We start from the raw sequence: 72,089 nt of genomic DNA, 5'->3' as shown, positions 1-72,089 counted from the left end.
AAATAGGATAAGTGAACAGGAGGTTGGGACATCTGAAATCTGACAAGCAAAAGAAAATAGAGAGAAAAGAATGGGAAACTATGAGCAGGGACTCAGGGAATTGAATGACAACATGAAGCATATAAATATATACTTGTTGTGTGTGTCCCAGAAGGAGAAGAGAAGGGAAATGGAGGAGAAAAACTCATGGAGGAAATTATCACTGAAAATTTCCCAACACTTATGAAAGACTTGAAATTACAGATCCAAGAAGTGCAGTATACCCCAAATAGAATAAATCCACATAGACATACTCCAAGACATGTACTAATCAGAATGTCAGATGTCAAAGAGAAAGAGAGAATGTTGAAAGCAGCAAGAGAAAAACAATCCATCACATACAAGGGAAGCCCAATAAGACTGTGCATAGATTTCTCAGCAGAAGTCATGGAGGTGAGAAAACATGGTATGATATACTTAAGATACTAAAAGAGAAAAACTGCTGGCCAAGAATTCTATATCCAGCAAAATTGTCCTTCAAAAATGAAGGGGAAGTTAAAACATTTTCAGACAAAAAAAGCACCGAGAGAATTTGTAACCAAAGACCAGCTCTACAAGAAATACTAAAGGAAGCACTAGAGACAGATAGGAAAAGACAGGAGAGAGAGGTGTGGAGAAAGGATAGAAATAAAGACTATTAGTAAAGGTAAAAAGAAGAAAAATTAGATATGACATGTAAAATCCAAAAGACAAAATGTTAGAAGAAAGTACTGTTCTTACAGTAATAACACTACATGTTAATGGATTAAACTCCCCAATCAAAAGACATAGAATGGCAGAATGGATTAAAAAACTAGACCCATCTATATGCTGTCTACAGGAGACGCATTTTAAACCCAAGTAAAGACATAGGTAAAGTGAAAGGTTGGGAAAAGATATTTCATGCAAACAAAAATCAGAAAAGAGCAGGAGTAGCTATACTAATATCCAACAAATTAGACTTCAAATGTAAAACAATTAAAAGAGACAAAGAAGAACACTATGCATTATAAAAGGAGGAATTCAACAAAAAGACATAACAATCATAAATATTTATGCATCAAGCCAGAGTGCTCCAAAATACATGAGGCAATCACTGGAAGGAAAAATAGACGCATCTACCGTAATAGTTAGAGACTTCAATTCCCCACTGTCATCAATGGACAGAACATCTAGACAAGGGATAAATAAAGAAATAGAGAATTTGAATAATACAATAAACAAACTAGACTTAACAGACATTTATAGAACATTACACCCCACAAGAGCAGGATACACCTTTTTCTCAAGTGCTCATGGATCATTCTCAAGGATAGACCATATGCTGGGTCACAAAATATGTCTCAACAAATTTTAAAAGATTGAAATCATACAAAACACTTTCTTGGATCATAAAGGAATGAAGTTGGAAATCAATAATAAGCAGAGGGCCAGAAAATTCACAAATATATGGAGGCTCAAAGTACACTCTTAAACAATGAATGGGTCAAGGAAGAAATTACAAGAGATATCAGTAAGTATCTTGAGGCAAATGAAAATGAAAACACAACACATCAAAATGTATGGGATGCAGCAATGGCAGTGCTAAGAGGGAAATTTATTGCCCTAAATTCCTATATCAAAAAAGAAAAAAGAGCAAAAATTGAAGAATTAGCTGTTCACTTGGAAGAACTAGAGAAAGAACAACAAATTAACCCCAAAGCAAGCAAAAGGAAAGAAATAACCAAGATCAGAGCAGAAATAAATGAAATTGAGAACATGAAAACAATTGAGAAAATTAACAAAACCAGAAGTTGGTTCTATGAGAAAATCAATAAGATTGATGGACCCTTAGTAAGGTTGACAAAAAGAAAAAGAGAGCGGATGCAAATAAATAAAATCAGAAATGGAAGAGGAGACATAACCACTGACCCCACAGGAATAAAGGAAGTAATGACAGGATACTATAAACAACTTTATGCTAATAAACTCGACAATGTAAAATGGACAATTTCCTAGAAAGACATGAACAATGAACATTGACTTGAGAAGAAATAGATGATCTCAAGAAACCAATCGCAAGTAAAGAAATTGAATTAGCCATTAAGAAGCTTCCCAAAAGAAAAGCTCAGGACCAGATGGCTTCACATGTGAATTCCAAACATTCAAGAAAGAATTAGTACCAATCCTGTTCAAACTCTTCAAAAAAATTGAAGAGGAGGGAAGGCTACCTAACTCATTCTATAAGGCCAACATCACCCTCATACCAAAGCCAGACAAAGATATTACAAGAAAAGAAAATTACAGACCAATCTCTCTAACGAATATAGATGCAAAAGTCCTCAACAAAATTCTAGCAAATCGAATCCAGCAGCACATTAAAAAAAATTTATACACCATGACCAAGTAGGAGTCATCCCAAGTATGCAAGGATGGTTCAACATAAGAAAATCAATTAATGTAATACACCATATCAACAAATCAAAGCAAAAAAACAATGATCATCTTGATTGATGCAGAAAAGGCATTTGACAAAATTCAACATCCTTTCTTGTTGAAAACACTTCAAAGGATAGGAGTAGAAGGGAACTTCCTCAATATGATAAAGGGAATATATGAAAAACCTACAGCTAGCATCCTCAATGGGAAAAAACTGAAAACTTTCACACTAAGATCAGGAACATGACAGGGATTCACTATTATCTTTGTTATTCAACATTGTGTTAGAAGTTCCAGCCAGAGCAATTAAACAAGAAAAAGAAATACAAGGCATCAAAATTGGAAAGGAAGAAGTAAAACTCTCACTGTTTGCAGATGACATGAGACTATATGTCAAAAAACCCTAAAAATCCACAGCAAAACTACTAGAGCTAATAAATGAGTACAGCAAACAGGCAGGTTACAAGATCAGCATGCAAAAATCTGTAGTGTTTCTATACACTTGTAATGAACAATCTGAGGGGGAAATCAAGAAATTCCATTTACAGTTGCAACCAAAGGAATAAAATATTTAGGAATAAATTTAACTAAAGATACAAAAGAAAATTATAAGAAATTGCTAAAAGAAATCACAGAAGACCTAAATAAATGGAAGGGTATACTGTGTTCATGGCTTGGAAGACTAAATATAGTTAAGATGTCAATTTTACCTAAATTGATTTATAAATTCAATGAAATACCAATTGAAATCCCAAAAGCTTACTTTTAATAAATAGAAAAACCAATAAACAAATTTATCTGGAAGGGAAGGATGCCCCAAATAGCTAAAAAATATCCTGAGGGGAAAAAAATGAAGTTGGAGGTCTCACACTACCTGACTTTAAGGTGTATTATGAAGCTACAGTGGTCAAAACAGCATAGTACTGGCAAAAAGATAGATACACTGGCCAATGGAATAGAATAGAGTGTTCAGATATAGCCCTTCTCATCTATGGGCAACTGATCTTTCATAAGGCTGTCAAGCCAACTCACCTGTACAGAACAATCTCTTCAACAAATGGTGCCTGGAGAACTGGATATCCATATGCAAAAGAATGAAAGAGGATCCATATCTCACACCCTGTTATGGTCAGGTTCATGTGTCAACTTGGCCTAGTGGTGGTACCTGTTTGTCTGGTTGGGCAAGTGCTGGCCTGTCTGTTGCGATGAGGATATTTCATAGAATTAAATCATGATCATGTCAGCTGCATCCACATCTGATTCCATTTGTAATCAGATGAAGGGGAGTGTCTTCTGCAATGAGTAATGCTTAATCTGATCATGAGAAGCCTTTTAAGGAGGATTCAGAAGAGACAGGTTCTTCCTGCTTTGGCTGGTGAGCCTCTCCTGTGGAGTTCACCCAGACCCTCCTTTGGAATCGTCGGCTTCACAGCCTGCCCTGCAGATTTTGGACTCTGTTCCCATGGTCACGTGACACACTTTTATAAATTTTATATTTGCGAGTGTTCCTGTTGATTCTGTTTCTCTAGAGAACCCTAACTAATACATTTTGGTACCAGGAGTAGTTCTTAAGAAACCACTTAAAAATGGGTTTTTATGAATGGTTTTCTACTCTGGATGGACTCAAAGGCACTAAGGACTCTGATTTCTGTAATCAGAATAACATTCCCAATCCATGGAGTGAGTTGGCAAAAGAGAGAGTCAAAATATCACCATTCAATTCTCCTAATGCTTCACTTGTATGAGAGTTTTGTAGAAATAAGAGGTATAGACATGTTGACTGGTTGTTATTAGATACACTGGCTACATTAAGGAGTGAAAAAGATGGGCTTAAGGCTTCAAACAAGAACCTTAAGCACAGTCTGACCGATGTAGACGTTTCTATGAGTGTCCTGGAGGAAAATCTTATTTCCTGTAGCTGTAGACTTGAGATCTCTGAAAATCAGACTCAGAATCTTGTTAGAGTAGCAACTTTAGAGCATAAACTGAAATCTCAATGTTGCATGGTGTCTGCCATTAAAGTGAGGGTATTGATTGGAAAGGAATGGGACCCTGAAAATAGGATGGTGACATATGGATTGATAATGATGTCAGGAGTGAGGTTGAAACCCTAGGTCATGCTGAGTCTTCTCTAAATAACCCTGTAATAGTTTTCCCTGAGGACATAATTGCCCCATCTCCAGCCTGCCTTGAGGAGTTGGCCACCCAATCTCCTCCTGAAGGGATTAGCCCTAGAGTGATTAATCCTGTTTCACCAGATGAAACTGCAAATGAAGGTCCTGAAGCAAATGGCTTGGAAGATATTTCTAATTCTTTTCATGACCCATCCCCACCACCCCTCATTTCTTCCAGACATATAACTAGACTAAGGTCCCAACAGACCCCAAAAGGTGAGGTACAGAGTATCACACATGAGGAGGTACATTATACTCCAAAAGAACTGTGTGAGTTTTCCAATTTATATAGACAGAAATCAGGGGAATATGTGTGGCAATGGATTTTAAGGGTGTGGGATAATTGTGGTAGGAACATAAGGCTGGATCAGGCTAAATTTATTGATATGGGCCCACTAAGCAGAGATTATGCATTTAATATTATAGCTTGGGTGGTTAGAAAAGGTATTAACAGTTTGTTTGGATGGTTTGTTGAAACATGGATCAAAAGATGGCCAACATTACCTGAGGTTGAAATGCCAGAACTGCCCTGTTATAATGTAGATAAGGGGATCCAGAGGCTTAGAGAAATTGGAATGTTAGAGTGGATTGATCATGTGAAGCCTGCTCTTACACCCCAGGAATGTCCAGAGGATACATCTTTTACCAGAACAGTGAGAAATAAATTTGTGAGACTAGCACCATCATCCCTGAAGAGCTCTGTGGTTGCACTTCTCTGTAGGTCAGTTATTACGTAGGAACTGCTGTCACTGAGCTGGAATCCTTAAACACAATGGGGATGATGGGATCCTGAGTTGGCAGAAGCCACATGGCAGCACTTAATCACCAAAGACAGGGTGGACGTGGCTATTATAATAGACAGCAAACTCAAAGCAAGCATCAAAGTGACATGACTCGCAGAGATTTGTGGCATTGGATAGTAAATCATGGGGTACCTAGAAATACAATAGAAGGGCAGTCTACTAAATTCTTGTTCAAGCTGTATAAACAGAAGAGTTCTAGGTCAAGTGAACAGAAGTCTAACCTGAATTACAAAAACACAGAGTCACAGCCCCTTAATCGATTTCCAGACTTGAAACAGTTTATAGACCCAGAGCCCCTTGAATGAAGGGGAGGCCAGGTCCCTTTGGGGGAGAACCCTGTTACACCGCCACAAATTCATACTGTTAATCTTCCTCCAAGCCTTCCCCAAGGACGCCGACAGCCTTTTACCAGGGTAACTGTCCATTGGGGGAAAGAAAATGATCAGATATTTGGGGGATTATTAGATACTGGTTCAGAAGTGACAATAATTCCAGGGGACCCAAAACATCACTCTGGTCCACCAGAGTGGGGGCTTGTGGAGGCCAGGTGATCAATGGAGTTTTAGCTCAGGTCCATCTCAGTGGGTCCAGTGTGCCCCTGGACTCATTCTGTAGTTATTTCCCCAGTTCCAGAATGTATAATTGGTATAGACATACTGAGCAATTGGCAGAATCTCCACATTGGTTCTCTAACTCATGCAGTCAGGGCTATTTTGGTGGGAAAGGCCAAGTGGAAGCCACTGTAACTGCCCCTACTGAGCAAAATAGTAAATCAGAAGCAATACTGGATTCCTGGAGAGATTGCAGAGATTACTGCCACTCATAAGGACTTGAAGGATACAGGGGTGGTGATTCCCACCACATCCCCATTCAACTCTCCTATTTGGGCTGTGCAGAAAACAGATGGGTCTTGGAGGATGACAATGGATTATTATAGGCTCAACCAGGTGGTAACACCAATTGCAGCTGCTGTTCTAGATGTGGTATCATTGCTTGAGCAAATCAATACATCCCCTGGTACCTGGTATGCAGCTATTGATCTGGAAAATGCTTTTTCTCAATAGCTATTAGTAAGGACCAACAGAAACAGTTTGCTTTCAGCTGGCAAGGTCAGCAATATACTTTCACTGTCCAACCTCAGGGTATATCAACTCTCCAGCCCTATGTCATAATCTTGTCTGCAGGGACCTTGATCGTTTTGCCCTCCCACAAGACATCACACTGGTCCATTATATTGACGATATCATGTTGGTTGGACCTAGTGAGAAAGAAGTAGCAACTACTCTAGACTTACTAGTAAGGCATTTGCGTCTCAGAGGATAGGAGATAGATCCAACAAAAATACAGGGGCCTTCCACCTCAGTGAAATTTCTAGGTGCCCAGTGGTGTGGGGCATGCCAAGATATCTCTTCTAAGGTGAAGGAGAAGTTGCTGCATCTGGCCCCTTCTACAAGCAAACAAGAGGCACAATGCCTAGTTGGTCTCTTTGGATTTTGGTGACAACATACTCCTTATTTGGGTGAAATGCACTCTATACTCAATGTGGCCAGGGCTCATGCTAACCTGCTGCATATAATCAACCACACCATGCCAGTAGGGGCTGAGGCAGTACCAGATCAAGAGCCAGGGTGGGACTATCAGATTAACACTCCAGCAGGAAAAAAACAGATGGACTAAGCTAGACAAAATGCTTACATGCCAAAAAGCTGGCATGCAGAAAGCGTCCCATAAAGTCATAAACTTTAATAAACTAAGGGAAATTACCCAAGGTCCTGAAGAAAATCCTGCCACTTTTCTAAACCGGCTCACAGAAGCACTCTCCCAATATACCCACCTAGACCCTGATTCGGAGTCTGGTAAAACTGTCTTAGCCACACATTTTATATCCCAGTCAACTTCAGATCTAAGGTGCAAGCTTAGAAAAATCGAGGATGGTCCTCAGACCCCTATTCGTGACCTGGTAAACACGGCCTTTAAAATTTTTAATACTTGTGATGAGTTGGAGAAGGCAGAAAAGAAGGCCTGGGACTGCCGAAGGGTGGACCTACAAACCCAATCCCTGATTGCAGCCCTGCAGCCCAACTGACAAGAAGCTGGCTACAACTAATCTGCCGCCAGGAAAATGCTTTAAGTGTGGCCTAGACGGACACTTGTTCCACCAGTACCCCAATCCTCGATCACCTAAGGGACCATGCCTTCTCAGTGGGAAAAAGGGACATTGGAAAAGTGACTGCCCCTCGACACCTAGCTGTGGAGGGGCCATCCTTCCAACCCCTGACCCACTGCTGGCAGTCCTGGGCCTGGCCACTGATGACTGATGATGCCCGGCCTCAGCAACCCCGATCACCCTCGTCGAGTCCAGGGTAACAATCAAGGTAGCGGGTAAGTCCACATCCTTTTTAGTGGACATGGGGGCTACCTTCTCCATCCTCCCCTCTTACTCAGGTTAACTTCTCCCTTCCCAGGTCACAGTTATGAGCATAGATGGTCATCCTTCATGCCCCTTAACTACCAGACCACTTACATGTTTAATAGAAGGCTACCCCATTACACACTCTTTCTTAGTAATGCCTTCCTGCCCCAGCCCACTAATAGGGCGGGATCTTCTCACCAAGTTAGGAGCCTCACTTTACTGGATACAAAAACCTCAAACAAATTTACTATTACCCCCCTTATGTGTGACCTCCACCTCCAGCCAGAGTTCCACCATTCCCTCACCTCCTCTACTGCCTCACTTAGTGAACCCAGAGGTATGGGATACCTCAACACCCCTAATAGCTTCCCATCATAAACCGGTTCTAATCCAGCTAAAGGACCCCTCCTCATTCCCATCTCAGCCACAATTTCCCATCTCCATAACCCAACAGAAAGGACTACAACCCATCATTAACTGGCTCAAGGGAAAGGGACTCCTCATACCCACTAATTCACCATATAAGACCCTTATTTTGCCTGTTAAAAAAATATGACGGTTCTTATCTATTCCAAGACCTCCAACTAATTAATGAAGCTGTCATTCCCATCCACCCAGTAGTTCCCAACCCATATACTCTTCTCTCACACATCCCCCCTCACACCACTCATTATTCTGTCCTAGACCTCAAAGATACCTTCTTTACAATCCCTCTAGACCCTGCCTGTTACGATTTATTTGCCTTTACCTGGGAAGACCCAGACTCTTTGGCTGCCCAACAACATGGACCATGTTACCTCAGGGGTTTCATGACAGCCCCCATATCTTTGGCCAAGCCCTAGCCAGGGACCTAAAAGGGTGCAATCTAGCTCCCACTATCATTCTCCAATACATAGATGACCTTTTAATTTGCAGCCCTTCTGAGGAAACTTCCACAAAGGCTATAGCCACCCTATTAAATTTTTTGGCTAACAAAGGATATGGAGTCTACCCTGCCAAAGCTTAACTCTCTTCCTCCACCATCACCTACCTGGGGCTCTGCCTCACTCCCACATCCTGACATCTAACAGTAGACAGATAGCAAGCCCTCTGAGAACTCCAACCTCCAGAAAACGCTGAACAGGTTTTATCTTTCTTAGGTTTTGTGGGGTTCTTTCGACACTGGGTCCCCGGCTTTTCCCTCCTAGCAAAGCCTCTTTACGAAGCAGCCCATGGGACCCCTAAATGACCCCTCTACTATAGCCAAAGCTTTCTCGGTTCTCCGTAATGCCTTACTTCGGTCTCCCCCGCTTGCTCTTCCGAATACTGACAAGCCCTTCTTCCTTTTCAGTGACAAAAAACAAGGAATAGCGGTGGGAGTCCTAACCCAACCTCTGGGACCAACTTATACTCCAGTGGCCTACCTCTCTAAGCAAATGGACCACACTGCCCATGGGTGGCCTCCCTGTCTCCGAGCGCTGGCTGCGGCTGCCACCCTAACTCATAAAGCTCTTAAACTTAATCTGGGTAGTCCTCTCCAAGTACTGTCATCCCACTGTTTACAAGACCACTTATCCCCTAAATCTCTCTCTCTGCTCTCTCCTTCCTGTCTCCAGGAATTTCACTTACTCTTCCTAGAAAACTTGAATATCACACTCTCTGTCTTGCCTGGCCTCAACCCTTCTACTCTTCTCCCTCACAGCCCCCTATCAAACCCCTCTTCACAGCCCACTCACCTTTGCACTGAAATCATGGAAGAGCTCACCTCCCCACGCCAGGGCCTCTCAGACACACCACTGTCACAGGCAGACCTCACCCTCTTTATTGATGGCAGCTCAATAATAGACCAACAGCGAAAGTACAGGGCTTCATGTGCTATAGTTTCTTCCACCAAAATACTTGAAGCATTATGGCTCCCGGAGGGAACCACATCCCAAAAGACTGAACTAATTGCTCTCACCAGAGCCTTACACCTAGCCAAAAATAAATCCGCCAATATCTATGCAGATTCCAAATATGCTTTTCTGATGGCACACTGCCACTTAGCCATCTGGAAGGAGCGAGGATTCCTTACCACCAAAGGCTCACCTGTGATTAACGCTAAGCTTACCCAACACCTGCTTCAAGCACTTCAGTTACCATCACAGGCGGCCATCATGCATTGCAAAGGACACCAGACAGATAAATCCGAAATCACCCGCGGAAATAACTGGGCCGATGCTGTTGCACAGGAACTGACCAAAGAATCCTCACCTTTAAACCCTCCAGCACCAATTCTTTTCTTTACTCTCCCCTCCCTCCTACCCACCTATTCTTCCAGGGAACGTGAAAACCTCCTTGCACAGGGAGGCTCTACAACACCGGAGGGCTGGATCTTCCTCGATAACAAGGTGGCTCTCCCAACCAAACAGGCCCCCAATATTCTTTCTCAGGTACATTCATCACTTCATATTGGACCCAGGGCCCTCACATGGGTCCTCCAGCCCTTATTCCATCACCCATCCCTAACTCACCTCATAACGTCAGTCTGCTCCTCCTGCCCCACTTGCCAAATAACAAACCCTCAAGGAGGGCTGCACCCCACTTTCCCAACCCATAAACTAAGGAGCCACCCTTCTGGGGCAGGACTGGCAAATTGATTTCACACACATGCCCACTCACAAAAAATTCCGATACCTACTTACTATAATTGACACCTTAACAGGCTGGATAGAGGCTTTTCCTACTACACGGGAAACTGCTGGCATGGTGGTTGACATCCTCCTAAAACAAATCATTCCCTGCTTCAGACTACCTACCTCCATCCAATCTGATGATGGCCCAGTTTTTATTTCTCAGGTGGTCCAGCAGGCCTCGTCTGCCTTGGGAATAGACTGGAAACTACATATCCCATACAGACCCTAGTCCTCGGGTAAGGTGGAATGAGCTAACGGTCTTATCAAGATGCAATTAACCAACTAGCCATTGAATTACGACAGTCCTGGGTCGACCTCCTTCTGCTGGCCCTTGCTCGACTACATGCCACTCCACGAGCACCTACTTTCTCAAGCCCTTTTGAGCTCATGTACAGCCACCCATTCCTACTCAATCACCATCTGCCGGTGCAGCCTCCTCCTCTGGGATCTTACTTACCATACCTCTCCTTAATCAGGCATTTGCTACGGGAACACACTGATCAATTCCTGCCACAACCCGGGGAAACTGATCCCGCCGATCCTCCCCATGGTCTCCGGCCAGGAGACAAAATACTCCTTAAACAGCTCCAGCCTGGACCACTCCAACCGCGGTGGACTGGCCCACACACAGTGATTCTTACCACTCCTACGGCGGTAGAACTTCTGGGCGACCCCTCTTGGCACCACCTGTCATGGGTCAAGCTATACAAACAGAATGAGCACCCATACCCCTGTCACCCTCTGGGGCCCACTCACATCCACCTCACTTGCACTATTCACTCTCCTAACCCCCACTGAGGGCACTTCATATATATGGAAACTCAAAATCTGCAAAACTTTTAACCAAAACAGCAAGTCAACCAGCCATATAATTGGTGCAGGAGACGGCCCTCCCACAGGCTGTAGCCAGTCTTTGACCATCCCCATAACTCCTAAATCGGTTGTAGTGACCAGGGTACATATGGCTGTTTTCCATATGATCAAACTGAAACTTACTGCAACCAGGACAATTATAAGGACATATATGGGGGATGCCCCTATTGGTCAGGCAGAATACATGATGCTGACAATGGGATGGGACTCTTCTACATCAGTTCCAAATGATTTTACATGAATATTACAGATCCCTGGGAAACTAGATGGGTGACAGGGGTTCAAGGCAAACTATACTACAGTGGCTGGTCCCAGCACCCCGTAAGCACCATTGAAATACATCACGAATATATTGTCGTTAATAATGCTCATACCCAGCTGTCCATCAACATTTTATAAGCAGAGAAGAACCTCTCCAACCACCTGGCCAAACTCTCTGCCTCAACAGCCCCTCAAACATGGCTCCAAATCCTCCAACACACCTTACAATTCCTCAACCAAACACAAATACTTCCCAACGTAATCCACTGTTTCCTTGTGCTTCATTGGGAAGGCCCCTATTAACAGCTGTCCCTATAAATCTTACCCAAGTACACAATCATAACCCTGATTCCTGCCATACCACCCTACAAAACATCCCCCTATGGGAACCAGAGCCCAATAACCTTCCCTACCCCCTTAGACTCTGCTACCTCACCCACACAACCATGAGCCAAGCAGAGCTCCATAGAAAATGCCAAACTAACTTCACCATCCACAACTCCACCCACACCCCTAAAGGACAATATTTCTGGTGTTATGGGACTCTTACCAAGTGCCTCAACCCCACTACCCCAGAACCATGCTTCCTGGTAACCATAATTCCTCAATTAACCCTCTATGATGAATCCAAGCTAACTTAGCTACTGCCCCACCTTCGCTCCAAAAGGGCTGCCTTCCTTCCTATTCTGGTAAGCGTCAGCCTGGCTGCCTCAGTCGCAGCCTCAGCAACAGCGGGAGGAACACTAGGACATGGTATTTTAATCTCTCAAAACTTCAAGACTCGACTATAGGTGGCCCTGGAATCAACAACAGAATCTCTATCTTCTCTACAACATCAACTTACCTCACTGGCCCAGGTAACTCTTCAAAATAGACAGGCCTTAGACCTGCTAACAGCCAAAACAGGAGGGACATGCATATTCCTCCTAGAAGAATGCTGCTGTTATGTCAACAAGTCGGGTCTGGTAGAACAAAATGTTCAAACCCTAAATAAACTAAAAGAAGATCTCTACCATAGAAAACAGGGAACCGCTCTGCCCTAACCTGGTTCTCTTTGCCCCTGGCGACATGGTGCCTCCCACTACTAGGACCAATTATTCTAATCTATCTTTTCTTTCTCCTAGCTCCCTGTCTCCTCAATTTCCTTCAAGGATGCATAAAAGAACTGTCATAGTTGGGAATCAACCAAAAGCTCCTACATCATTATCACCGCCTGCCTTCCTCACCAGATTCCTATAGCCAACCTCCCCACTCTTCTGACTATGATGGTTCCAGCCTATAACCCCACACCGCCCCAATTCAGCAGGAAGTAGTCAGAAAGATCTCAGCACCCTATTATCACAAAAAGGCTGGAAAGTTAGGTCGGGGGAACAGGGAAGGTCACTATGACTCAAGATGTGTAAAATGTGCCATCCCTTCTAGACGTCACCTAACCCCCTTACTTAAAAATCACCCGCACCAGGACCCAGTGGTGAACTCACAACTCCCTACCTTGAGTTCTGTGAGCTCTGCCCGGGAGCGCAGGAATAAACTCGCTTACTCTAAGGTTTCTTGGTCTGCCTCTTCTCTCTTTCACCTCCAAAACCTTTCAGTCACAGCCACTGCTGAGTGCCCAATCTGCCAGCAGTAGAGACCCACACTCAGCCCCCAATATGGCACCATTCTCCAAGGTGACCAGCCAGCTACATGATGGCAGGTTGATTACATTGGACCACTCCCTTCATGGAAGGGGTAGCAATTTGTTCTAACTGGAATAGACACATACTCTGGATATGGGTTTGCTTTCCCTGCACACAATGTTTCTGCCAAAACTACCATCCATGGGCTTACAGAATGCCTTATCCATCGTCATGGTATTCCACATAGCATTGCTTTTGATCAAGGAACACACTTCACAGCAAATGCAGTGTGGGAATGGGCACATGCTCATGGAATTCTCTGGTCTTACCATGTTCCCCATCATCCAGAAGCAGCTGGATTGATGGAACGGTGGAATGGCCTTTTGAAAACTCAATTACAGTGCCAACTAGGTGGCAAAAACTTGAAAGGCTGGGGTAATGTTCTCCAGGAAGCTGTGTATGCTCTGAATCAGCGACCGCTGTATGGTGCTGTTTCTCCCATAGCCAGGATCCATGGGTCCAGGAATCAAGGGGTAGAAATGGGTGTGGTACCACTCACCATTACCCCTAGTGATCCACTAGGAAAATGTTTGCTTCCTGTCCCTGTAACCCTGAGCTCTGCTGGCCTACAGGTTTTAGTTCCAAAAACGGGGAGTGCTTCCACCAGGACAAACAACAATGATTCCACTGAACTGGAATCTAAGACTGCCACCTGGTCACTTTCGGCTACTTATGCCAGTGGATCAACAAGCCAAGAAGGGGATTACTTATTGTCTGGGGTGATTGACCATGACTATCAGGGGGAAGTAGGACTGCAACTACATAATGGAGGTAAAGAAGAGTTTTCTTGGAATATAGGAGATCCCCTAGGGCGTCTTTTAGTACTACCATGCCCTGTGATTAAAATCAATGGAAAACTGCAACAACCCAATCCAGGCAGGACTACTAATGGCTCTGAAACTTCAGGAATGAAGGTTTGGGTCACCCCACCAGGCAAAGAACCACGGCCAGCTGAAGTACTTGCTGAAGGTAAAGGGAACATGGAATGGGTAGTGGAAGAAGGTAGTGATAAATATGAATTTCAACCATGTGATCAGTTACAGAAACGAGGACTGTAATGCTGTTTTGTTCATGTTATACTATTTAAGTTGTAAGATATTAAGTTTAAGAATGAATACTACCCAAGGATTTGCACCCTATTCTGGAGAGATTTAATGTGTTTCCAGTTACATACAGGATAGTTGAGTATTGTTAGGTGAAAGAAAAAATGCGTGTTTTATTCTTTTTTATTCAGAAATTAGGTATAATTTAAGGTGATGTGTATAGCTGCCAAGTTGACAAGTGGTGGACTGTCATGATTAGGTTCGTGTGTCAACTTGACCTAGTGGTAGTACCTGTTGGTCTGGTTGGGCAAGTGCTGTCCTGTCTGTTGTGATGAGGACATTTCATAGAATTAAATCATGATCATGTCAGCTGCACCCACAGCTGATTCCATTTGTAATCAGCCAAAGGGGAGTGTCTTCTGCAATGAGCAATGCTTAATCTGATCACTGGAAGCCTTTTAAGGAGGATTCAGAAGAGACAGGCTCTTCCTGCTTTGGCTGGCGAGCCTCTCCTGTGGAGTTCATCCAGACCCTCCATTGGAATTGTCGGCTTCACAGCCTGCCCTGCAGATTTTGGACTCTGCATTCCCACGGTCACGTGAGACACTTTTATAAAAATTTTATATTTGCAAGTGTTCCCTGTTGATTCTGTTTCTCTAGAGAAACCTAACTAATTCACACCTTATATGAAAGTTAACTCAAAATGGATCAAAGACCTAAACATTAGATCTAAGACCATGAACCTTTTAGAAGAAAATGTAGGGGAATATCTTATAAATCTTATAATAGGAGGCAGTTTCCTAGATCTTATGCCCAAAGCATGAGCATTGAAGAAAGAAATAGATAAATGGGAACTCCTCCAAATTAAACTTTTGTGCATCATATTTTTGTCAAGAAAGTAAAAAGACAGCCTACACAATGGGAGATGATATTGGAAAGGATATATCAGATGAGGGTCTTGTATCCAGAATATATAAAAAGAGATTGTTCAACTCAACAACAAAAAGACAGACAACCCAATTACAAAATGGGCAAAAGACATGAACAGACACTTCTTAGAAGAGGAAATACAAATGGCTAAAAGGCACTTGAAAAGATGCTCAACTTTCCTGGCTATTAGGGAAATGCAAATCAAAACCAGAATGAGATGTCATCTCATACCCACCAGGATGGCCATTATCAGTAAAACAGAAAACAACAAGTGGCTGGAAAGGATGTGGAGAAAGAAGCACACTTATCTACTGTTGATGGGAATGTCAAATAGTACAGCACTGTGAAAGGCAGTTTGGCGGTTCCTCAGGAACCTAAGTATAGAATTGCCATATGATCCAGCAGTACCATTGCTAGGTATCTACTCAGAGGACATGAGGGCAAGGACACAAACAGACATTTGCACACCAGTATTTATAGCAGCATTATTTACAATTGCCAAGAGATGGAATCAGCCCAAATGCCCACCAACAGATGAGTGGCTAAACAAGCTGTGGTATATACATATGATGGAATATTACGCAGCTGTAAGACAGAATAAAGGAAATAATAACAGCAGAAATCTATGAAATAGAAAAAGAATAATGGAAAAAATCAACAAAGCCAAGAGTGGATTCTCCCAAAAGATAAACAAAATTTATAAATCCTTAATAAAACTGACCAAGAAAAAGAGAGATGCACAGAGTCATCAGGGAAATGAAAATTAAAATCACAAGGAAATACCACTGCACACCTCTAGAATGGCTAAAATTAAGGAGATTGACAAATATCTAGAGTCACTGAAGATGTAGGTCAAATGGAAAGCTCATATATCGTTGGCAAACTGTTTGGTGGTTCCTAATAAATACTCTATGATCCAACAATTCCTCTTCTAGGCATCCCCCCAAATTAATGCATATATCCACAAAAAATTAAAACTTGTACAAAGATATTTACAGCAGCTTTATTTATAATGTCCAAAACCTGAAAACCACCCAAGTAACAATCAATAACAAAATAAACAATTCGTGGTATATTCACACAATAGACTAATGATCAGCAATAAAAGAGACCTCACTAGCACTGCATGCAACAACATGGTGAATCTTCATAGACATAAATGCTCCTGCGAGAAACAAGCCAGGCACAAAAAGGTACTGCCAACCTATGATTCTATTTATATGAAGCCCAAGGACAAGCAGAACTAATCTATGGCGACAGAAATCAGGAGAGTGTTTACCTTTGGATGGGTTGTCCACTGAAAAGTGGCATAAAATAACTTTTTGGGGTGACGGAAATACTCTATATCTTCATCTGGGTCGTGGCCACATGAAAAAAATCATACATATGAAAAAAATCATCTATACTGTACACTTAAAATAGGCTCATTTTTGGTTTGCAAACTTTTCCTCAATAAAATACTGTTAAAAACAAAACAGGTGGTTAAATGTTGGTTTGCAACAAGAGAGGCATGGGGTAAGTGAGTGACGCTATAGCAAACTCCTCACCTGGCCCAGGTGGCTTTACCACAACCTTTTCTCTCACCACACAGCCAACTGGTGGGCTACCCAAATAAAGCTGATTATCCTACTAAGTGAGATTGGCTGTGTTTCAAAGGATAACCCTAAAATGTATATTGAAACCATCAGACAGCAGGGGTCATTGTTCCTTCTAACACCTTCTTTTTGTCATAGAATTAACTCAAGCCACTATTAGAGCTAACCACTGTTTTCAGAGCATAGTAACCAAGCCAGAGACTCTCAACCCTGGCCACACATTAAATCTACCCAGGATGCTTTAACAAAAAATACCAGTGCTCAAGCCCTGTCCCAGAACCCATGGGGCAGGCCCAGGCATGGGGTCATTTTTTAAAGCTCCTCGGATCAGTCTCATTAACAGCTAGGGTTGAGATTTGCTGCAGTAAGAAAATGAGCATAACGTGATACCTAAGTTGTCTCTGGATAGATTCAGATCTGATTGCAAACAGAACCGAAGAGAGCAACTCCATGTGGGGTTCAAACAATGGAAGAAAAGTCTTATTCCCAGTCAGGGGTTGGGAAGAAATTTTCCTGTGTTAAATGTCAATGATGATGAAAGAGCATGTCAAGCTGCTTAGGATTTCTGGACAGCTCCATCTCCAGAGTGAAGCGTTTAATTGACTCCCTCCACAGAGCCCATCAAGAGCACTGGGGAAGGGTACATGGGTGGCTCAGCAGTAGAATGCCCACCTGCCATGTAGGAGACCCGGGTCTGATTCCCGGTCCATGCACCCACACAACTGCCCCCACCCTCCCCAGAGGTGGGGCGAGGAAAGAGAGAGAGAGCTGGGGAAAGGAAAACACAATGGAGACTTTCTATTGGAGCCAATCTCCAGGCAGAATTCAATCCAAGAATTGTTCCCACAAGCTTTATAAGAGTTATGTCTCTTCAGTCTTCTGCAGCTCTAAAATACCCTGGGAATGCACCTGCACCCAGAACTCTGGACGCTCTTTTAAAGTCTGACTCAGAAAGAGTTGGCTACGTTGTAGGATACGTCTTCAGTTCAGGCAGATCCTTGTTTATGTGTGCATATATTCCCAGGACATGAATGCTATAAAATCCAAATGCCTGCCAAAGTTGGTGACAGCCCCGGCTTTTCCCCAACCCTCCTGTTGGAGGTTAGCTGCAGGTTTAGTGTCTCTGTCCTGGACCTGGAATTGAGTGTACCCAGGGTGAGCCCTGAGTTCCTGCATTCACAGGCCTCTGCAGCCTTCCTTTGCTAGCTCCCGGCCTCCACGCTGTCCCTCACTCAAGTCCACATCCCAATTCACTAGCTGAGAATTTGCTGTAAATGGATGTCAAAATGGGCCCTTGCCCTCTTGAATGTCTGCTGTCTCTTGCTTATGTGTCCACCTTCTTGCCTCAAATTGGACTCTGAATTTCAACACCTGATGAAACAAGTTCAAACGTTCCACAGCCATTTCAACACGGGATGTTGGATCTTTCAGCTACCCTTTTTTAATATATTCACAGCAGCTGTATCAGTGTACTCAGTCTCTACTCATTCTTGACTTCCTCCACTTTCCCAGTATCCAAATTTCTGAGGTTCCACTATATCCCCTGGAGAATCATTGGAATTCTGACTCTTGAAAATCCAGAGTTCTTCAGATAGAAGGAAACAAGTATTATTCTATTACTTCGTCTATTTAAAAAAACACACACATCCTATAATCATATGACAATAGGATTTTAGACAGGAACAAACTGGTTTGCCTTGGGGTGGCAAGTAGTTTTTATCACTAGTAAATCGAATCAATTAGCTGTAGCTGCCTAGAGCGCTATCTTGAGAAGAATATTGAGGCTGTCCCTGGACTTGGCTAGAAATCTTATCTTGATCTATTAGCAATGTCTTTCATGGACAAGGAAAGGGAGTGGCAGGATGTATGTCAAGTATCTACAGACATTTATTCTATTCCCAATTAGCAGCAAAGTCAGCACTAAAACCCAGTTGTCCCTCATCTTTAAAAAAAAAAAAAAAAACACCGGGAAATTCATCTGAGCTTATCAAATAGAATGTATGATCTGTTGCATTGCAGAGCTTTTCTTTGCCTTGAAACATTTTTTACAAGGAAAATATTAAGTCTTTAGTAACTTAAAGGCCTGGTTTGTTGATCACTACTCGACAGTAAAACCTGGGAGCAGATCACTAAGAGCTCTCACTAAATGACCGTCAGAGAGAAATTAAGCCAAAATTTAAGCTCAGATGATCATGTACACTAGCGATGAAATAAGACATTGTTTATAAAAATTCCATGTACTCTAAGCTTTACAGGACCATGGTTCCCTGGGAAAAGAAATATACACTCAAAGTAAAGGAAAAAAGAGGCATACTGTCATTTTTAGATGTCCTTATAAAAGCAATTCCCTTTGGTATACATGACAAAATAAACCTTCTTTTAAAAGAAGAAGAGCTTTAAAACTCCTTGAGCCAGCAATTTTGTTTGAGTTGATGGATTAGCCAGAAGTCACATGAAGAGATGGAATACCCATCTCTTGAGTGGCTCTTCTGATCCTTAGATATAATGAGACATGATGAATAAATCACAAATTGAGGGAGGATATCCAGAGACTGATGGGCATGAGCTTCTCAGGGAGAAGTAAGAGGAAGGAGACAAGGAGGAAAATCTCACCCAGAGCACTTTTAAAATCCTACTCCACCCTGGTCACCCAGCTCTGCCAGGTTAGCACTGGCTATGAACCAGCTAGTTGATGAGGAAAGGGCTCTCAAGTGGGAAGAGGTGAAAACAGCTCTTCCTCCACTGACAAGGAAAGAGGGCCAGCCGCCTAAGGACTCTGGTTAACTGTCTTTCTGGTTGATGAGAGGGCATGTTAGTGATCTGGGACCTGTCACAGGGCACAATTTGCCTTGAACTTATAGGTTACAAGGTCCCCACCCTTCACCAAGGTATTGCCCTAGTAAGGACTCAGCACCCTCCTCCCACCCTTGGTCAAGTCTATATCCTGCTCTCACCCTTTGAATCTATAATATGATCTATAGAGGGAGCATCCCGGAAAAAAGGATCCATAGCAAAGGGCTTGCTTCTTGACAAATTGACATTTATTTTAAGACCCAAAATAGAACCTATAAATGCAGAATGGAAGCTGTATTGGGATTTCTAAGCACACAGACCAAGAAGCACACAGATTCCTTTTTAATCTACTTAAAAATAAATAAATAAAAGAAAGCAAAACAAAATTATATCAATAATTCTAATAGACTGCAACTATATATCTATGTCATAGAACTGCCTTGGGCAATTTTTTCATTTTTTCTACCCACATAATTACAAACCTGCAAAAATCATGGTGTTTAATGAAGTCACTGGTGTAACCTTAACAGGCTCCATGCTAATAGGTGTCTCTCATTTTGCAAATTATAACCCACAAAATGATGACATGCTTGGAAAGCAGCAATGGGGACTCGTGAAGCTCAGCACCAAGAGTTAGAAAAATGCCCATGAGAAGCCATCGCAGGCAGGTTTATTATGACATGAGACAATACTCGTATGGCATTAATTATACCCACCGTGTTTTGCTAGACTGCAGCCTCAGACAGCGTGTCAGGCAGTAACACCCCATCCACAGTGTTTCTCAGCCACTTACCAGTGACATCTTTGTCACAAGCAACCTGCTGCATTAGAGACCCACAGGCCCAGGCCCAGAGAACGAAGACTCTAAGAGATCCTTCCTGCTTCTCAGTCTGGAAGTCATCCAGGTAAAGATAAGCCAATAAGCAGAAAGTGGGACATCACCCCCCCAAAAGACATCCAAGATTGAAGGAGAAGATGAGAGAATGACTCAAAGCCTAGAAACTGAACTAGACAAGAAGGGAGAAAAGAGTTGGGATTGGGGAGAGGATGTTAATGCCTATCCTTATATCTTTGATTGATTGCTCCTCATGACTAGAAGGGTTCTATAAATTTCCACCAAAAAAGTGGATGCTTGAACCATACTAACAGTCCACCAACAGTATCTATATGCCCTTGAGCAATCACAGCCACAAGAACTTACAAATTGGCAGCCCAATTTGTCTTTGGTCAATTTTGATGATTAGCAAGTTCATCTTTCTGGTGACCCAGAATTTCCCTATAATTGAGAGATGCTGTGGGAAACACAGAGTGACTCTGCCTCTCTTTTGAGCAACAGCCCTCCAAGTTTGGATGAAAGCTGTTGTGTACCCCCAGACCACCCTTCCTTAATATGGCATTGATCTGTCTGTCTCTGACCCATTGGGTTATTATCATCAAAAGCAAAAAGAGAGAAATTTAAAATAAAGCAGTGCATAAACTAAACACATAGAAGAACTCATTTATAGTAAGGAACTTTTAAAGGATAATTTTCCCAAAAAAAGATTAAATCATGACTCATATAATGCAAACTGAACATGCATAAAGATTTCATTTAACTCTATATTAAATGAGGGAATTGGTAAGATGTTACAACCAGTTCAAAGGACGAACCAAGGAAAAGACACATATGTAGATGAAGAGTATTCAGATAGCAGCAAAACTGGCTTCTTTCACACTGGAGGAAGGAAGCCAATTGAATCTTTATGGGAACAGGATTTAATTGACATGTCTATAGACAAGAACTTTTTTGTATTGCTATTAGCTATCTACAATACACAAAGTTTAAAATAGCTCAAAGGCAATTAAAGGTGCAGAGCCCCCATAGAATTAAGAGTTAAGTAATCTGAAACGGTGCATTTGGGGGGTGAGGGGATGCATGGTCCAGAAATCGAACCCAGGTCTCCTGCATTGAATACGAGCATTCTACCACTGAACCACCCATGCACCCTGAAAGAGTGCATTTTAAACCAATGCAAAGTTTTCCATTGAAGCACAGAGTTCTTCCATACAAAGCTTCGTAGGTATCTTCCATAAAACAATTCCAGGAAATATTGGAAGAGTAATACTGAGAGGGCCACTAGGTTTTTTTGCATAATTTGTCAAAACAATATAAATTCTGTTCTGCTTATCATTCTCTAATAACCTCATGGAAAGAAACATTCACAACTCAAAAAAGGCTGAAGAAGTTGCCCACTATTGCAAACTTAGCCACTTGCAGAAAAAAACTTGTCTATTTCACTCATTTTTAACTCTGTTTAACTCATTCTTGGAACTAATTGGACTGGGTTGAAGAAAAAAAAATCTGTTACAAAAATAATAATTTGTTTGTTGTGTTAGTTTGAAAGCTGCCAGAATGCAGTATGCCAGAAATAGAATGTCTATTATAAAGGGAATTTAATAAGTTACAAGTTAACAGTTCTAAGGAAGTGAAAGTATCCAAATTAAGGCATCAATAAGAGGTTACCTTCACTCAAGAAAGGCCAATGGGTCTAGAACGCCTCTGTCAGCTGGGGAGTCACGTGACTGGCATCTGCTGGTGCCTTGCTCCTGGGCTTCATTGGTTTCAGGGCTGGCTTTCATCTCTTGGCATCCCTGGGCTCTCTCTAGGTTCTGGCTTCTTAACATTTCATGTGATGGTGACATCTGCTAGACTCCAAGCATCTCCAAACATCCATGTCTCTGTTTTTGAAGTGTTGACATCTATATCAGCTCTGCTCTGAAATTTCTGTCCGCTCTCTCTCTGTCAGCTCTGAGGCTTCTGTCCTTTCTGGCTCTCTTCAAAATGTTTCCTCTTTTAAAGGACCCCAGTAAACTAAACAAGACCCACCCTGAATGGGTGGAGTCATATCTACATCTAATCAAAAGATCACACCCACAATAGAGAGTGTCACATCTCCATGAAGACAATCCAATCAGAAGCTTCTGCCTATAATATTGAATGAGGATTAAAGAAATGGCTGCTCTCACGAGACCAAATCAGGATTAAAACATGGCTTTTCTGGGGTACATTATACTTACAAACTGCCACACTTGTTTAGAGCTTTCTTTTTTTTAACATGTTTTATTGTGAAATATATATATACTAAAAAGCAGTATATTTCAAAGCACATTGTAACAAGTAGTTATAGAACAGATTTCAGAATTTGATATGGGTTATAGTCTCATAATTTTAGGCTTTTCCTTGTAGCACTCCAAGACACAGGAGACTGAAAGAAATATCAATATAGTGATTTAGCAGTCATGCTCAGCTGTTGAATCCTATCTTCTCTGTTATAAATCCTCCTTCCCCTTTGATGCTTCTTCCAGTCTTTAGGGGTATTTGGGCTATGCCCATTCCAACTTTTTCATTTGGAAAGGAGTGTCAGCAATATTGGATAGGGAGATGGAACTATTTGGCGTTCTTGGAGAGGCTGGCCCCTCTGGGTTTCAGGACTTATCTGGCCTAGGAGCCCATCTGAAGGTTGTAGATTTCTGGGGAGTAATCTTAGTGTGTGAAATTTTTAGAGCCCTTGGTGTAATTTAGGGTCAATAGGAATGGTGTTGGTTGACATTTGGCAAACTCTGGTAATTAGCAACATCTAGCTGATGCTTCTGTAAGAGTAGCCTTCAGAATAGCCTCTCAAATCTATTTGAGCTATTTTAGGCACTAATAACCTTATTACTTTTCCCCTTTTGGTCAAGAAGGGGTTGTCAATCCCAATGTGCCAAGGTCAGACTCATCCCTGGGAGTCATCTCTAATGTTGCCAGGGAAGACTTTCACCCTGGGATGTCACGTCCCATGTAGTAGGGAGGGTGATGATTTTATTCGCAGAGTTGAGCTTAGAGAGAGGGGGGCCACATCTGAGTAACAAAAGAGGTTTTCTGAAAGCAATTCTTTGGCATAACTACATATAGACTTAGCTTCTCCTTTACATAAATAAGCTTCACAAGAGCAAGCCCCAAGATCAAGGGCTTGGCCTTTTGACTTGGGAGTCTCTAATGTTTGAGATAGTACCAGGGGTTTCTCCAGTGGGAAAGCTTAAAGTTCCATATTTTTTTCTCCAGTCCCTCAAGGGACTTTGCCAATACTTTTTAATTATCTGCTCAAGATACTCTGAGATATATCCAGACACGTTAATGCAATATATGCTATATAGAATTACAAGCCCTCATTCCCATTCTGGGCTCCATGTGTTTGGTTGTTTAAATGAGCTATCCAGACAGGTTGAGTTAGATTAGGTGCTACAGAAAATTTAGGTTTTTGACAACATAAACTGTTCTTCTTTTAGTCTCATATATCAAGTGAAGTTCTAAAATAAAGACAATGTCCTCCTTACCCTATATTCTGATTTAGTTTAGTCCCAACCCAATCAGCTTTGTTGTTAAAAAACAACTAATTGAAGCCTGATCTCTTTCTCAGTTTCTTTAACAGTTGTGTCTATGGCAATGCTGACTTTCAGAGCTGTAGAACTCCAACTCTGGGACTTAGTTGTCACACAGGTACCCAAAGTTCCAAGGAGCTATCAGGTTATACATATATAGTGTAACATCTCAAAATCTAGAAATAACATTTACAGCTCCAGACTAAATATGACTGCCATAAGAGCTTACAATCTAGGCCCCAATTTTCTTATAAGCATTTTCTAAGAGAGACCATACAATATTTGTTATTTTGTTTCTGGTTTATTTTTGCACCACAAAATGTCCCCAAGATTCATTCACTTCGTTGCCTGCTTCACAACTTTTTTTCCTTATAGTGCTTTCTATTGTAATTCTCATGATCCTTTGAACTAAATAGTTTGGTTCCCATTTTGTAAATGAGAGAACTAAAACAGAGGATTTAAGTGACCTCTCCTGAGTCAGAAAGAATTTATGGCAAACACGTTTACCCAGCTTCATCTTACTGTTACTGACCTGCTTCCTTTTCTCCTTTGCCCAAATTTCTTAATCTATGCTTAAAACTGTTGATTAGTATTTGTTTTTCAGGCCACATCTGAATGCTTTGTTGAAAAACTGAGCCTGGGATAAGTAAGTTAAAACCCATCCAAACAGGACTTGAATGCAATGCTTCTGCAGCAGTGCAGCTTTGTAAAACATTGAGCTCTGCTCCAACCCACCACCAGCACAGCCCCAGGCTCCCGTCTTGGTGGGTATAAGTGAGCAGGTTTGGTGGGTGGGTATGCCGGTTTGAAATTGTGTACCCCAGAAAAAAACATGTTCTTTAATCCAACCCCAATATTGTAGGGTGGGATCTTTTTTATTAAGTTGTTTCCATGGAGATGTGACATGCCCAATTCTGGGTGGGACCTTTTGATTAGGTAGGTTCCATGGAGATGTGTCTCCACCCATTCAAGGTGGGTCTTAATATCCTTACTGGAGTCCTTTAAGAGGGAAGCATTTTGGAGAAAGTTCGTAAGTGACACAGATGCAGACATTTGGAGATGCAGAAGACCCAGGAGATGCCAGGAACTGCGAGAGCTGACAGAAGCTAGACAGGACCCAGAGCCCAGCAGACATCACCATATGCCTTTCCATGAGATGCTAAGCTAAGAGGTGAAACTCAGAGTTTTGCCCCAGAGCAGCTAAGTCAGGACCCACAGACACCTAAAGAGAAAGTCACTGGAATCAGAGGCTAAAGACAACGGAACCGAGAACAAAGGCCAGCAGACCCCAGCCATGCGGTTTCCCGTGTGACAGACGCCGACTTTTCTTGAATTAGCAATACTAATATGACACGTATCATCACCCATATCACTAGCAAGCGTCCCCCCACAAACATAAGAAATATGTCTGACAAAAGAGCTACTTTGATAGAGTAAACCATAGAGGTTACAGCCCTCTTATTTTTAGAAATATAGGAGTCGAACCTATGCCTGAGAAATCAAACTTTTCCGTGCTTCCATTCTTACACCACGTTCTACCAGTAAGGTCAGCTAATTAAGCTATCAGGCCCGCACCCCGAAAATGTTGGTTTATATCCTTCCCATACTAAATTAACCCAATAGTCCTAACAATAATTATTACAACCCTGCTGTCAGGCACTATAACCACAATACTCAGCTCCCACTGACTTCTAATCTGAATAGGCCCAGAACTGAACATATTTGCTATAATTCCGATCTTACTAACAAAAGCAAACCCACGATCAACTGAAGCTGCCACAAAATACTTTCTAGTACAAACCACAGCATCCATACTCCTTATACAAGCAGTGCTCATCAACCTAATTAATTCAGGCCAATGAACCATTATAAAAGCACATAACCAACTGGCATTGTCAGTTATCACCATCTCAAGTTATTGTTCTCTGGATGCCTTAGTTTGGGCATTTTTATGGCCCAGGAACTGTAAAATTGTAATTTAATAAATTCCCTTTTTAAAAGTCAACCCATTTCTGGTATATTGCATTCCAGCAGCTTTAGCAAACAAAAACAGTAAGGCTGGTGCTCAGTGCCTGGAAAAAACTAAGACGTCCTGGGGATTCCACACTTAAATACATCTCAGATTTTGCATTTTGCTGTATATAAATTACACCCCAATAAAGCACTGTTAACATGAAAAAAGCAAAAAGACAAAATACAAAATACAACATCACATGAGTAGTCAGACCTGAGCAAGAAAGCATACCAGAAGGCTCATACCCTCTTATAGCAACCTGACATAACCAAGAGACCCAAAAACGAGAGGTATAGAATCTCAGAGCTGCAGAGGATTTGGGTACTGGATATGCTGTGCGACAGGGATTAGCACTAGCGGGTGCTCAATACATATTCATTAAATTAATTTTCATCTTTTGAGTAAAGCCAGGTCCACATAGCACGCAGGTTTAACCCATCTCTTGTAGAATCTTTATCTGGCATTTTTCCAGAGTTCGAAAATGGGAGAAAGGGAAACTTCCTAAGCTTTGTGGTTAATCCTCAGGTGTTAAGGATTCAAATTATTTTTAGTTTATTTCAATAGGAGATTTCCCCACCACCACCACAGCCATAATTGACATGTGGCTAGAAGAGGCACTGCTGGCCTTTGCTTCAATAAAATACCTAGTGTTGCCAAACCATCCTATTCCACACTTTATTAGCATGTGCATATCATCTTCAAAAAAGGAGAAAATATGAGAAGACATTTCAAATGGGACTGGCTTCTCTTGCTAACTTTGGGAAGGAAGCTGGTTTTCAAGTGGGATTCTAATGATAATTCCCTCCCCTTTAGCAAATTGATGGTAATTTGGCTTCTAAGGAGCCCTATGTATGAACTACCCCTCCAACCTTTACACAAATCCTAATCCTACCCCAAATATACATGTTTCCTCAAACCCTCTCTCTGTGAGAGGAAAGAAGCAGAAGCAGTGAAACCCATTTACTCAATTATAAATTGCCTTGTGATAGGAGAGGAAAAGCTACTTTTTCTTTGCCAGACTGAGAAAGGAATGTCCTCAAGTAATTCCAATTAGATCCTTTATTCATCAAAAATTTATTGAGCACCAACTATGTGCCAGACACTGTGATAGTTTCTGTGGACTCTAAGTCGAGGATGTAATTCTATAGAGTTACTTGCTATGGACAGGCAGTTCTGACTTCTGTGAGCAATCATTAGCTGATCCTTTGCCAGTGTCACAGTAGAGTGCAAATCCTTCTCTGACAGGCTTAGCAGTGTTTGTTTTTTTATATATATATTTCCTACAGCTCCAAACTGGGATTCCCAAATACTACCTCTTCTTGCAAAGAATTCATGTGAATCAAAGGCTTTATCTTGCTTCCTAGACCTTTCATAAGTAAAAGTAATCCAGCAAGAAGGAGACATCTCTCCCCTGGGTAAAACCAATATTAAAAGATGAGTGCTGGGCAAATCCTTTCAAACCCAGTTTCTTGTAGGATCTGAGAAGCACGGAGGATAAAAGCTGGAGAGACGCAGGAGCTGCCCAGCCCAACTCTTCAACTTACAATGGAGAGAACTGAAGCCCAGTGAACTTAAGCAACTTGCTTAAATCACACAGCTGGAACTAAGAGCAGGATCTCCTGACCTCAGTCAACCAAGGGACTTTTCCAATACATCCTAAAGGGCTTGGTTTGATTTTAAAATATCCCCTCCTTCTTCTTCTAGTGATCTGTGATACTTGTCAAATTATATGTGTTTGTTCGCTCTGAGTTTTGTATTGTTGGGGCTTTTTAATAGTAAAATAAAAGAAACTCTTAATTTGAGGACTTCTTTTGAAATTTTATGATAGGTCTTAAGTTTATTGGAGAATCTCAGACAGGGATTTTACCATGTGAAACCTGAAACACACACACGTGCCTAGACCACTTCCCAAGCCTACTGAATCTAAGTTTTCAGGATAAGGTCCACATCTCAGGGATTTCGGAAAGTTGACTCCAGGTTTTTCAGAACCAATTCTGGGAATGGGCCTTTCATGGGTGGGGCACATTTATTCAGCACAATCATTTGACAGAGAAAGACACCAATGCTTATAAGTATTAAGATATTAAGAAAGAAAAGAAGAAGAAAAGTCAGTGAATATTATACACACATAATCCTCCCTGATTCCAACATAAAAGCAGAAATGTTAGGGATGATATCTTTCATATATAAAAATATGTGGTCATGAGATAAATAAGTTGTGCTATATTTCTATAATGGAATGGTATTCAGCAATAAAAAAGAACAAACTACTGAAACATCTGACAATATAGATGAATCTCAAAATTATTGATTTTGAATAAAAGAAGCCAAACACCAAAGAGTACATATTGTATCATTCCATGTACATGGAGTTCAAGAATGGGCAAAATTAGTCTATGGTGATAAGAATCAGAAACCGGTTAACTCTTAGGGAAGATAACACTGCCTGGAAAGGAACCCAAAGGAACGTTCTGGGAGGAGAGAAATGTTCTATGTCTTGACCTCAGGGTTGGATCTTAAATACACCTCAGACTTTGCATTTTACTGTATATAAATTATACCCCAATAAAGTACTGTTAACATGAAAAAAGCAAAAAGACAAAATACAAAACAGTGTTCAAAAACAAGCGAAAAGAAGGAAAAGAGGTTGGCACATTCAAGGTAGTGGTTCCTGGAGGGAAAGGAAGAATGGGTCAGGTGTAGGAATCAAAGAGAAGCTCACCTTTAACTACAACACTTTCTACCTTCTACAAGAAGCAAATATAACAAAATAATTTAAGTATATCAGGCATTAAATTATTTTCCCCCCTTTTCTGTACTTTTTTTTAAGAAGCGGGAGAAATAAGATTGAGAAAGCACCCAAAGTCACAGAGCAGTAAGCAGAGACCACAGGGGAAAGACAGTTTCGTGGTCTTTTCCCTCCCCAGCCTGGCTGCAGAAGGCGCTCTTTCTCAATGTGTGCACTCAAGAAGCTTTTCAATGAAAGGAGAGTGTGTGTGCTAATATATGTATGCCTTGTGCTGTTTGCACTTTACATGCAATTTTGGAACTATTAGTGGGCCCCCTTTATTCACTCGGATGGAAAGATAGGCCACATCTCCTCCTCTGAAGAATGTTTTATATCTCGGTTTCCTCATCTATAAAATGAGTTGGTCAGACTAATTGATCTGTAAGTTCCTTCCATTTTTTTCAGTCAGCTGATCAGTGTTAGGGGCTGAACTGTGTTACCCCAAAAGATATGTTAAAATGCCAATCTCTGGTTCCATGAATGTGACCTTATTTAGAAATAGGGTCTTAGAAGATGCAATCAATTAAGATGAGGCCAAACTGGATTAAGGTGGTTCCTAGTCCAATATGAGAAGAGAGGAATTTGGGCACTTAAACAGACATACACACAGAGGGAAAATGGCCAAATAATCTTGAAACTATGAATTCAAGATATGTCTTTAACACCAATGATAATTTCAAGGAATTGTATCAGTTTTGTTCCTATTCTCTCACCAGTATCTATAATAACAGCCCAGAGCAGGCACTAGATATATCAGTTGAATGAATGAATGAATGCTCAGTCTGACTCCAAAAAAACAAGTCCTCTGCTAGGAAATGGTGATGTCCTTATCAGAAATAGGAAACATGGGAAGATGGAAAAATTTTGGGCAGAGATGATGAATTCATTTTGGAACATGTTTCTATTTTGGAACATGGTTTTGAGGAGCTGGCAGGACAAGCAAATGGAAACACTCAGCAGCCAACTGAACTTCAAAGTCTCACAAATGAGAGATGCCAGGTTCTACCTCGTTAAGCAGTTCATGAGGATGACAGAATAAATATCAGGGGGACCATGCACATTTAAATAGCAAGTTAATTTCACTGTCAATAATGGTGATAGGCCCAGAGGAGAAGGCATAGCTTCAGATTGGCATAGTGAGGGGAGCTTAAAGGACAGGTTACATTTGGAGTAGGTGAGAAAAGCAAGAGAATATACCAGGCAGGGAAATCAGGCCATACCCAGAGGTAGGAAAACACCCAGTTTTCAGGAACGGTGAGGAAGCCAACTTAATTTGAGCAGAGAATTCAGGAAAAGGAAATAATACTGGGAAATTATAACTATTTGAAAATTATTCTGGTAGATTTGTATGTTTGTGGTTCTGGTGTCATAATGGGAACACTGAAAAAGAATTAGAAAACTCATCCTTTATTCAGAAAAGCCTACTGAGCACCTGCTAAATTCCACGCTCTGTACTAGTGCACTGGTACTCAGCCTTGACCACACATTAGAATTATTAGGGGAACTTTAAAAAAAAAAAAAAACAGCAATGCTGGGGCTCCACCACCAGTCTGATTTAGTTGGTCTGGATGGGGCCTGGCATTGGTGATTTTTAAAGCACCATAGGAGATTCTAATGAGTGTCAGGATTAAGAATGACTAGACAGGCCTCAGGGGAGATTCTAGCCCGGTTCAGGCTAAAAGAATATAGACTGTGATTTCCCCAACTGCAAAACAAAACAGCTGGACAACATGATTTTAAGTTCCCTTTTCAGCATCGAAATGTCATGTCACAAAGGGAATTGCCCTGTGGCCTAATTATTCTTTTCATCTTAGACACTTCTACCTTTCATAGCATCCTGATAGGAAGTGGCACATTTGGGGTTCAAGTGTAAAGTTAAAGAAACTGAGAAAAGTTACAGGAAGATCAACTTTCAACCAATCAGGTGTTCCCCAGTAATACAGCTGGGCAGGATGCTCCTGGTGTTCTGCCTAAGTGCTTCTGCAGCTGAAAGCTATCGGGGAAAACATCAAGGGGCCCTGTCATTAGCGCCTCCATGCAGCTGCAATGGGACACCTCTGAGAGCAAATTTGCACAAAAAGTGGTATGCTAATTAAAATGGAATTCTGAATAGACAGTTCACTTGTGGATTACTTAAATGCAATTAGCATCTGGGGCAGAAAGGGTACAGTGGGAAAGAGGCTGAGATGGGTACATTTTGGGGTGGAATGGAAAAGTTAGGCTTTGGCTGTTGTGCTTAAGGGAGCTGACTCTGCATTCTCCTTGGGTGTTCAGTCACAGGGAGATGAACTCCACAAAGCAGGTTGGGAGAATCCCGAACACCAGGCCAAACGACAGATTTACTAAGTTCTTGAGTTTATATCATCATTCTTCCCACTTATCTGTCTTGCTCACCATCATTAGAAGCATAATATAGTAAAAGATTATACATGAAGTTTGTGGTTAACTGGCAAGCTGAGGCATCAAACAGCATGTTAATAGAAAATTTCCTCAAAGAACCTTAAAACAAATAGCAGGTTCCAAACTGCTAGGTACAGTGAACAGTGAACAAATAATTGAAAAGCTCGCGTGAACTGCAAGAGTTGATTTTTTTTTCCCCAGAAGCAAAATAAAGAAGCCTGAAAATGGGAGAACAGAGTTGGTGGACAATGAAGCAAGTTAGAGATAATATAGTGACTGAGGGTCCTCCAGTTAAATCCCAGAGAACACAGACGAAAGGAAGAAAAATACAAGATCTTCCAGAGGGCGGGCCACGGTGGCTCAGCAGGCAAGAAAAGGACCCATTTCAATTCCCAGTGTCTGTCCATTTAAAAAAAAAAAAAAAAGATCTCCCAGAACAGATGATCTAATGTGCTCTTTCTCGGCTAACGTTAGAAAGCAACAGGCCCACCAATGCCACATACAGAACTGGACATGGACCGGGCAGTAGAGACCTAGCAACAGGCTAGCAATAGAGAGCTAGCAACATTTCAGACAGGAAATGACAGGGAATGTCCCTGGTTCCTCTCCACCCGAGCATGGCATGGAGGAGATCCAGAAAGATGCTGCCCAGTAGAGGGGCATAGGAGGGAAACAGAAAGTAGCTGAGGGTCTTGGCTGGTGTGCTCAACCAGGGATTTCCACAGAAAAGAGCAAAAGGACCCTGGAGTGAAAGGCTAAAGGGCAGTCTGCTCCAGCCAGGAATCAGCAGATGCCCAACTTCAGCTAGAACCAAGCCCAGAGTTCCCCCAGAAACTGCTAGTGTATGGGTCAGGGCCCAGTTAGAAGAGTAAACCCACATCAGATATTTTAACAGAGAGAATATACTATAGAGGACTGCTGAATTAGAGAATTCTAAAGTATCACAGAGGTAGCAACTGCAGGAAGAGCTGCCAACTCCCCAGGGCTGAGGGAACAAAGGAGGGAGATTGGAATTATTAAAATTTAGAAGCACAGAGGGGGAGAGGTCCCTCAGTAGACCACTCAGGAGGGGGCAACACCAACTGGTGCTGTTATCCCTGAGTCTGTACAACAGGGCCAGTTCTAGGATGCTGGAAAACCATAAGCAGGGCCCAACTGACGCAGGGAGAAACTGCTGCTGACCTTCGCTGGAGGGATGCTGATTCTCAGAAACATTGTTTTCAAACTCAAAAGAAAAACAGTTAAAAGAATGCAGTAATAGGACAAGCCCCAAATCAAGAAAAAGACTACTCAAAAGTGGTAGGATTTCCTGGTGCCCTGGCTAGTCCTTCCTCCACCCCTCACAGCCTCAGAGTAGAGCCAGCCCATAAACCCAGTGCAGAGTTCTGGTCCTAGTTTCAGAGCAAAACGAGTAACTCATGTGCATACCAGGAGCCTGGGTATCTGGCCCCCTCTGTCCAGTGGTGTCCTGTGGGACATACTGTCCCCAAAATTTCCCTTTGTGTAGAAAATGGCTCATAGAGCACTCCTACAGGACGCTGTGGGAAAGCAGTCAAGTGACTGCCATGGGCAAGAGGTTGATGACTGAAAGACAGTGAAGAAACTGTGCCTGGACCGGGAGGAAACTGTTTCCTGGTGAAAAGAGGACGTTTGTACTGGCATTAATGGAGGAATTCAGAGGGCCAAATATATATTACCAAGACAATTTGCATGCCCAGAAAGGACAAGGAAAGCCCCTACAATTTGACCTGGAGATATTCTATAAACTCAATTTATGGATATACCCTGAAGGAGCACAGTCACAAAGGGCAATCTGCAAAGACTGGGAAAGGTGTTTTTTTATTTGCACTCAGCATTCAAGAAAAGCACCAGCTTAAGGAACTGATGCCTCACAATCTAAATTCCAGCAAAACACATTAAAATATCAAAATGTCTGGTTTCCACAAACGATTACAAAACATGTTTTAGTTTGCAAGCTGTCAGAATGTGATATACCAGAAGCTGAATGGCTTTTATAAAGGGGAATTTATTAAGTTGCAAGTTTACAGTTCTAAAGCCATGAAAATGTCCAAATTAATGCAAGGCTATAAAAACGTCCAAATCAAGGCATCCAGGGAAAGACACCTTGGTTCAAGAAGGCCAATGATGTTCAGGGTTTTTTTTCTCAGTTGAGAGGGCACATGGCAAAGTCTGCTAACCTCCCTTCCTCATTTCACAAGGCTTCCCCCAGGGCATTTTATTTCTGCTACAAAGATCCTGGCTGAATGGGTTCTGTTATTTCTTGTTGTTTCTAAAGCTTTTTCCAAATGGTTCCCTCTTAAAGAGTTCCTGTAAGCAATCCCACCTTGAATGGGTGGAGACACAGCTCCATGAAAATCATTTACTCAGAAGTTACTACCCACAATTGGGTAGGTCACATCTCCAAGGAAATAATCAAAAGGTCCCACCCTGCAATATTAAATGAGGATTAAAGAACTTGGCTTTTCTGGGTTATACAACAGATTCAAACCAGCACAACATATAGAGAAGCAGGAAGTGAGGGTCCAGGCAAAAGAGAAGATTGAAACATTAGAAACCATTAATGAAGAGGATCAGACCTGGGGTATTTCAGACAAAGATTTTTTTTTTAATGATCCAGAGTATGCTCAAAAAGGCAACAGAAAAGATGAACAAAAAATAAATAAAGGAAATGGGAAAAATGATAGATGAACACAAAAAAAATATCAATAGAGAAATGAAATTATGAAATGGAACCAAACACAGCAAAAGGAATTTTTATTTTCTGTTATACTAACAGAAAATAAAAATTCCCTAAAGGGGTTCAACAGCAGATTGGAGCTGGCAGAAGAAGATATCAAGGACCATGAGGACAAGACAATCGAAATCATCCAGTCTGAGGAGCACCAAGAGCAAAGAATAAAGAAAAGAGCATGGGGAATCTGTGGGGCATCTCATTGAAGAAGTTGCAGAAAGGAAAGAAAGAAAAAGGCAGAGAGAATACTCAAAGAAATAATGGCTTAAAATTTCCCAAATTTAACAAAAGACATGAATATACATATCTGAGATGTTCAACAAATCCCGTACAGGATAAACCAAATAGACCCGCAATGCAGCACATTATAATCAACCTACTAAATGCCAAAGTTAAAAAGAGAATTCTGAAAGCCACAAGAGAGAAGCAGCATGTCACACACAAGGGAGCCTCAGTAAGAGTAAACGCCAATTTCTTATCAGAAACCATGGAAGCAAGAAAGCGGTGGGAAAACATATTCAAAGTGCTGAAATTTTCTGGCAAAATTACTTTTTCAAAAATGAGGGAAAGATTAGGACATTCCAAGATAAATAAAGGTTGAGAAACTTTGTCACCTCTAGACTGGATCTTATTTTTAAAATGCTAGATCAAAGCCACATGAAGAAATAAAGATCTCCAGTAAAGATAATTACATGAGTAAATATTGAATTTTTTCATGGATACTATTGAATTCTTAATTTGTAACTCCACTTTTTTCTTCCTACAGGATCTGAAAAGCAAATGCATAAAATGTAATAAAGTGATTTTGAACTCACAGTGCATAAACAGGTAATTTGTGAAAAGAACTACATAAAGGTGGAAGAATGTATGGGTATAGAAACATAGTTTATGCTATTGAAATTAAATTGGTATCAAACAATAAGATTGTTATAGAGCTAAGTTGTTAAATTTAAGCCCCATTGTAACCACAAAGAAAATATCAAAGAATATGCAGGGGCAGGGGGAAATTAATACAAAATGAGTGTAGGGTTTCTGTTTTGGGTGAAGGGGAAGTTCTAGAAATGCATGTTGATGGAGGTGCTGTGACATTATGAATGATTAATCCCACTGCATATGCTTGGGAGAGGTTGGGATGGGAAGATTTATGCTATGTATGTGTCTTAAAAAATTTCAGTTTAGGTGGCAGGGTTAGACTCGCTGGGTTGATACCAATGTCGTAATGGGGTCTGGACTAAGGATAAACAAGAATTTTCCCTGAGTTCGTAGGTTGCATTGGGTTGGTGGCGATGGTATTTTTAATACACTTTTCTCTTCTTCACCCCCAATCACTTTCTCCAGCTCTGAGGCATATAGTATGAATAAGATAATGACAATTATAAGACTTTTTTTTTTTGGCATGGTCAGGCACCAGGAATCGAACCCGGGTCTCCCACATAGCAGGCAGGAACTCTGCCTGCTGAGCCACCATGGCCTGCCTGGTAATGATAATTAAATACAATGCATGATACTGGATGAGATCTAAGAATGGAGGACAAAAGGGTCAAAGGGACATTATTAGATTATAAGAAAAAACTTTAATGAAGAAAATAAACTTTATATCAATGTTAGATTTCTTGAACTTGATAACTGCACTTAAGGCTATCACATAAATGATATCCTTGTTTGTAGGAAATGTGCATGGAACTATTATGTGGTCAAAGAGTATGACATGTGCAACCTGCTCTCAAGTGTTCAGAAGATTAGATAAATGAGGAGAGAGAGAAAGAGAGACAGAGGAATGAAAGAGAGGGGGAAGAGAGGAGAGAAGAGGGGGGAAGAGAGAGGGTAGAGAGAGGAAGAAAAGAAGAGAGGGAGAGAAGGAGGGAGGGAGGGAGGGAGGGAGGGAGGGAGGGAGGGAGGGAGGGAGGGAGGGAGAGAGAGAGAGAGAGAGAGAGAGAGAGAGAGAGAGAGAGAGAGAGAGAGAGAGAGAGAGAGAGAAAGAAAGAAAGAAAGAAAGAAAGAAAGAAAGAAAGAAAGAAAGAAAGAAAGAAAATCAGAGAGACAGTGCATATTTAAATAGCAAGTTAATTTCACTCTTGATAATGGTGATGCACCCAGAGGAGGAAGGCACAGCTTCAGACTGGCATAGTGAGGGGAATTTAAAGGACAGGCAGCATTTGGGGTAAGTAAAAAAGCAAAAGAACATACCAGGCAAGGGAAACAGGCAATACCCAGAGGCAGGAAAACAGTTTTCAGGGACAGTGAGGAAGCCAGATTAATTTGAGCAGAGAATTCAGGAAAAGGAAATAGTCTTGGGAAATTAAGAATAAAAGAAGCCATCCCCTTTAATCAATAGCTCTCAACCTTAGTTGCACAGTGTAATTACCAAAATTCTGATTCCCATGTTGCCATCGAAGTCAATGAAATCAGAATCCCCAGAGGTGGGACCAGGCAGGCATCAGGAGCTTTCAAAGTTCTCCATATGATTCCAAGTGCAACCAAAGTTGAAAACCACTCTTCCAATGGAATAATTTCTTGAGGACCAGCCCTTTGCCCTTGTCTCTTCCTTCTGTGCACAGGATCTCTACGGAATCCCTATGGGAGCCCCTCCTCACTCACTGCTTCACTGCCTTCCTCTAGGTTCATGTGTCTCAAGACTCTCCTCCAAACATACCTTCTCTTCACTCCTGCACTCCAAATAGGCATGTCCTTGGGCTGCTTGGTCCTTTCATTTGTATATTTCACAAAGCTTTAAATCAACAAATCCAAAACAGAAGTCTCCATCTTTCATCCCTGTCTTCAATCTAAATCTCTTCCTGTGTTTAGAACGATCCTAAATGTAGAGATTTAGGGTCAATCCTAAATGTTAATGGGAAGAGCACCTTCCCAAATGCTCAAGTTAGAAATCTCAAAATCATGTTTTACTCCTTATCCTCCTTCAAGCCCCGAAAAATTCAGTCATCCAAACAATCAGTTCCATCTTCACATTGTCTTGACATCATTTCCATTTTTCTACTCTAATTGCTCCCACCCTAAATCAAATTCCACAAGACTCTAGCTCAGACTATTACAGTGATCACCCCATCCTAGCCTATCCATCTTTTGATAACTCTTTCCACATTGTCAGAAAGATATTCCTAAAACTCAGCTCTGGTCAGGTCACTCCTCTGTTTTAAAATATAATGGCTTCTGCATCCCCCCTACGTAGGACATAACATCCAGAGGTGAAAGTCTCCCTGGCAATGTGGGAGAGGACTCCCAGGGGGAATACAGACCTCCTGGCACTGTGGGATCAACAATTCCATCCTGACCAAAACAAGGAAAAGAAGTGTAATTAATAAAGCATCACTGGCAGAGAGAGTTCAAGTAGAGTCAAGAGGCTACTCTGGAGGTTGCTCTTACACAAGCTTCAGGTAGACCTTGATACCTATCGTAACATGCCAACTCCCAACTAGGCCATTCCAGGCAATCCTAAAGAACACCTTAGGCAATTTATAAGATTCCACAGGGGTTCCAGGCACTAGAATAACTTGCCAGAAACCTACAACCTCCAGATGGATCCTTGGTCCAGATAAGTCCTGAAACCTAGCCCAGCCTCTCCAGGACATCAGATAGTTCCATCTCCCTACCCCATATCAGTGACAGACCCTTCCAATATCAAAAATTTAGAATTGCCATAGCCCAAACAACCCCAAAGAGAGGCATGGAAAGATCGAAGGTGATGGTGGAATTATGCATAGAAGGTAGGACTTAACAAATGACTATGAATGCTGAATAATTAAATTGATATTTCTTTTAGTCTCCAGTATTTTAGAGCAGCTAGAAGTAAAAACCTAAAATTGTGAAATTGTAAACCATGTCAAAATCTGAAATATGTCTACAACTTAATTGTGGTGCTGTGGTTGGAAATTTATAGCTTTTTTGTATATATGTTATTGGTCACAAGAAAAGAAGAAAAAAAGTTGATTGCGATGATTAAAAAAAAAATTTAAGCCCTCTAGCCTCCTATATTCTGGAGCAGCTAGAAGGAAAAATATGGGAGGATCATATGGTAGCCCATGACAAACTCTGGGATCTGTCCTGTAACCACTTGTGTAAGAGTACTTTGAAAACTCTTGCTTTTTCATTTCTTTGCTTTGTATATATGTTATACTATACAATAAAATAGTTTTAAAAAAAAACCATAATGGTTTCTGGCTTCCCATTTGTTTCCAGTCCAACTTCTTGTTGGGCTCAGAGCTTTCCTTCCAAGATTTGAAACCAGCTACCTTTCCTTAACCTCAGAATAGCTCCATCTGCAGCTTTCTGTCTAACTAAATGTTTCACCAAGCTGCCAGGACGTACCCTACACTCTATTCTTCAGGTCTTTATTCAAGCTAGAGTTACCATCTCAGTCTCTGTTTTTCTCTCTCTTTCTCTTTTTCTTCTCTAGCTGTAATGGAACCTTCAAGGTAAAACTCCATGATCCCTACTCCTCTCCCATATCAGCTGCCCCGATAGGGACTGCTTATCCTGTCAATACTGATCTTTCACTCCTTGCCCTAAAGGAATGAGCTTAGATGACTAGAAACCCATTTCCTATTAGCTTCTATAACTGAACATAGGCTTTCTAAGACACTGGGTTTATTATCTCAGTGCTGAGAGGTTTATTACCCATTGTGCCAAGAAGAGCCATAACACAGGACTGAAGCCCAGATTCTGGGTCAAGGGTGCTTCTTAGGTTTGGTTCCTGGCTCTTACCACCTTTGCAACCTTGAGAAAGTTACTTAACTTCTTTGCTCCAGGTTCTCCATTTGCAATATGGGAATAATTATGGTACTAACCCAGGGTTGTTAGGAGGTTTAAATAATTCAATATTATAAAGTACTTAGAACAGTATCTGGAACATGGTAAGCACTGTGTAAGTACTTGTTAAATAAATAGGGAACCTTAGTATGTGTTAACAGGCCATCTATTGGCATGTAACCCCCCTGAGAAAACAGTAATTCCACTGTGGAAAGATATATCTACAAGGACACTCACTGCAGTGCTGTTTATAATAGAAAAAAGGAAACAACATTAATGTGCTTTAATAAAGAATCAGTTACATACACCAAGGGACACATACACAACGGAATGCCATGTAGCTACTAAAAAATGATAATACATATTTATATTTTGAAGACATGAAAGATGTCCAAGATATATTATTAGGTTTTAAAAGGAGGTAATAAAACAAGTATAGTATAATCTCATTTTTTTATACATACATGTATGTGTGTTTATATGTGGGGCAAAAACATTGGGAAGAACACCTGTTTCAGTTTTCTGGCTGCTAAATCAAATACCATACAATGCATTGGCTTAAACAACAGGAATTTATTGACCCACAACTTTGAGTTTGGAGAAAGTTCAAATTCAAGGCACCATTAAGGCAGTACTTTCTCCAGAGATGGTGGCATTCTGGGGCTGGCTGTTGGTGACCCTCGGTCGTTGGCTCCTCAGTCACATGACAGTGCCCTTGGTGCCCTCTGAGCTTCTCCTTTTTCTTCTAGGTTCTGTTGATACTCAGCTTCTGATTGCTCCCTCTGGCTTTCTTTGTATATGATCTTCCCTAAAAGGCCTTCAATAAAAGGATTAAGATCCTGATTCAGCTGGACCACACCTTAACTGAAGTAACCTCATCAAAAGGTCCTATTTATAAGGGCTCACACTCACAGGGATGGATTAAGTTTACAAACATGTCTTTTTGTGGGGTGCAAAGCTCCAAGCCACCACAATATACATCAAATGTCAATAATTATTAAATTTTGCAATATAATTATGAGCAATTTACACATTTAAAAATTTTTAATTATAACAATGGTAGATACATTTTTAGAATTAATGTGTTTTTAACTAGATAATACCGAAATATACATTTTAAAAATGAAACAAATAAAATTGGCACCAGTCCCCTTTCTTACATCCCGTAGGAAGTCCCATGCCCCACCAGCAATTTCTGTGAATCCCCAAGAACATATGTTCGTGTGGCGTCTACTGGTTTTGAATACCTGTTCTTACCAAATTCTCTGTATCATTTTTTTATTTCCTTCCCCCCCCCTTCTTTCCTCCACCCTCACCAATCTTAATGTGTAACAGCATTTCTTTCTCCTGATTTTGCTTAAAATGACTCCCACTAGCCATAAGTCTAGAAGAATTTAGGGTTTACTGTAATGAGTGGGGATTTATTTCACAGAAGTACAATCTGCAGTTTAATATCAGAAATCCCCATTCATTAAAATCTTCCTGCCTTTCCAAGAATGGGAATTTCTCCTTGCCACCTTTCTTAGCTGTCTTAATACTCTGAACAGGTTTCTTGACCTTTTGTATATCTCATAAGACTCTCCTTACTTTCCTTTTGTATACTTGAGGACTTAATGAACTGTGCTCATTAAAAGGCCTTGCATCTGGTGTCATCCTGAGGGTGACATGGTGGAGACCACAAACCATGTTATACAGCTAAAGCATGCAGATACTTCCCCCAGATGGTGCTCCCCGTTGGAAGTGGTGACTCACAGCATTCCTTAAAACACTGATCCACATAGATAAAGTCTTCATCTCTTAATTCAGGGATCCTTCAAATGATTTTAGATAAAGGGAGGATTTCCAACTCTCCCCATTGAGCCTTCCTCCTGTTACACTGTGTTTAGAGGGGTTTCTTCCTACTGCCAATGTTAAATAATGCTACTTCAGCTGCCCAGAAGACTTGGCTAAATCAAATGATCAAAGATCACGGGAAGACTGGGAGATTTGATTTCATCTACAAGGGCATCATCTGTCTTACCTTTATCCTCAAAATCACTGTCTTCCCAACTCTCTTTTCTAAAAGGTTTGGAAAATCCCCTTAGTAATATCTACCAAAAGTCAGAGGGGATTTATGAAGTTCCTTACAGTTTAGCCTTACAGTTTTTGGGTGCAAGCAGGTATATTGTCAGAGAGCCAGAAATTTCCCTTGGCTAAAACCAGGCAAAGGAGGCCCCTGGAAGTTGATTGTAGACATGGGGTTTCTTTAAAAGTCAAATATTTCCTCAAAGACCTATTTGGACTCATCAAAAATCCCTATACAGCTCCACCTTCCAGGCAGAGTCTGCAGAGAGACCTGCTGATGCTGCACCAAAAGAAATTAGGGGAGTATTGGACTCCCAGGCAGAAGCTATGTGCTACTAGGTATGGGGAAATTCTAAGGAAATGCAATGCCAGGGTCTGGAGAGGATAATTGTAGCATGCAGTTATACATGCTCTGGAGATGTCGTTATAATACTGGCAGCGCCCGCAGCAGCGGAGTGGAGATTGACAGTAAATCTCCAAGCCCCTGCTTTAGGACCCATTGGCCGTCTCAGAGCTTCCAATGCCTCAGTCCCCATGGCTGGCTGCCTAACAATGATAATGCCGAGAGAAGTGGGGACTCAGACATTAGCGTTTTGACTGAGTACCAACAGAAAGGGGAAATGATCTCTTCCTACGTATGTGCTGAGAACAGTTGCTGAGACAGTACAGGAACTGAGAGCTGGCTCCAGAGAGAGGCCCACCTCAGAGGGAATCATGGTGACAGACCAGGCCACTGGGGTTTTGCCCCAAAACTCAAGGCTCAGGAGTGATAGGCCCTACTGTCTGTCAGAGCGCTGGCTGCCAACTCAGCTCTAGCTGGGGAAGGAATTCTGCCCACTATTTGTCTACCAGTGGAAATGACTACAAATATGTTGGCTATGACTGATCGGCCAATTACCTCCTGGTTCTTAGCAAAAAGAATGAGACAGAGTCTGGAAAAGGCAAGGAATGCTAGCAAGCCCGGCTTTAGGTGTGTCAGGTCTCTGAACTGTCCCAGAGCTAACTGTCGGTAAATCATCTTGGAAGGGAGATCACTCCGGAGTTCACGATTGGGAATACCTGTTGGTCAGAACCCTGAAACCCTGGGTAATCAGAGTAAACTGCTCAACGTAATCCCTTCTCCTTTGTCTGATAAAGTCCTTAGCTCTTTCCCATTACTGTTAAGTAACAAAACGTCCTCTGGTCATAAAGCAGTGCTGTAATTCTTCCTCAAGGCACCCAGAGGAGGCAGTGAGTGTTCAGGGACAGGATGACAGGTGGACTTCAGGGGGCTCGGGCAGTGGACAGGCAAACTAAAAAGAGGTATTTGTTAGGATCTACATAGTACTGGTGCACATGCTGGGCAAGCATGGATGTCACCACTCTCCCCATATCATTGATACAGAAGCTGCACTGTTGGATGTCCTTCTATGTATCATGCATGGTGCTGAGTGCTTTACACTGACCACCTACATAAAACCTCCCAGCAGCACAGTGACGTAGCAATTACTTTGATCCTCAATTAATTAACCTTCCCCAAGTCACACAGAAAACATGTCAAGGTGCTAAGATTCCAAAATCCATGCCCTTAACTGCTCCCCTACAAGGACCCCAAGAGGGAAGAGAGAGAAATGAGCATTGATTGACCAATTACTAAATCCTATGTGCCAAGCACTCTTGTGAGGTCTGGAGAGACAGAATTGAAAAGAACTCCTGCTCATGCAAAGAAAAGAAGAAAAAAAAAGTGAAAAGAACTGCTCCCTCCCCTGAAGACACTAAGTCTTACTGAGAAGAGACACAACATAAAGTCATAGAGCAGTAACATAAGGTCTGTGATTTTCCATTGCTATAGGAGCCCTTTCAGACCTCAGCTGGGTGCTCCCTCTCTGCTCCCGTGGTGCCTTTCACTAACTGTCCATCATTGTCTGCTTCCATCGGTCTCTCCCACTGAACCCTGACTATATAGAGATAGTGTCATGCTTGGGTCAACACCATGTCCCTGGAATGGTGTTCCAGTCAATGCAGCTGCTACTTTGAAAATTAAAAACTGAATATATATAATAATTGCAGTTTAAAAACTGAAATATTCACACCCTCAAGAGACACACTACAGTGCTCAACCCAAAAGATCCCTTTCTCAAATAAAGCCGTGTACTGGTTTGAAAGGATGTACATACCCCAGAAAAGCCATGTTTTAATCTTAATCCCATTTTGTAAAGGCAGCTATTTCTTCTAATCCCTATTCAGTACTGTAATTTTGAAACTATAATTAGATCATCTCCCTGGAGATGTAATTCATTCAAGAGTGGTTGTTAAACTGGATTAGGTGGAGATGTGCCTCCACCCATTCGGGTGGGTCTTGATTAGTTTACTGGAGTCCTGTAAAGGAGGAAACATTTTGGAGAAGGAGAGATTCAGAGAGAGCAGAGTAGAATGACACAGCAACGAGAAGTAGAGAGTCCACCAGCCAGCAACCTTTGGAGATGAAGAAGGGGAGCTTCATGAAACAAGAAGCCAGGAGAAGAAGCTAGCAGATGACGCCGTATTTGCTATGTACCCTTAAACCCTGACCATGTTCACCACGTGTCTTTCCAGATGAGAGAAGCTCTGACCCTGTTCACCTCGTGCTTCTCACTTGAGAGAGAAACCGTGAACTTCATCGGCCTTCTTGAACCAAGGTATCTTTCCCTGGATGCCTTATATTGGACATTTCTATAGATTTGTTTTAATTGGGACATTTTCTCTGCCTTAGAACTGTAAACTAACAACTTATTAAATTTCCCTTTTAAAAGCCATTCCGTTTCTGGCATATTGCATTCCGGCAGCTAGCAAACCAGAATAAGTTGCTAAACAATTGTCAAAAGAAAATCAGATGTGGTCCAGGAGGCAGTGGTTCAAATTCAGCTCAGACTCTTGAGGCATGGCCCTTAGCAATTGATTAACCACCTGAGCCTCACTTCCCTTGTCTCTAATACAGGAATAATCACACCAGCTTTACTTACTTCTTAAAGTTAGGGTGATGGTCATACAGCCATTTGAAGAAAAAGTAGAATATTAAAAAGTGCTTGTAAACTATGAAGTGCTATTCAAGGGTCAGGGGCTACAGTGGTCCCCATATTTGAAGGTTGCTGTAGGCCCAGCACGGGAAATGCTCAGGTCCAAGAGAGAAGAAAGACCTGACTGAGACCCCCAGTCAGTTCTCTCAGTAGCACCTAGCTCATGCTGACTCCAAAGAGGCCTCAGGGGAAATCTGAAGACTAGAAGTACCTCTTCCCTAAGGAGAGAAACCTATGCAGGCCCTTCCTGAGCCTGAGCAATCTGAGTTGAGCTGCATGGACCACTCCCTTCTTTGCAACATTACTTGACTGAGGCCACTCAGTGTGGTATAAAAATCACTTGTCTGGGGTGTAGCAAACCTGTATCTCATCTCTGCCTCAGATGGGCTGCACCTCGCCGCTCAAAAAACCTGTAACTCCCTATAATGCCCTGTAAATAGGGAGTTACCTAGAACACGGTGTCTCAACCTCAGCACCTTTGACCTTTTAGACTGGATAATTCTTTGTTGTGGGGAGCTGCATCCTACCTGTGCATTGCAGGATGTTTAGCAGCAGCCTAGCCCATGGTGATGTCTCCAGATATTGCCAAATGTTCCCTGGGGGCCAAAAGCAGTCCCAGTTTAGAATCACTGACCTAGATGCTCTCTAAGGGACTCTTCGACTTGCTTCAACTCCACCACCCCAGACACCAAGCTTTTGGTACAGGTTTCCCTGTGTTTGAGACAAACAAGCCACTCCTGTCAACTCTCCCCTTCTCTCCAACAACCACAGCCAAAATGAAGGCTTCACCTGTATTGGTGGTTTTGTCAATGATTTACATTCTTGCATTTCATTTAATTGATTGTCAGGGACTAAAATCTTATAGAAAGGACCCACTTCTCATGTCACTGGACCCAAATGAATGGGAGATTTATGGAATGGCCTCTGCGTCAAGCAGATCTAAATTTGAATCCTGGCTCTGCTAGGTGACCACCAATTTACTTTGATTTCCTCATCTATGAAGTGGGATAATAAGATTAACCACATGAGGTTGGCATGAAGATTAAATAAATATTGAAAAGGGTCCCTGGGTCTCCCCCACCCATCCCCCGCAACAGGCGTTGGCTGTGCGTAGCCCTTCCCCTCCAGGGGCATTCTCCAAGAGGGCAGAACGCTGGGGAGTCCCTCCAGCTAGTCCACCTGACTCGTGTTCACACCTAAATGTAACGTCAGTGCCTTTGTTGCATCTCTTTTTGGTTTGCCGGTGTGTAGCCAGGGGCAGCCAGTGGTGAAACCCAGAAGCCTAGCCTTCCCTCTGACCTCAGCAGTGGATGCCTGGCACATACCCTGCTCCCCAAGGGGAGAGCCGATCCTGGGCACCAGCCAGGGCAGAGCAATTACGTCTGTCTCCACATCACAGCAACACATCCTAACTCAAGTGGGAAAAGCTGCAGGGAATTTATTACTTGTTGAAGACAAAGTCCGCTTTTAACCCTGCTTCACCTCCCTTCCAGCATACGCTCCCCAATTCCCGCCGTTCAGTAATTTAATGAGAAGGAAGTTGAGCCAATAGAAAACAAAGCTGTCAGGCTATTTTCAATAAGCACAGCAAAGTCTCACTTCAAGAGCAAATCCAAGAGCTGAGGCCCAGCTATTAAGCCGTGCCTGGGGAGGAAGCTGCCTCCCCAACTCCCACTCCCGACCCAACTGCAGCAAGTTGTGCTTTCCCCTGGCTACACACCGGCAAACCAAAAAGAGATGCAACAAAGGCACTGACGTTACATTTAGGTGTGAACACGAGTCAGGTGGACTAGCTGGAGGGACTCCCCAGCGTTCTGGGGGGAGGCTGCCGGGAAACCCATGGATTCTGCAGTGCATGTGCAGTGTTGTCATATCTGCCCAGCCTTCTCTCTTGTCAGACAGAAAACACAAAAGCAGATCAAGTACTGTGGGGGACCCTGAGCACATTATTTAACTGCTCTCTGCTTCAATTCCTCATCTGTAAAGTGGAGATAATAATAGTACACGACCACATTACGGGGGTTTGAAGATTAAATGAGTTAGTATACAAAGTACTTAGGCCAGTACCAGAGACGTAGTGCTATGTAAGTATAACCTACTATCATTATCATTATCTTTTATTATTATTATTATTATTATCCTCTGTCTCTGTTCCTAGTTATTTGTGATCTCCTTAAATACAGATGAGACCTAACACAGCATTATAATCTGTCCAAGCTTTCATTGACTGTGACCACAAACAATGCCAGTGTTTCTTGAGCACTTGCTATGTACATTTTCATTAGTCTTTACAACCATTCTAGGGTTGAAATTGTTATTACCCTCATTTTATAGATTAGAAAACTCAAACGTACCAGAAATTTGAAGAGTTACCCAAGGATACTAGCAATCAAAGTAACCATTAGAAGTTCTGTCCCATTTGACTTAGGCCCACTTCACTCCAGGGACTGAATATCACTGGGTGGCATAGGGCACACTTTCCATCACTCCCAGAGATATCTGACTCCCAGAGCAAATATTCTTGCCAAAAACTCACATTTTAAAAGTTTGGCAGAGAACTTCGGGGAAGATGGCCAACTAGAGCAGCTTGAGATTAGCCCTGCTCCATTGAAAAGTTAGAGAAGAGACAGGAGGGCGACTGAGGCAGCAATTCGGGAGTACGGCTGACCTGGGAGAGCCTTCTGCACCACGTGCCGCAGCCCTGGTCACAAAGGCCCAGGAACTGAGACGCAGAAAGCTAGAGCCTGGCATGGGGGCACAGAGTGGTGAAGCCCACGGGAAGGCACAGATGGGTACACGGGACTATGAAGTAAGCCAGGCCGCGTTCCTTGGATGCGCTAACCTCACCAGCACAGCCCCGTGACCGACGACTCACCCCACACCCCACGCATCCGAACCCAATCACCCACTCCCATTCCCCATGCTCCAGGCACCCCTACCCCACCAGCCCCCAGTGCAGTACCTGCCCCACACCACCACCCCAAGTGCAGCCCAACCCACCTCTCCTGCACCCCTCCTGAGCACTACCACCCCCTCCCTGTTCCCTGCAGGCTGTTACCAGTTCATAAAGGCTGTGGGCACTAACCTCCATACCTAGGCTAACCCCGCCCTGCACCCACAGTGTCCCATAGCCTCACCCCACCTTCCTTGAGTTCAGCGCTCCATTAGGGCACTCCCAGACCCACACATGCGCACGGGCTCCCAATCATGTCATTCAGCTCTAGGAACTGCACATTCCAGCAGTCCTAGAACCGCACATGTGCACAGCCCTCAATCTCACTTCCCACCTCTGAGAAAGTGCTGACCTGCATAGCCGGGTCACTTCTGTAATCCTGAAGGCACAACACCGACCTGCTGCCATAGCTCTACACATGCGCACAGAGGACCCCATGCCTTAGACCAGCGCACACCTGGGTAATGTCCCCCAGACCGGTGCACCCGCACAGCTACATCCTCCCTGGCTGCTGGGCACCCATGTTCACAAGCACCAGCGTAACATCCCCAACCTGCACCCATACCTACCCTGAAACAAATCACCATACTGAGTGCTCCACCCTGTGCTCTGCTCCCTGCTGTACAACCATCCCACAAACACAAGGCCTTAGACTACTGAAAAGAAATCAACTCCCAAAGTAAATCAATCAAGATATCTACATGCATCAATGACAGTAGAAGATCACAAGCATATCACAATGCAGACAGATATAACCCTGTCTAAGGGCCAAATTAAAACACCTGAGGAGGAACAGACATTGGAACAACTAATCAAAGATGTTCATAGAATTCTACTTAATAAAATAAGCAGGATAGCAAATGACATAAAGAAGATCAAGAAGACAGTAGAAGAACACAAAGAGGAATTTGAAAGAATAAATAGAAAAATAGTGGAAATCACAGAGATTAAAGACTCTGTTGACCAAATAAAAAATCTTCTAGAGGCACACAACACCAGCTTTGAAGAGACAGAAGAAAGAATAAGTAATATAGAGGGCAAGATAATTGTCTTTGAAGGCAAAAAAGCAAATGGAAAAAAAAGATGGAAAAAGTTGAATAGGAACTCAGAGAAATGATAGACAAAACAAAGTACACAAATATAAGAATCACTGGTGTCCCAGAAGAAGAAGAAGAGAGGATTAAAGGGCTAGGAAGAGTAGTTGAGGATATAATGGGGAAAATTTCCCAACCCTCATAAAGGACATAAATATACAAATCAAAGAAACCCAAAGAACTCCGAAAAGAATAAATCCAAATAGGCCTTCCTCAAGACACATACTAATCAGTCTGTCAAATGTTGAAGAGAAGAAAAAAATTCTGAAAGTGGCAAGAGAAAAACAATCTACTACACATAGAGAAATCAAATAAGACTGAGTTCAGACTACTCAACTAGCACCCAGGATGTGAGATGGCAGTGGTATGATATATTCAAGACCCTGAAAGAGAAAGACTTACAGCCAAGATCTACCAGCCAAACTGTCCTTTAAAATTGAGGGAGAGAATAAAGCTTTTGCAGACAAAGAAGACCTGAAAGAATCTGTCAACAAGAGACCAGCCCTACAAGAAATACTAAAAGGAGATCTGCCTATTAAAAGAAAAAAGACAGGAGAGGGAGGTCTGGAGGAGGGCACAGAAGTGAAGAGTACCACTAAGGGCAATTTAAAGAATACAAAGAGAGAGAGGGAAAAGAATATATAGATCTAACAAACAAAATAGAAAAGATGAGATGGTGGAATCAAGAAACACCTTTTCAGTAATAACTCTGACACTAAAGGATAGATACTGTATGATTCCACTTTTATGACCAGCATAAAGGTACAATCAGAGACTTAAAATACAGAATACAGGGGACTTAGAGATACACAGAAGCAAGAGATGGGGTGAACCGTTAGCTAATGAGATTGAACCCCAATGTAAGGGAATAGATAGGAGCGAAGTTTATTCTCTAGCAGATCTAGAAGTAATATTACCATATTGAAGATGAACAAGATTGAGAGGGTTGGAATAGACTTATGTGTCCCACAACTCACACCAGAAATATGAATGAGTTCTTATAAGAATTACTTCAAAGATATGCTTCTTGTATAAAGAGCATTTAAGTCCAGGGCCCAGGGGAAAACTACTATTGCATGCTATCAGCTATGTTCAAAAGGAAACCATCAGCACTACCACAGCAACAGCAGAGGTAAATACGGGGTGAGGGACAAGAGTTAAGAGGAGGTTTAGATTTCCTATTTGGTGAGGGTGTATTTATTGGTTTTCTGTCTCTTGGGAACAATGAAATTATCTAAAATTGAGAACATTGATGGACTGTGGATTTTGGGCCCTCTCCATGATGCCCAGTGAAAGCAGGTGGCTGAACAATGCACTGATGGAGAAGTAGATTGGCAATCGATGGTGTATACTTATGAACAAAGGTTGTGCAGCTACAAAAGGAACAATGTCATGAGGCATGCAATGATGTGAATGAGCACACGGGACATTTGATGAGACAAAACAAACCAGAAACAAAAAAAAAAAACAATGGTATGGTCACGTTTAGAAAATGCTTATAAGAAACAGGGGCCTAGATTGTAAGCTTTTAGAGCTGACACATTAAGTCTGGAGCGGTGATTATTATTTCTGGATTTTGAGAGGCTGTTTTTTTATATATAACCTGATATTTAGAGATAAGAATGAAGCCAAACAGGTTGGGGTTTAAGTAATTCAGAACATATGGGTAAGGAAGACAGTGTCTGTATTTTAGAACCACACATTCTTTGGGACCAATGAAAGAAAGGTTTATTTGATCTAGAACTGAAATTTTCTATAGTGCATAATCTAATTCAACCTATCTGTATAGCTCATTTGAACTACTGAAACAGAGAGCACAGAATGAGAAAGAGGTCCTTTAATTCTGTATAGATTATTGCAATGCCTGGAAACATCTTTGAGTATATTAACCAGATAATCAAAAAGTATTAGCAAAGTCCCCTGAGGGAGGGGAGAAAGACTATGAAACTATTAAACCTTACCATCAGGGAATCCCCTGATATTGTGTCAAACTTTAGGGACACCCAAATCAGTAGGGTATGCCCTCAATCATGGTGCTTACTCTTGTGAAACTTATGTAGGTAGCGGAGAAGCTTAGACTACCTATAGGCATGCCTACTTCTGGAGGACCTCTTTTGTTGCTCAAATGTGGCCTCAGTCTAAGCCCAACTCTGCAAGTAAAATCATTGCACGCCCCGCTGTGTGTGACATGACATCCAGGGGTGAAAGTCTCTCTGGTGACATGGGAGAGGACTCCCAGGGTGAATCCAGACCTGGCACTGTGGGATCAACAATTCCATCCTGACTAAATGGGGGAAAAGAAGTATAATTAATAAAGTATCAGTGGCAGAGAGAGTTCAAATAGAGTTGAGAGGCTACTCTGGGGGTTGCTCCTATGCAAGCTTCAGGTAGACCTTGCTACCTATCATAACATGCCAACCCCCAACCAGGACCATTCCAGCCAATCCTAAAGAACACTTAGGGCAATTTATAAGATTCCACAAGGGTTTCAGGCACTAGAGTAACTTTCCAGAAACCTACAACCTCCAGATGGGTGCCTGGTCCAGATAAGTCTTGAAACCTAGCCTAGCTTCTTCAGAACATCAGATAGTTTCATCTTCCTACCCCACATTAGTGACAGACCCTTCCAATATCAAAAATTTAGAATTGCCATAGCCCAAACCACCCCAATGAGAGGTATGGAAAGATCAAAGTTGATGGTGGGGTTATATATAGAAGATAGGACTTAAAAAATGAATATGAATGCTGAATCATTAAACTGATATCTCTTTTAGCCTCTAGTATTTTAGAGCAACTAGAAGTAAAAACCTAAAACTGTGAAATTGTAAACCATGTCAAAGTTTGAAATATGTTCTACAACTATTTGTGGTGCTGTTCTTGGAAATTTATAGCTTTTTTGTACATATGTTATTGTTCATAAAAAAAAGAAGGAAAAAAAGTTGATTGTGATGATAAAAAAATATTTAAGCCCTCTAGCCTCCTATATTCTGGAGCAGCTAGAAGGAAAAATATGGGAGGATCATATGGTAGCCCATGACAAACTCTGGGATCTGTCCTGTAACCACTTTTTGAAGACTGCTTTGAAAACTATTGCTTTGTTATTTCTTTGCTTTGTATTTATGTAATACTATACAATTCTAAAAATTAAAAAAAATAAGTTTAGCAGAAAATTCTTCAGTATTAATAGTTCTTTTAGTGCAAACAACAGAAACCAATTTTTCTAAATTAAGTAAAAGTGGACATCGTAGAAGGAGCTCAGGGTTCTCAGAATAAACTGGAAGACTGGAGACCAGGCCTGGACACTAGTAGGGCATAGACAGCTACTGGAAGCAAGAAGTACAGAAATGGTCAGAACAAGATGCCCCAGTGGAGCGAACAACACCAGACATTTTCAGGCTTTTCCTATTTGCCCAAGATTCAAATCTCCAGGAAAGGACCATCTGATTGGCCTGGCTTGGGTCACATCAACACCGCTTATTTGTAGAAGGTCAGGCCCCACCAGACTAAAGTCATTGAAAAAGAGGTAACTGCCCAAAAGGCTATCAGGGTGCTGTTTGGGACAGGAAATGGATGCTGATGGTCAAAAAGCACACTATCCACTACCATGGTGCTTTTCAAACTTTTTCACATTGTGGCACACAAGAAAAGGGCATTCTCTGGTGAGGGGTGATCCAAGCTGTCTTGGGAGGGAGAGAGCTAAATAAAAATTGTAATTGTTAGACTTTGAAGGGAATTTAGAATTACCTACTAATCCCAACCCACATTCACCCCGCCCCTCCCCACTCCATCTTTCTGTACAGAAAAGAAAGCAAAGTACAGAATGGGAAATATCACTAGTGGCTAGTGGAATGGCCAGGACTTAAACAAAAGAATCCCCAGTGTCTCCACTGCCTCATTCACTAACATGCTAAAAGATCTCTCACCACCTAAAAGCATTGCCACCCATTCTTGTAACCGAGAAATCAGGATTTAAGGGATGATTTTGATTACTGAGTTGTTATATAAATATTCCTTTTTGCTTTCTGGAATATTGGAGTAGAGAGAGGGAAATACCTGAAATCTCTGAATTGTAATCCAGCTGCCTTGATCTCTGATAGTGATTGTACAGCCTTTATCTTCTGCCCCTGTAATTGTAAAAACCCTATGACTAACCTTCATTATATGCAGTTATCCAGTTATTCAAGTTTAGAATCTTGTAACTGCTAAAGACAGCCCCCAATATTCATTAATGAAGGGTCTTGGGTCAGCCCAGAACTCACGCACCCCAAATTTAAAGTTATCTGCTCTCCTACTACACGCCTAGTAATAAACTCTTTCTCTCTTTGAAACCCCGGTGTCTCAGGAATCAGTTAGTGAGCTCACTGGACAGGAGTCCATAATCTTTGTCCAAAACATTCTGAACCCCAGGTTCCAGACCTCCACCCCAATCCTAGAGGTCATTCTGGGGTCTGGAAAGTCAGGATGATCATCCTACTTCTGGACTTTGTAGTGCCTACCTTTGCTGAAGAGCCAGTCAGTGAAGTCTACAGGAGAACCTTGGCCAGTCGTGAGACACTTACACATATATTGGCTGAAAGGGAAGGGGAGTTGCTGCTTGCTCCTTTCCCTTCTCCATACCCACCCCAAGTTCATATGGTCCTTCCCTGCTGAATCCTCCCACCCTTTTCTCTTTCAGGGATCCTTAATCTGGGAAAGTCTGGGGGAGCCTTCAATGAAATGCCCCCCAAGCACCACCTTCAGATAAGGATGGGCCCATTAGGATTTGCAAATACATTCTTGGTCTTTGGGATTGTGAGGTCTTTGTTGTTGCCCTAATTTAGACTCTACATCAGGGTAGAGGCAGAAGGAAGGGATGACGATGGGGAATATGTGTCCCCAGACACCAAAAAGGCAGTCTATGCAAAGACCCTAGAATTTACAAATCCTAGAACGGCCATGCAGCTTACAAGGAGAGTGGGCACAGCCATGTATAACATTACTCCATGTACTCTTCATATTCTAAGTCAAGATGATGGAAATAAAAATATTAACTACCCCCAACTCAAACTTCTGGATGGGTAGGAAAATTCATTGCCCCACCTGTTTTTTAAATAATCTTCTGAGGGGTTGCTACCTCTACCAGAAAAAAAAATAGTTCAGATGAGATTTCCACAGAGAAGACAGAAAATAATAAACAGTTCTTCCTCCTTTATAAATTTGGTAAAACGAGCATTCTCCTAAATTAAAATGGGGAACTCTTCAAGACTTTCAAGATCATGAAAATAAGGAAAGATGGAGAAGCTGTGGCAGATGGGAGGAGGCTAAGACACATGACAACTAAATGCAGCATGGAATTCTGGATGGGCTCCTGAAACAGAAAAAGAACAGCAGTGGAAAAGCTACCGAAATCTGAAGTCTGTGGTTTAGTTAATAGTATTGTACCAATGTCAATTTCTTAATTTGGACGAATGTACCACCCTTATGTAAGATGTTCATATTAAAGGAAGCTAGATGACAAGTATTTGGGAACCCCTATACAATCTTTGCAACTTTTCTGAAAATCCAAATTTATTCAAGATAAAAAGCACACCAAAAAAAAGGGGTGTCTCAGGTAAAGCAAAAGATACACCACCCCTTGGTATAAAGCCCAGCATGTCCAAAAGGGAGCCTCAGGTTACATACTGGAAAAGCACATCTGACTCAGTTTTGCTCAGGCTCTGAGTGTTCAGAAACAATGTGGTAGAAACCCTAAAGGAAGGAAGCAAAGAGAGGCAGCTCAAAGATCCCAGTGTTAACAAGCAACACCAGCAAAAAAAAAAAAAAAAAAGAAGAGCTCAATTAGCCATCTCTTCCCTGCCACAGGGTTTCCCTCATTCTTGTAAAAAAATAGAAAGCAAATAAACATCCAAGCTGACCCAGCTTGGGTGCTAAGCTACCAGAAAGAAAAGAAATACTGTGCTTTTAAATAAAAGGAAACCTTAAAATTTTAAAGTAGCATTAAAAAGAGAGCCAAGGGGTTAGGCAAACAAAGAGAGAGGAGGGGAGGAAAATAAACACAAAGTCTTCTCTGGTCACTCGGAGTAGAAATCAATCTGACTGTGCAAACAAACTCACTGGAAACCAAGGACAACCTTGCCAAGCTGAGCTTCCCATTGGGACCCACTGGGCTATAAATCATGAATCTGGGAAATCACAAAGCTCTATACTTGCCCCAGCGCCTCCACCTACAATCTGCAACCATCATTTGGCTGAACTCACTCACAACACTTTCAGCTGAGAAACAAAGGCAGCAAAGTCTCGGGGGAGGGGAAGGCGCCTTCACATGCAGGACACATCCCTGAGTATGCAGACTTTCACTCTCTGTTTTTCTCCATTTTCAGAGTCAGTGCTGTGTCCCCTACATCCCACTGCCTGGGAGGGAGAGGTTTACTATTCATAACATGCTGGAGGAGGGGATACAAGAAACTATGTTTTTTAAATGGTTTCTGTGCTTAAGCAGTGAAACAAAGATACCAGAAATGTCCCTATATAACTCAATTTAATAAATATTTATCAGTAACTAAATCTAAGTGGTTAAAATGTGACTTAGAGCTGCAATGCAAGTGTTAAAGGATTTTTGAAATATGAGAGGTACATTCTATGAAAAAAGTTAATAACATAAAACAAAAATTCCAAATTATTTCAACCAAACTATAGGGAGTGACATGGTCATTATTTAATTTTTGGAAAAATGTAAGTTTAAATATGTATATTAAATGCTTGAGTGTAAACACTATTAGAATATAAAGGCACATTAGAACTTCCAATTTTGGGGAGAGGAAAAAAGAAAACAGTCATTTCAGCAAAAATAAGAAAAGGGAAAATGAGGAAACAAAGAGAAAATGTAATAAATATGAAGTATAAAATTGAATGGCAGGAATGAGACCAAACATCATGAATGCCAAACAAATTTAAGAGGATTGAGTTCCACTATGAAAAGACAAAGATCCTCAGAATTGGTTGGAAAACAAATATCCAATTACATACTATTTTTAAGAGATGAACCTAAAACAAAATGACATAGGGATGTTGAAAATAAATGGATAAGCAAACAGATACCAGACAAAAGCAAACAAGAAGCTGCAGGTTTGAAATATTAATGGCTAAGGATAGAAACGTAAATAGTTTAAAGAAAGATACTTTAAGTGATAAAAGTACACTCCGTGAAGAAGTTATAATAGGCATGAAAATTTATGCACTGAACAATATAGCAGCAAGATATGCATGGCCAAAGCTTTTAGAAATGCAAGGAGAATTAAATAAACTGAAAGTATAGTGAGAGAATCCAAAACACCTCTCTTCAAATTTCTTAGATGAAACAGACAAAAAGAAATAAGTATATGAGACTTATCTCATTCATTAGGATTGCCTTCCTGGAACATATACTTCTCGGAGGATTCCTAGGTCAGAATAATCATGAAACTCAGAGGGACCAGCCTCTCCAGGATTATCAATTAATAACATCTCCCTATCCTTTAGTGTGGACACCTCTTCTAAACATGAAAAAGTCAGAACAGGCATTGCCCAAAGATCCCTATAAATTGGGAGAAAAATTAAAAGAGGGGTATAATAAAGAAAATGGGATTTAACAAATGAGTACGACTGCTGAATCACTATATTATATTCCTTCTAGTCTCCAGTGTACAGTCTCCAGTGTATGGAAGTAGCTAGAAGGAAAAATCTGAGATGATGGAATGGTAGCCCATAACAAACCCTGGGGTCTGCTTTGTAACTACTTGTTGAACTGTGCTTTGAAAATTATTGCTTTTTTCTTGCATTGCTTTATATATATGTTAGAGTATACAATAAAAAAGTTTTAAAAAAGAAATAAATTTAAAATTTTGACAATATAATTATCAATCTTGATTTAATAGAAAAATAGAAAGAGAATTATAAACACAAATGAGAAAATATACTCTCCTTTATGCCCAAAAAAGATTGAAAAATAGCAATCATGTATTTGGCCACAAATGTGTGTGTAGATATATTTTTTTTTTCCAAAAGTTAAATATTTTACAGGCCTCATTTATTGACTACCATGCCATAAAACCAGAAGCTAACAATTAAGAGATAAGCAAACAAAATAATTTAACCATTGGATAAACCCAGAAACAATTCTTTAAGTAACTTTAGAATTAAAGAAATTACTAAAATGAAAATGACAAAATTATTTAAAGCTAGTAAAAATTAGAATACTTTACTTACATGGGATATGACTAAAACCCATATTCAGAGGAAAGTTCATAGCCTGAAATTATTTAATTATTATATAAGGAAGATTCAAAATGAATTAAGCACAAATAATCAGCAAGCAGATGAAAAAATTGCTCAATATCATGAGTTTTCAGAGAAATTAAAACTATGATGAAATACAACTGCATATATATTAAAATTAATAAAAAGAAAAATTGACAATACCTAATATTGAAGAGGATTTTGTGTAATCAGAGCTGTCAGACATTGCTAGTAAAAGCATAAATTAGCATAACAACTTTGGAAAACTCTTTAACAGTTTCATAAAAAACATAGATGTTTCATAAATATAGATCCACCCAGAATTCCAAATTATAGAAATTTACCCAAAAGAAAAGATTTTTGCATATGTCCAGCAAAAGTGTTAAATAATATTTATAGTAGCATCATTCATAATAGTTCAAAACTAGAAAAAGCCTAGAAGTCCACCAACAGAAGAATAAATAAACAAACCGCAGTAGATTCATACAATTTGGAATACTAATTAGCAGTGTGAAGAAATGAACTACTGGTACATGTAACATAGATGAATCTCAAAATTATTATGTGGAGTGGCAAAAGGACATATGATTCCATTTATATGAAATTCAAGAATATGTAAGTCTAAACTATGATAATAGAATTTAGATCAGTGATTATTTCGAGTGTGTGAGTTACTAACTAGGAAGAGAGGAGAGAACTTAAGAGAGTGATGTTCTCCGGGAGGCTGTGTTTGCTCTGAATCAGCATCCAATATGGTGTGGTGCTGCTTCTCCCTTAGCCAGGATTCACAGGTCCAGGAACCAAGGGGTGGAAATAGGAGTGACACCACTCACTATCATCCCTAGTAATCCACCAGGAAAATTTTTGCTACCTGTCCCTGAAACCTTAAGTTCTACTGGTCTACAGGCCTTAGTTCCAAAAGGAGGAGTGCTCCTACCAGGAGACACAACAATGATTCCGCTGAACTAGAAGTCAAGACTCTACCTGGCCACTTTGGGCTTCTCATACGACTGAATCAACAGGCTCAAAAGGGGATTACTGTTCTCTCTGGGGTGACTGATCCCGACTATTGAGGGGAAATAGGACTGCAACTATACAATGGAGGTAAAGAAGTGTTTTCCTGGAAGCAGGAGATCCCCTAGGGTATATCTTAGTACTACCATGCCCTGTGATTAAAGTCAATGGAAAACTGCAGCAACCCAATCCAGGCAGGACTACCAATGGCCCAGAAACTTCAGGAATAGAGGTTTGGGTCATTCCACCTGGCAAAGAACCACGGTCAGCCGAAGTGCTTGCTGAGGGAAAAGGGAACATGGAATAGGCAGTAAAAGAAAGTAGTAATAAATATGAACTATGACCACATGACCAGTTACAGAAATGAGGACTGTGATTGTATGAATATTTCCTCCCTGTTTTGGTATAAGTATGTTTGCATTTGTACATAAGCAAATATCTTGTTTCCTCTTACCATATTGATATAAGTTGTATTGTTCATGTCAAAGAATTTAAGTCATAGGATATGAAGTTTATGAGTGAACGTTTACCCAAGGATTTGCACCCTATTCTGGAGAGATGTAGTGTGTTTCTGGTTGTATGCAGGAAGGTTGAGTATTATTAGGCGAAACATATTTTGTGCTCGATTCAGAAATTAAGCGTGTTTCATGGTGATGTGTATAACTGCCAAGTTGACAAGGGGTGGACTGTGATGATTAGGTTCTGTTGTTAACTTGGCTGAGTGACTACCCCCAGTTGCCTGGTCAGGTGAGCACTGGCCTGACCATTGCTGCAAGGATATTTCGTGGCTGGTTGATAAACTGGAAGGTGGTATATTAAATCATCAGTCGGTTGATTGTGTCCCAACTATGCTATTTACAAGAGACTCATTTTAAATAAAGACACACGTAAGCGAGAAGTAAAAGGATGGCAAAAGATATACCAGGCAATCACTTATCCTCAAACAAAAAGCAGAAGTGACTATATAAATATCAGATAAAGTAGACTTCAAGAAAAGGAGTATTATCAGAAATAAAGAGAGACATTTAAAAACGAAAAAAGGGTCAATTCATTTAGAAGAGACAACAATCCTAAATATGTGTGCATCTCATAACAAAACATCAAAATATGTGAACAAAAATTTATAGAGATAAAGAGAGAAAGAAACAAAGCTAAAGTTATAGTTGGAGTTTTTTTTATATGGGCAGGCACTGGGAAACAAACGTGGGTCTCCGGCATAGCAGGCAAGAATTCTGCCAGTGAGCCACCATTGCTGCGCCCTGTTGGATATTTTAAGTACTCTGAGAAATGCCCACACAATTGTGCATGGCTTCTTAAATTAACAAGTGGTAAAGTCAACATTCTTGGGAGTCGTGTCTGCTTAAATTCTTTCATGACCTCATGAAGACTATCTCCTTAGGTCACACAGACCCACAGACAACCCTCAAGGATTCATTAGTTGCAAGGACATAACCATCTAAGACTATTCTACTTACCTCATCTCTGTGATCAGATGTAATTCAAAGATCTTTTCAGATGACAGAGCATTTAATTTAAGAGCATGAGTTATAGGTCAAATTACTTGGTTTGACTCTTGGTTCTACCGCTTAATAGCTGTGTGGTCCAGGGCATGTTATTTAACCTCTCTGAGCTTGTCAAAGAAAGATCTCATCTGTAAAAGGGGATAATAACAGCATCACTTCAGAGGGTTGTTACAGTGTTTAATTAAGTATAAGAGAAGTTTCTAATGATGCCTAGCACACAGCTCCATGCTCAATACTTTTATGTCAGCAAAGAAAGGAGCCAGTGGCTGCCTGTAGCAGAGGCCAGGTGACTTGGTAAGATCAAGCCCCCATGTCCTATTACAAGGTCTCACATTTTAATGCTGCACAATGTATAGCAGATGAGGCCACTTATCAAGTAGTGAGGTCCCTCTGCCATTACTAAGGAATACATCTTCTATCATTTTCTATGAACAATAAAAGAAAATTCCTTAAAGAGAGTAATACTACCAGGCCATTTGAGCCAGAAAACAGAATGTGAAACATAAACACACTGCTGCCATTTCCTCCATTCTCCTTTCACAAAAAAGAGAGAGAGAGAGAGAGACCCAGCTTCAGGGCCAGCCAAGGGCAGAGGATCAGTGTTGAGAGGTACTGATCCTCTGGGCCCATCTGTTCCAAAGCACCATCCTGCCCCAGGATCCTATCAGCCAGCCTGAAACTCTGCCTGCAGATACCCACTCATCCAGAGCAGCACCAAGCAGCGGAGACTAGGGTGGAGTCAACCCAGCTCTGAATCCCAGCACTGCCACTTGGTTGCTGTCAATTGGTGGGCAAGACTCACCACACCCAAGCACTACCACCATCTGTACAGCAGAGGTGATCACATTCACCTCTGAGGGTCGGAAGATTACAAACAAGATTATACCTAAAGCCATATCCAGGACACAGCAGCCATGCAGCACATTCAGTTCTCAGGCTTAGTCAAGTCCTTTCTAAGTCACAAGCACCTCCTTTGGAAATGTAATTACCTGCATTGTTTAAATTTTGTTTACAATGAGATAGGTATCTCATTGAAGAAACAATAAAGATATTTCTTCATAGAAGAAACAATAAAGATATTTCCTCTACAGAAGCAAAAAAGCAACAACACTATGGAAATAACCTAAACATTCATTAGCTAACACCTTAACAAGGCAGATTGGTGGGCCTGCAACGGAACATGTCAGCAATAATAATAACATTACAGTTGTATTACATGTTTCCATTCACAGGGCACTTTCACAGATATGATTTGGGTTCCTTTTTACAAAAAGCAGCACAGTGCCTTCCCCATAGATGCTGCTCTCCTCTGCCTGACTGCAGGCCTCTGTCATCTTATCATAGAGGCTGTCCATGACCTCACTGATAGACACATGCCTCTTTCCATCATGCCATCCCCCATCCTGCTCTGTTCCTTCAGAGCCCTGACCACTGACTGATGCTAAATACATCTAGACTAGATCCAGATCTATTTATCTCTATCTGTATCTATAGATATAGCTACAGATAAATAGCCTATGCAAGCTCTTTGAGGTAGAGAATTGTGTTTATCACATTTGCTGTTGCATTGCCAGAGGCACACAGTAGTTGTTGTAGTTTCCTAACTGTTAAAAACAAATACCATACAATGGGTTGGCTTAAACAGCAGGAATTTATTGGCTCACAATTTTGAGGCTAGGACAAGTTCAAAATTAAGGTGTCAGGATAACAAGGCAGCATAGTAAGTTGTGGAATTTAATTTGTCCTCCACAGCAGCTAGCAAATAGCCAGGAGTTGTATGGATCAACTCTTCGGGGGAACTACAGTGACCAGGCATACAGTGTCCACCAGTCTGGAATGGGTGGAATGACTGAGATCTTATGCAGAACTGTAAGTCTCCCAGGCCGCGGAGGCTGGTACCCCTCCCCCATGGGCACAGCAGGCTGATTCCCCAGGGAGAAAGAAATAGACCATGCGGCAAAGAACGAAGCTCAACCAAGCTCCAATTGCAGAATTAATTGACAAATTCAGACTGCTGAAAATAGGCCCTGAGCACAGATAAAATTGTCATAAGCACTAAAGGGACCCAGAGTTCTCACCTGGACAGAGAGGGGGTGGGGCTGATGGAAAACAACAAAAACAACAGAGCACTTTTGAGCTGGACAACACAAAATACTGGAAAAGGTCTGGGTTCCAAGAAAAGGGGGCACTAGAGCCAAGGGACACATAGAGCCATATAATAACTCCAGCTCTGGATTGGCAAACCTAGGGAGCTAGGGCCCTAGCTCTGAAAAGGCTTTTTTCCTCTTTTTTTTTTTTTTAACTTCTTAATAGCTTGTTAGATAAAACTGCCATCACTCTCAGGCTTTAGCACTGCCCAAGACAAGGGTAGTATCAAAGCATGCCAAAAAGACAAAGTAACTAGCCCTATGAATGGGGAGGATAATTTCCTAAGGGGTATACCTTCCCCAAGAAAAGAGAGGTGGGGCCCAACTGAAGTGGCTGCTTTCTTCAGGGAATTCAGGCCCCAGGGGCTGGAAAACAGAAGCAACCCAAGACCACCACCTACCTTAGCCTCTGTCTCAACCACACCACTGGCAGGGAGAGGCTGCTGAGAATTAAAGGCACCTCATCACTTTACACTGGTGGGAAGTTGCAGGCTGACAAGTGCCACAGGCTGGGCAGAATAGGAAAAACACAAAGATTAGAGGCTTCATAGGAAAGTCGGACAACCTGCTGGATCTCACACTCAGGGAAATTTGCTACTGGTTACACCCTCCTGCTGAGACATGGGCCTGTCTGGTGTGGAAAAATTTGACTGGAGTTGATCATAACTGAGACAACCTTCTGCAAAAGCAGGTTCCATGTAGGCAGGTCAAGAACCAGAAAACAAGAGCTGAAAAATTCTGATCAGTTCAAAAGAAGCCATGTTAGTAGCTAGAATAAGTTGAACTGAATGCCAAAGAAGAGACAGAGAATGAAACCAACCAACAAAAACCCAAAATGACCTCCAGAATAAACTAATTAAAGAAATCGAATGCCTAGATGCCAGCAAAAAAATAATGAGTCATACTAGGAAAATCAAATATACAGCCCCAAAGAACAAGCCAACATTTCAAATGAAATAAGGAGTTTAAACGACTTATTAAGGGTTCAAACAGACATGCAATTTCACATCAAAAATCAAATTGATGAGTTGAGGGAAGAGATGGCAAAAGAGTTGAAGGATATAAAGAAGTCATTGGGCAAACATATAGAAGAATGTGAAAATTTGAAAAAACAAATCACAGAACTTATGGAAATAAAAGACACAATATGAGAGATGGAAACATGGAGCCCTAAAACAGCAAATTTGGAGAGACAGAAGAAAGGATTAGTGAATTAGAGGACAAGACATCTGATTTCCTACACACAAAAGAAAAGATAAGGAGAAAAATGGAAAAATATGAGCAGGGACTCAGGGAATTGAATGACAACATGAAGTGCATGAATATACATGTTATGGGTGTCCCACAAGGAAAAGAGAAAGGAAAAGGAGGAGAAAGACTAATGGATGAAATAATCACTGAAAATTTCCCATCTCTTATAAAAGATATAAATTACATATCCAAGAAGCTCAGCATACCTCAAACAGAATAGATCCAAACAGACCTACTCCAATATACTTACTAATCAGATTGTCAAATATCAAAGACAAAGAAAACTCTGAAAGCAGCAAGAGAAGAGCAATCTATCACATAAAAGGGAAGCTCAATAAGACTATGTACAGATTTCTCAGCAGAAACCACGGAGACAAGAAGGCAGTGGCATGATACATTTAAGATTCTGAAAGAGAAAAACTGCCAACCAAGAATTCTATACCCAGAAAAACTGTCCTTCAAAACCAAGGGGGAGTTAGCTTTACATATTCTCAGACAAATACTCATTGGGAGAGTTTGTGACTAAGACACTGGCTGTACAAGAAATTCTAAAGGGAACACTATAGGCAGTTAGGAAAAGACAGGAGAGAGAGGTCTGGAGAAGAGTGTAGAAATGCATACTATCAATAAAGGTTAAAAGAGAAAAAAAAAGATATGAAATACAAAATCCAAAAGACAAAATGGTAGGGGAAAGTACTGCCTTTACAGTAATAGCATTAAATGTTAATGAATTAAACTCCCCAATCAAAAGACATAGACTAGCAGAATGGATTAAAGAACAGGACCCATCTATATGCTGTCTACAAGAGACTCACTTTAGGTCCAATGACAAAAACAGATTGAAAGTGAAAGGTTGGGAAAAAATGGCACATTCCACCATCCCCTGGACCCTAAAAAGGACATGTTTTTCCCATATACAAAATACATTCATTCCATCACAACATCACAAAAGCTTTAAAGCTTTTCAATAACAATGCAAATACAATACAAAGTCAGAAATAGTACAAAATCTTAAAGTTAGCTACAGGCATGATTTGTCCTAAGGCAAAATTCTCCTCTGGCTTTTTACCAAGTAACAAGTTACTTGCTGCCAACATACAAAGGAGAGACACTCACAGGATGAATATACCCATTTCCATAGGGAGAAAGGGGCACAAGTGTCACTGGACCCAAGCACTTTTGAAGACCTGCAGGAAAAACTCCATCAGATTTCAAAGTCTGAGAGGCATTTATCTTCAGGGCTTTAGAAAGCAGCAGTCCCAGCCTTTCCAAGGACCTACAAAGTGGCCTGCCTCTCTCCAAATGCAACCTTAGGGAACACTGGAAGACCACTTTTTCTCAGCTCCACCTTCTCCAAACATCAGGGCTGCATCCGGGCTCTCTGCCATCTCCGGGGCACACACTCAAGCTCTCCATGTGGTGGCAGCCAGGCTCTCCTCAGTTCCCAAGGAATGTGCTGCACCCTCTCCAAAGCCTGAGGCAGCACAACTCTTCCACCACAACAAAGTGCAAGGCCCATCCTCTGCCTTTGGGGCAATCTCTCTCTCTCTAAGTTCTTGGGTGGGTCCACTCTCCTGGCCCAAGATTTCTTGACCTTGACTACTTAGCTTCCATAGTTCTGCCTTTGAAGTTATTTTACTTTCACATTGTTCCTTTCCTGAGCCCCCCAGTCCATACCAGCAGTGACTCCATTTATACAGGTCCCACAGCACTCTTGTTGGCTTTCTATGTAGTAAGCAAGGGTCGTGCTCATCAGACAGAAGTAGTTTCCACAAATCCTTCCTGGATAACTCCACCCCTCATCCTGGCTCTCTTTGAAATGGCCGAATAGTTACACATTTGACTATATCCTCAGGTGGGTGCTATTCTCTGGGGTTTCCCTTCCTGGAAGCCCAGAATTTTCCAGATCATCAATTTCTGGTTTCTTTGCACCCAAAAGTTCAGTTCTCAGCTTGTCTATTTCCTGTCACATTTTGCTAAAAGCTGTAAGGAGAAACCAGGCTACACTCTCAAAGTTTAATTTGGAAATCTCTTCTGTTAAATATCCAAGTTCATGGCTTTTAAAATCTGCCTTCCAGCCAAAGTCACTAGTCAATTTTGCCAGATTATCTGCCATTTTAAAACAAGGATCACCTTCCTTCCAGTTTGCAATAACAATGCCTCATTTCTGTCTAGAACCTGGTTAGAGGTATCTTTTGAGTCCGCTGACTCCCAGCTTCCATCTGCTCCCTGTGGCTTCTCTTCTGTGTCCAATTTCCTTTCCTTATAAGGCCTTTAGCCAAATAGGGTTGAGGCCCACCCTCAGTCAATCTGGGCACATCTTAACTAATAACATCTACAAAGCTCCTATATACACATGAGGGTTTGGGACCGGATCCTGCCTTTTGTGGGGGACATGATTCAATCCCCAACAGTGGTGCTCAGCAAAATTTTGCTGAATGCATCCATGACTGTTGTAGGCAGCCTCTAAGCTGGCCCTTAATCATCGCTTTCCCCAGAATTCATGCTCTGATATAATTTCCTGTCTTTGGGTCTGGGCTAGACTGAGTGACTCAGTCCCAAGAATAGAACATACCAGAAGTGATGGGAAGTCACTTCCAAGATTGAGTTACAAAAGACTGCCTTGGGAGGGCTTGCTGGCTCTCTCTCAGATCACCAGCTGCCATGTCATGTGGACACTCACATATGGATAGCCCAATATGGTGAGACATCGAGGCCAGGTGGGTGAGCTTCAAAGTGGATTCTCCAATGCCAGTTGAGCCTGGAGATGATTGGAGTTTTGGCCAACAGCTTAATTCCAACTTTCCTAAGTGACCCTAAGCCAGAAGTACCCAGCAAAGCTGTGCCCAGATTCCTAAGCAACAGAAACTGTGAGGTAATAAAAGTTTGTTGTTTTAAACTACTAAGTTTTAAAGTAAATTATAATGCAGCAATAGGGAACCAACACAATGAGTGAACAATTCTCTGAGTTAGGTAGAGGCAGTCTTATCATTATCCCCAGTTTACCAGTGAGGAAGGTAAGCCTTGAAGAGGTGGAGTGACTTGCCTAAGGTCAAACAGCCTGGCAGGGGCCTCTCGAGGTTGAGTAGAGGAATCCAAAGATAAGCTTGGCCTCCACACAAGTTTTGCCTTGGGCTACCCGGCCAGTCCTGTTCATCTGGGGGCACCAGGATACAAAAAACGTTCCTGAAATACCCCAGAGTGTCACTTTAATGGCCTCCTTAGAGTCCTTGCTGCCAAACAGAGTTAAAAGAGCACTGGCATTTTAACAAGGCCCACCCTGGTAACTTTTCCACAGACAGCAATGAGGCCCTGAGACACAGTGTAAGGGATCTGCTTCCATCATACCAAACTATTGGTGAGCTACTGAGAGCCACGTTAGAAAGGGCCTCTAATGTGTGGGATCTCATCAGAGATTATAATAGAGAAGACTTAGAGAACACCTGTTGTATTCCAGACAGCATTCTAAGCATTTTCATTATATTCATTTAATTCACTGAGGTAATTCTGTTACTAGCCCCATTTTACAGATGAGGAAACTGAGGCACAAAGGAGTTGAACAATTTACTCAAGTTCACACAGTTAGCAAATGATAGAACCAAGATTGAAAGCCAGACATTTAGGCTCCAGAAATAATGTCTCAACATATTTCCTCTAGGTTTTCAGATTATTTAATATCCTCAATATAATAGTAACTTACGGCAAGTCTTGTTATCTCCTTGCTTGTCTCACTTTAAAATATCTAAGTGAGGGGCGGGCCGCGGTGGCTCAGCGGGCAAAGTGCTTGCCTGCTATGCCGGAGGACCTCGGTTCGATTCCCGGCCCCAGCCCATGTAACAAAAACGGAGAAACAGAATACAATAAAACAAGAAAATGTTTAAAAGATGTTTCCCTTTCTTCCTTCTATCCTTCCTTCCTTCTCTCTGTCTTTCCTTTAAAAAAAAAAAAAAAAAAAAATATTTAAGTGAAAAGTGATCACAATGCAGGAGGACATCTTGTCCTGTGCCCATGGGACACCTTTCAGAGGCTCCCACTGCCTTAGGGTGGCTCATGAGGCCTCCGTGCTCCAACTTTTGCCTCCTTCCCAGGTCTGAGCCTGCTGCTACTTTCTCCACCTTCAGCCACACACAGCAGCATAACCCTCTTTGCTGTGATGCCAAGTTCCCATACACCCCCACCCCCCACCTTGGCACAGGCTGTGCCAGGGAAACCACACTCACTCATCTCTCTTCCTGGTTAAGCACTACTCAGCCTTCACCACTTCTGGGAAATTTTGTTGTCACTTGAAACCAGTCGTCTCTTACTCCTGCCCCACCACATCTGGAAATCCCCCTGGCCTGGCCTGGCATTTTTGTTCTATCCTCCCTCTCTCTCTCTCTCTCTCTCTCTCTCTCTCTCTCTCTCTCCCATTACACTATGATTTCGGCAAGGGCAGAAACAGTTTGTCTTTAATTTCACAGCACGGTGCACAGCACCTGGAACCTATTAAGTACTTGGTTTGTTGAGAGAATAGAAGCCCTCCAAAGAACTAGGAACTTTTGGTTTTTCATTCCAACTGTCTCCAGGAGACGGTCCTGGAGCACAGAGCCATAGACACATTACACTGGAAGGGACTCGGGAGAGATGCTGGTCTAGTCCAATGCCCTCAATAACCAGATGAAAAAAAACGAATTCAGAAGGCAGTCCTGGGAACACAGCAGGTTCAAGTGTTTGGGCTCAGACTCTGAAAGGCATCAGTATCAGTATATGTCACTGCGGGGACAAACCACCACAAACTTTGGAGCTTAAAACAACACAACTTCATTAACTTACAATTCCAGAGGTCAGAAGTCTGAAACGGATCTCAGCGGGCTAAAATCAAGGTGCAGCAGGGATGCGCTTCTCCTGGAGGCTGTAGGGGAGAATCCCAGCTTCTAGAGGCTGCCTGCACCCCCCAGTCTGGAATCCCTTGCTTCTTATTCAAAGCCACCAGCTGGCATCTTCAAATCTCTCTCCTTTCTGACCTCTGCTTCCATCATCTCCTGTGCCCACCCAGTCTCCGGCCTCCCACTGTCCTTTGTAAGGCCCCTATTGATTATGTTGGGCTTGCTCAGATAATCTATCTCTATCCTTAATTTAAACTCACCTTTTGCCATAGGTAAAATACTTTTGCCAAGATAATTTATTCACAGATTCTGGTAATTAGGATGGGAACATCTTTGCAGGGTGAGCATTATTCGGTCTACTTCAGCATCCCAATATTCTGATGTAAAAATAGATTCGTGAGCTGACACACCTTCCTTGGGCAGGATGGTAGAAAAATCTTCACCAAAGTTCCAACATATTTTGTTCTCTTTTTTTGGTTTCTAAATGTCTACCTTAGAAGAACTGATAGGAGAAGTAGTTATCAATATATTTATATAAAAAGTAGTATGATGGAATAATAACTAAAGTATATTCCATGCTGTTTGTTTTAAGCTCAAATTTCTAATATTTTGATCCTTCTAATTGATTCCATACAAAGTCAAAAATATCTAATTTGCAAAGAGAAGGAATGGAAGGAAATAGTGTTTAGTGAGTACTGCCCATATGCCAGGAACTTAAATCTCACAATATCCTTCTGAACTTAACCCTATTCTACCCCATTTCGTAGATGAAGAAAGTGACCTGGGGGAGAGGAAGTAATTTATCTAACCCATATAGCCAGTAATGGCAGAATTGGGTTTTAAACCCAAATTTATTTGGCTCCAGAACTCACACTTTTTCCATTAGAATTTGCTGCTTCCCCCTAATGTTCAACTTTCTTTTAGCTGCCTGTTTTATTAATTAAGAAACAGCACGCTGAGATGGATTTGGGGTAAAACTTTCATGAGTAAGCAACTTTGGGGAAACCCTTCTTGAGGCGATATGGATGCAATTTACCAAAACCTGCAGTAAGGTCCAGGAAATAGCTGGTTGCTAAGCAACTGCTCTCCGACAACACACTCCATACCAATTTAATTAGCAGATTTCACCTGAGTTCCAACAGTTGCTAGGTAACTCTCCAATTGGGAACTTTTTCCCTCCCCTCCAAGCCAATTCTGATCCCAAAGGAAAAGGGGAGGGTGCTTTTTAAAAATCTACTGAAGTTATATATATATAGTATATATATATAACTTCTTGTAGTTCACTATATCCACTAAGGGTAAACAAATCAAGAAAATATAATTCAGTGGCACTGACATTGCAAGAAAAACATCCCATGAGCCAGTGAATTGATTCTTTAGGGATAAGAGACTTATGGGAAGAGAAAAGGCCAGAGACCAGGTTGAACTGCCTATGGAAACTGCTTTAGGCAAGAACTCTTATTGAAGGTTCCAAAGGGACTGAGCCTTTGAGTGACCTGAGAGGGAGCAAAGGGGACTGACATTTATGGAGCGGTTTGTCACACGCATCTCATCTAATCTTCACGGAATTCCAGTGAGACGGGTATTGTTACCATCTACATTCTAAAAATGAGAAAGTGCAGTTCAGAAATAGTATGTAATTTGATCATCACTTGCCTAGAAGACTTGGAAGTTAAAAACAGGATGATCATTGATGATTTTACAACTCTATGAGGATAATGTGAGACATGGATTGTTGACTTCGGGCATTATCCATGATGCCCAAAGGATGGAGGTGGCTGAAGGATTCATTAACTGAGAAGTAGAATGGCGAACTGTAGTATATACATACGATCAAATATTGTATGGTAACAGAAAGGAACAAAGTCATAAGGTATATAATGATGTGAATGAATTTGGGGTCATTATGTGATGTAAAATAAACCAGAAATAAAGAGCAAATATTGTGTGGTCTCTTTTGGAAAATACTTATAAGAAAATTGGGGCCTAGATTGTAAGCTTTTATAGCAGTCACATTTAATCCAGAGCCGTAATTGTTATTTCTAGATTTTGAGATGCTGTGGTATATATGTGTAACCTGGTATTTCCCTGGAACTCTGGGTACCTATGTGACACCTAAGACTCAGAGTAGGAGTTCTGCAGGTCTGAAAGTCAGTAGTGCCACATGAAAAAACGAAAAAGAGATCAGGCTTCAATGAGAGATAAGAATTAACCCAATCTAGTTGGGACTATGGTAAATCAGAAAACGGGGTAAGGAGGACATTGTATTTTAGAATTTCACTTAGTATTTGAGACCAAAGAATGAGAGGTTTATTTTGTCCAAAACCTAAATTTTCTGCAGCACATAATGCAACTCAACCTGTCTGTATAGATCATTTAAACAACCCAAATACAAAGAGCCCACAATAGAAATGAGGGCTTGTAATTCTGTTTAGCTTAATGTAATGCCTGGATACATCCCAGAGTATGCTGAGCAAATAATTTAAAAGTACTAGCAAAGTCCCTTGAGAGATGGGAGAAAAAACATGGAACTATTAAGATTTACTACTAGGGAAACTTCAATACTGTCTCAAACATTAAGGACTCCCAAGTCAATAGGCCAAACCCTTGATCTTGAGGCTTGCTCTTGTGAAGCTTATTTCTGCAGTTGAGAAGCTAAGCCTACCTATAGTTATGCTAAAAGTTACTTCCAAAGGACCTGTTTTGTTGCTCAGTTTCGGTCTCTCTCTCTCTCTCTAAGCCCAACTCCGCAAGTAAAATCATTACCCTCCCCCTTACATGGGACATAACAGCCTGGGGTAAAAGTCTACCTGGCAACATAGGATATGACTTCCAGGGATGCCCCTGGACCTGGCACCATGGGATTGACAATGTGCCTTCCTGACAAAAAAGGGGAAAATAAATGGTACAAAATAAGGTATCGATGACTAAGAGAGTTCAAATAGAATCGAGAGGCTATTTTGGAGGCTACTCTTATGCAAGTTTCAGCTAGATATTACTATTTGGTAACCCATGGTTTACCAAACCCCAACCAAAACCATTCCTTGTCAACCCTAAAGAACACCTGGGTCTCTAACTGAGATCCTACAAAATTTCATGTACTATGATTACTTTCCGGAAACCTACAATCTCCAGATGGGTTCCTGGGCCAGATAAGTCCTGAAATCTAGAAGGGCCATCCTCTCCAGAACATCAACCAGTTCCATCCCCCTACCCCATATTATTGACAGCCCTTTCCAACATGAAAAAGTTAGAATGGGCACAACCCAAATACTCCTAAAGATTGGGAGAGGGATCAAAGGAGAAAGAGGAGTTAAACAGAGAAAGAGAGGATTTAACAAATGATTATGATTGCTGAATCATTATATTGAGATTTCTTTTAATTTCCAATGTCTCAGAGCAATTAGAAGAAAAAACCTAAAATTGTGGAACTGCAAACCATAGCAAACTCTGAAATCTGTTCTATAACTGCTTATTACAATGTACTTTGAAATTTATTGGGTTTTTTTGTACATGTATTTCATGACTTTAAAAAATATTGAAACACACACACACGGAACAGGATAGTCACACTAAATTCTATTCATGTTCTTTCCGCTCGTCCCTGCAAGTCTCCTGTCTCCAAGGCGCTATCTCCCCCAGATGACTAGTATTATCAGTCATTCACTATTACCTCAGTATTGAAACTGACTACCAGAAACTAAGATGTAAGCAAATAAAATATGAATTCCCTTCCCCTTTTCATCGTCAGGGACTTCACATTATACTACAGCATCAGTTCTCAAACTTTTTGGTCTCAGAACAACTTTATACTCTTAAAAAATTATTGAGGACCCCAGAGAGTTTTTCTTTATGCAGGTTATATCTATTAATACTCACCAAATTAGACATTAAAACTGAGAAAGTTTAAAAAATTTATTTATTTATTAATCTTAAAATGATAATAAGCCCACCTTATGTTAACATAAATAATCTATATCTACATAAAAAAAACAAAAGAATAGTAAGAAAGGGGCACTGTTTGACATTTTTGCAGACCTCTTTGATATCTTGCTTAATACCAGGGCTGGGTTATCATATTTGCTTCTTCATTTACTCTATAGTATTATCACATGCCAGGCAGGCCTTGGAACATTTCATTCTCCTTCTACACTGCACACAGTGTCAGAGTGAGAGTTTTAAAAGGCATAGATCATCTTAATATCATTATGAAAATAGTTGTGGCCTTGAGGACCCTCTGAAAGCACCTCAGGGTCTCTTAAAGGTCCCAAAACCAGGCTTTGAGAAACACTCCCTAAAGGCAAAATATCTTTAATGCCCAGAATGCATTCAGAGTTTGTCTATGTTTCTTCCATTTTTCCCAGCCAGTTATTTAAGCATATCCCACATCTTTCTTGACTGTAGCATTTTATAGTCCCTTAGAACCTCAGATTACCCCTCTGGTCTGCAGTCTTTGCGATGCTATCTGCCAAAAGAGGATACAGATACTAGCTGGCTGAAGGCTGAAAAGGTTAGAAATATTCTGATATGCATAGCTTGTCTCTTCCCAGAAGCTTTCCCCCACCCCTTCTGGTAACTGGCACAGAAAGAAGTAGGAGAGCCCTGACCTCTGTGACTGTTAGAGAGACATCAGACCCAGCCATGCTGATCAGAACCCTTCCCTGAATTTTTCATTCTGAATTGCAATTTTCTTCTACCCCAAGTTATTAGGATGTTACATTGGATCATCAACTCAATGTGGGTACTTAAGGGTCACCCATCCTGCCCCCCTCCACCATGTCAACCCCATTCGTAAAGTTTCACATGCTAGGGATTCTATCAGATGATTTCTAAAAGTCTTTTAAATATATATATATTTATATTTATATACATATATATATAATAAATATAATATATATATAATATGCATATATATAGCAGACATATTCACACATCAAACAATCCATGCAATCAATAGCTTTTAGTATAATCACAGAGTTGTGCATTCTTCACCACAATTGATTTTAGAACATTTTCATTACTTCAAAAAGATAGACCCTACACCCCTCAGCAGTCACCTCGCAATCCCTCTATCCTTTCCCAGCCCTATATAACAACTAACCTAATTCTGTCTCTAT

General features: G+C 41.4%; 1 long non-coding RNA gene across 3 annotated transcripts; it reads right to left on the bottom strand.

Moving 5' to 3' along the window:
* Positions 1-39,334: 39,334 nt before the first annotated feature.
* Positions 39,335-68,198, bottom strand: LOC143685936 (uncharacterized). 3 transcript variants are annotated; one of them, XR_013176799.1, is made up of 7 exons: positions 68,009-68,198; positions 67,233-67,474; positions 66,920-66,998; positions 58,662-58,837; positions 52,416-52,489; positions 51,973-52,043; positions 39,335-39,590 (listed from the first exon to the last, which is right to left on the bottom strand). It is a non-coding gene; the product is annotated as an uncharacterized LOC143685936 (long non-coding RNA). The 3 variants fall into 3 exon arrangements; XR_013176801.1 differs by lacking the exons at positions 66,920-66,998; positions 67,233-67,474; positions 68,009-68,198 and adding exons at positions 61,258-61,365; positions 64,791-64,958; XR_013176800.1 differs by lacking the exons at positions 66,920-66,998; positions 67,233-67,474; positions 68,009-68,198 and adding an exon at positions 64,791-64,958.
* Positions 68,199-72,089: the final 3,891 nt, after the last annotated feature.

This window comes from Tamandua tetradactyla, chromosome 6, assembly GCF_023851605.1.
Source record: "Tamandua tetradactyla isolate mTamTet1 chromosome 6, mTamTet1.pri, whole genome shotgun sequence".
Lineage (NCBI taxonomy): Eukaryota > Metazoa > Chordata > Mammalia > Pilosa > Myrmecophagidae > Tamandua > Tamandua tetradactyla.
Note: the sequence above shows the minus strand (reverse complement) of the source record. Positions and strands in the feature narration are given on the sequence as shown.